Genomic DNA, 72,089 nt, shown 5'->3' with positions numbered 1-72,089 from the left:
GCACAGGCCTCCCCACTAGATGGGAACTTTATTTTATGGTTTGCACAGGCCTCTCCACTAGATGGGAACTTTATTTTATGGTTTGCTCAGGCCTCTCCACTAGATGGGAACTTTATTTTATGGTTTGCACAGGCCCCTCCTCTAGATGGGAACTTTATTTTATGGTTTGCACAGGCCTCCCCACTAGATGGGAACTTTATTTTATGGTTTGCACAGGCCCCTCCTCTAGATGGGAACTTTATTTTATGGTTTGCACAGGCCTCTCCACTAGATGGGAACTTTATTTTATGGTTTGCACAGTCCTCGCCACTAGATGGGAACTTTATATTTTGGTTTGCACAGGCCTCTTCACTAGATGGGAACTTTCGCACAGGCCTGGCCACTAGATGGGAACTTTATTTTATGGTTTGCACAGCCCTCTCCACTAGATCGGAACTTTCGCACAGGCCTCTCCACTAGATGGGAATTTTATTTTATCGTTTGCATAGGCCTCGCCACTAGATGGGAACTTTATTTTATGGTTTGCACAGGCCCCTCCTCTAGATGGGAACTTTATTTTATGGTTTGCACAGGCCTCTCCACTAGATGGGAACTTTATTTTATGGTTTCCACAGTCCTCGCCACTAGATGGGAACTTTATATTTTGGTTTGCACAGGCCTCTCCACTAGATGGGAACTTTCGCACAGGCCTTGCCACTAGATGGGAACTTTATTTTATGGTTTGCACAGGCCTCGCCGCTAGATGGGAACTTTATTTTATGGTTTGCACAGGCCTCTCCGCTAGATGGGAACTTTATTTTATGGTTTGCACAGGCCTCACCGCTAGATGGGAACTTTATTTTATGGTTTACACAGGCCTCTCCGTTAGATGGGAACTTTATTTTATAGTTTGCACAGGCCTCTCCACTAGATGGGAATTTTATTTTATGGTTTGCACAGGCCTCGCCACTAGATGGGAACTTTATTTTATGGTTTGCACAGGCCCCTCCTCTAGATGGGAACTTTATTTTATGGTTTGCACAGGCCTCTCCACTAGATGGGAACTTTATTTTATGGTTTGCACAGTCCTCGCCACTAGATGGGAACTTTATATTTTGGTTTGCACAGGCCTCTTCACTAGATGGGAACTTTCACACAGGCCTGGCCACTAGATGGGAACTTTATTTTATGGTTTGCACAGGCCTCTCCACTAGATGGGAACTTTCGCACAGGCCTGGCCACTAGATGGGAACTTTATTTTATGGTTTGCACAGGCCTCTCCACTAGATGGGAATTTTATTTTATGGTTTGCACAGGCCTCGCCACTAGATGGGAACTTTATTTTATGGTTTGCACAGGCCCCTCCTCTAGATGGGAACTTTATTTTATGGTTTGCACAGGCCTCTCCACTAGATGGGAACTTTATTTTATGGTTTGCACAGTCCTCGCCACTAGATGGGAACTTTATATTTTGGTTTGCACAGGCCTCTTCACTAGATGGGAACTTTCGCACAGGCCTGGCCACTAGATGGGAACTTTATTTTATGGTTTGCACAGGCCTCTCCACTAGATGGGAATTTTATTTTATGGTTTGCACAGGCCTCGCCACTAGATGGGAACTTTATTTTATGGTTTGCACAGGCCCCTCCTCTAGATGGGAACTTTATTTTATGGTTTGCACAGGCCTCTCCACTAGATGGGAACTTTATTTTATGGTTTGCACAGTCCTCGCCACTAGATGGGAACTTTATATTTTGGTTTGCACAGGCCCCTCCTCTAGATGGGAACTTTATTTTATGGTTTGCACAGGCCTCTCCACTAGATGGGAACTTTATTTTATGGTTTGCACAGTCCTCGCCACTAGATGGGAACTTTATATTTTGGTTTGCACAGGCCTCTCCACTAGATGGGAACTTTCGCACAGGCCTTGCCACTAGATGGGAACTTTATTTTATGGTTTGCACAGGCCTCGCCGCTATTTGGGAACTTTATTTTATGGTTTGCACAGGCCTCTCCGCTAGATGGGAACTTTATTTTATGGTTTGCACAGGCCTCACCGCTAGATGGTAACTTTATTTTATGGTTTACACAGGCCTCTCCGTTAGATGGGAACTCTATTTTATGGTTTGCACAGCTCTCTCCGCTAGATGGGAACTTTATTTTATGGTTTGCACAGGCCTCTCTGCTAGATGGGAACTTTATTTTATGGTTTGCACGACTCTTGCACTTTGGTAGAGTATAAATAAACACGTTCCCTAAATGGGAATCTAGCTGACGTCCATCTGCCCTCGCCCCCACACTGTGTCGCCTACCTTTTAATTTCAGAGAGTTGAACAGCGGCCCCAGGAGGGCCATCGGCAAAGGCAGGCGGGGCAGCCATGGCCATAACATGAGACTCGGGCATACCAGCGTTCAGGCAGGCTTGATTGAAAGATCGTGGTTGGACGAGGAGTTCGAATAGCAGCCCCGGAAGTGAACAGTTATGGGTTCAATCCAACACACCATTTATGTCATTATTCATTCCCCCCTCCCTGCTATTACTTGCAATCATTCATTGTGCCACTGTCATGGCCAAGAGTTGAACAGACCAGTGAATCCTTTTAAGGTGCAAGGGTTTATATTGTGCAAACTGAAAACTAAAGGGTTTAACTGAGGTCACTTAGTTGGAATTCAAAGGAACAAAAACAACCATGGTTCCTTCTCGCTCTCGATTGGACTCTGCTTTCTGGATATCCAGAAAGGACTCACTCAAGGTCTTTGTGGTTTTAAGTGCCCAACACTTCCTTCTTGGCCGTTGAAATTATTGGCTTGGCTGAGGGTGCACAATGACAGCAATGGACTTTAGCCACCTTTACTGCCCTCCCCCAAGTGCAGTAATGGCATTACATACTTAAACCTAGCACTTGCAAATTGCTGGCTGCACTACCACTGTTTGTTGCCTTTATTATTTATTTATTATTATTTATCTGTTTCTCCTCTGCTTGGCACTTTCTACTTCTCCCCCCTTAAATGCACTTTTCCCCCTCCCCTTCTCCCATGCTCTTGCGCATTCTCAATGTCTCTGGGCCTGGTACGATCGCTGTTTTGTTCTCCCCTGTTCCCCTCCCTTGCCTTGTCGCGCTCCGAAACACTTGTGTACGAGCGCGATAGAAATAAAATATCAATATCAATTATGTGTCAAAATCACAGAAACCTGATCAAACAGGAGAGAAACAAAAGAAGCTTGTTGGAGGATGTTCTCAGAACCTTGCCTTGGTGGAATGTTGGCTAGCGGAGACACGCAGCTTGAGACTGGAATGTTGGAAGCGATGCAGACATCTTGGTAACAATGGTTAAGGCCCTCTGCTGACCCACTGTTTATAAGGGATCTCTGGGATGCCAATGTCAACTTCAGAGGAATAGGATTGTAACGAGGTTTTCTAAGACCATCTGAAACAAGGTAAATTTGATGAAGGCCTTGCCAAGTATGCAGACTGTTCGTGCATTTGAGGAAGTGCTGGTTTGATTCGCCCAACTAAAAACCCAGGCCTACTAACATTTTTACAGTTTTTTAAAACAAAGTTGTGACTTGTTTTAAAAGTTTGGCAACACATCAGGGTGTTGAATATAGTCCAAATGGGAGGCAGGTGAAGTGCCATTGCTGTTTCAACATTAACATTGTAAGAGGGATCAGTGAGGAATCCAGTTGGTGTCAAGCCCTTCTCACTGTATTTATTGTATTGTTTAAAGCAAAGATCTAGCTCTAGAGCAGCAGAGTGCTGTGCATTGTGGGTAGACAGCATTGCACAGGAGCCACACTAATGTATGGGACAGACCCTCTGTGTTGTCTTCTTAATTTGTTGGATGAACCCAAGGTTCGCAAGAGAGTCTTCCAATTCATTGGCTAACAGAGCAGTGTCATCATTCAGCCAGAGGTTGAAGTCTCCCATCATAACAAACTTGATAGTTGTCTTTAACAGGGGCATCAGCATATTTGAAATCATGAAAAGGAATTCCAAAAGGAAGCTGCCTGCAACCTTAAAAGGTAGGTGAGCTAAATTCTGCAATGCAAGCACTGTTACATAGGCATCCTCCAAAGTTGCTATTCATTTCAGGAAAAATAAATGTACCTTTACAGATGGTGCAATAGTGAAGGGTGCAATGACTCACGAGTCTGTTGTAAGACATGTTAAAAACTGTCCTGAATGTATGTTTGCCATGTCAGGTGTGAAGTTGGGTGCAAACACTGTGACTAGCATGGGTATCTGTATTACTCAGCTAATGTGATTCCCTTTGTCTGCAAATCTGGCCTTTTCAGACATGAACTTCCTGAAATCAAACCGTTAATCCTGCCTGGCAGCATCTGAGTGCTGTTGCTGTATCAATCTACACACCAGATTACTGAGCACTGGTGGATAGCATGCTGTGTCAGCCTTCAGATTGAATATTGCGATTGGGTTCCTGCATACTTATATGCTTGACGATTGTTAGGTGGCATCTACTAATAAGTAATAATGAAATAAAAATGTTGTTGAATTTGTTAATATCATGGTAAATACATGTTATTCCTATTTTCACATAAAGAGCAAATAACCCGCCTGAAATAATTTCTGTAGAAATTCTCATACTCGTGGACATCAGCACCCCAGTAGCTCTCGCCAATTGCCCATTAACTCCAAATAGCTCTTGCCAACGTAAAGGTTGGAGACCGCCGGTATACAGCATAATAAGGGTCAAGTTAGGGCAGGTAGTTAAGAATTAGTGACAAGACGCGCACTCTGTTGCCAGTCAAGTTTTCCTGCATTGACTTCTCCTCCAAATGCACGTTTTCATGACTCCATAAATCTTCAGGGAGGCTGTGTTTCTTTACCTTTTCAGGCATTTCTTCATTTCCTTTTCAGGTGTAGCAGGTTAATTGACTATAGTGTCTCTAAGGATTCTGGTACTTGTATTTTTCGCACTTAATTTCTCTTGCAGGTGACTGGAAACAACTCCCTCCATAGCACAGATCTTACCCTTGATAGGTGGAGAGGGAAAGCCAACCGAACATGTGAAGGGGGGGTGCAGTGGAACATTGAATATCTCATTGCCACTACCCCACACACTGGGGAAAATGTCAGTAGAAATTAAACCCTTTTAAAATAATTAAGGATTTAGAAGCACTTCATCCTGAATTGTAGATTCATTTTAATGTTGTGGTATAAGTTTAGACACGAATGAGGATGTGAAAGGTGAATCCACAGTTTGGCAGTGGACTCTGTTCTATTTTTGTGAGAGCAGCTGGTGTTCTTTGATGTACTCTGCAATCGACTAATCGAGCCTGCTAACTCGGAGCTCGGCCAGACTAGCCTGGCACATCCTATATAATCTCCATCACAGCGCGAATGCGCATGCGAATGAAGAAGTAAAGGGAAGTGAATCAACACTTTGGCAGTGGACTCTATTCTAATTTTGTGAGAGCGGCTTGTGTTATTTGACGGACTCTGCAATCGACTAATCCAGCCTGGGAGCTCCGAGCTAGGCCGGACTATCCTGGAACCTCCCATGTAATCTCCATCACAGCGCAAATGTGCGGGCGAATGTGCGCGCGATGAGGAAGTGAATCGACAGTTTGGCAGTTTGGGAGTTGGCGAGTGAGAATAACTCTTTCTTACACCTTTATTCTTGACTCGCAACACACGTGAAAGTCAGTGAGATGAACCTGCTCTTTCATTTGATTTCACAAATCTCTTCTCTTTGGGGTGCACGCTATTGTCTTCCCCGGTGATCCGTGGTCATCGGAGGACTGTTGTGTGAAGCTAGATCATAGCCGATTCATGGCAGTGGCCTTCCCCAGTAAGACCTGTGTGGCTGATCGCGTAAATATGGGTAAATCTGATCTCTCACCATCTGTGCCGTAATCATTAATGCCACCAATAATTGACCCACAGACTTCATTTGTTCCAAGACAAAGGCTGAGTCAGGTCCAGGGGGTTTTAGTCGCACTGCCATCCTTACAAAATTTGTCTGCATTGGCAACGGACAAAACCGTGCAGTCATCCGTCTATTTGACAATTGTGTCCGATTCAACCCCATTGACTCGCACGTATGCTCAAGTGCTCCGTTCTGAGGATTCTTTAGTGAATAGCTCGGAAAATTGTAGCCCACTTACTCAAACCAGGTCGAGAGAGGTATTGGGCAGTGTAAAGTCTAAAACCAAGAGAGTTATAACATCTACACAATCTCTCCCTTAAACATGCCTGGAGGACTCCATTGTTCTTGACAAATCATTTTAAAGAATTTGTAGGGACATGGAACTCTCTCAAATGGCTAGGGATGATCCCAGTCCTTCTATGGTGGGTATATCCACTGCCCCAAGGAACATCTGAGGTACTGATTGTGCAGCCATATATAATTTAAGACAACACAACGTGGACTTCCACATGCCAAAAAACATTCATCTTAGGAAACAAATGGATTTACTACCTGCGATTGACTTGCTTGGCCCAGTTTCTATATCAGCCCTGCGCCTGGTTCTGGAATCTCTCTTAAGACGACAATATAAAGGACATTGTCGTAGCCAATGCAGACACGCTTTTGGTTCTGGATACAAATCTGGTGCAAAAACAGTTTTTATGGCTCAACCTTTCTTTGCTGATTTGGAACCTGACTTAATGTCGAATGGTAATAAACCTATGGAGGATGGACAGAGTGAGCCACAAGATTGGCATCAACCAGCAGCTGGTCTGACACCTAATACATCTACACCTTTGGTGGAGTCTATTACACGACTGAGTGTTTCTCCGGTTTTGTTTGACTCTCCCAATGCCCCTATAAGAGTTCATGAGGCCACTGGACAAGTAGAAGAGCTTTTGTTTCTTTCTCTGCAAAATTGACCTCCTAATAATAAAGGAAGAACAACCCGAAGAGGAAGAAAATGAAAAGCCAGCCTATAACGAAACATAAATCTCGTTATTCTTCTTTAACATTTCTAAGGCACCTCCCTTTATCAGATAGCGTTATAAATCTAAATAGGCAAAATTTGGCACCTAAGGATCTTTTGACAACAAATCTTCAAATGATAGATAAGCATGTGTCAGGGACTGGGAATCACAAGTCAGGAAGTATTAATACCTCTTCCGACAGTGTTATTACAACTGTTGAACATTCTACCAGTCCAATGCCCACAACTATGGGTCAGTTGGTTAAACTTACAGCTGATTTGTACACTCTTTCTCACACTAATCAATGTCTTTAGAGCGTTCCTCCATGACCCAGCCGACTGCACACCTTCAGATGCAGTCGGTTGATCAGAATGAATCCTACTCCTCGAAGATGTAGGGTGGGAAACTAGTACACAAGTACATGGTTTGATAAGATTGAATAGGTCTAGGATTTTAGATGTATTCAAACAGACCACACCCCCCCCCTTCAGAGCTTTACACTTGGAGGGTATAGACTTAATTTGGTATCACTACATAATATCCCCAACAAAAATATCACCATGGATATGGCTGTTTGGTTCGCCATAGGCAATATTTTTGCATGGGGATATCTTTGCGGCGGAATTAACACATGGAACCCTTAATTTCACTTTCTTTACAGAACAAAAATTGTATGGTATCTCATTTTCATTCTCAGACTGTTGCAAATATGGTTTGGATCCAGCGGGGCAATTTGCATTCTTTGGGCTATGACAATTTTTTAAAGGTAAATCACTAGAGGAAGCCAAACTTTTCTTGTTGTTCCCATCCCAGAACAAAAGCCATCTGAATCTGTTAATTCAATCGAGACAAGCTCTTCATCACATTGCTTGCCATATACACAATCTATTTCTTTCTCTAAAGAGGGCCAGAATTGGTCCTGGATAGCACCGGCCCTTCAAACGTTTGCTGCTCTTAGACAAGTTCTGTATCAACCCTAATCTTGATACAATTAGGGTTCTATCATGGAATGCTTGTGGGTTGACAAACTTGAATAGAATGTGGACTGGCTCTATGTGCCTGAGAAGCTTCAGCATCCTTTTTTTCCTCTCCAGGAAACGTTGTCAACCACCAATATCGATTTAAGGGGATATCAAACCTATACCCTAACAGCCACTCCAGTTGACTTGCGTCGAGGGAGTGGAGGTTTGGCTGTAGCTATCGATATTACACTAAATTTAATGTCAGAACTTTGGTATGCGTCAGAGGGAGTTCTGGCGGTTCGGATCAGTATTAGGGAACCAAACCAAGAATTTCTTCTTGTTAATGAATATTGAATCTGGAAAATCAATCCATTAACTCATGTCTACTGATTTTGAAGAATGTATTTGAGACCTGGCTATTGGAGGGTCACGATCATGCGATAATAGTTGGGGTGATTTTAATGCTAATTGTGTCGAAGTCTTTAAATATAATAATACCACATGCATTCCTCACCATACGCAAATTAGTCTCAGGAGGCGCGCAACTGGGATTATTTTATGTCTGGTTAGGATCTGTTACAAGTTGATGTACCTGTGCATAGTTCACCTCATATCTGCACTGTACCCAGGGTTACGAAAACATCTTGGCTTGATCACTTTTTTGTTTCCTCTCATTTTAAATCTACAAGTGGGAAATGTGTGTTTTCACTGCCCACTTATGGGCAATCACTTGATTATTCATTTCATTCTGCAATTAAGCCTCCTTTACTCATGAGCTCAGTCTGGCCATGTTCCCAGCAATTCTTGATAGAAGTGGCCTAACTTTTAGGTGGGACAACATAATGTGTAAAATGTTTATGGATGCTTTGCATGAGAGAGTTGGGCTCTCACTCGACACATACTATGTCGATGAGATACGAGACATAGACTATTATGTGGATCGAGTGGGGTCTGACCCTCTCGACGTGACCATTGTCAAATGTCTTAAGAGTTTGTCTTTTGACTACGATGTATCCACCAGAAGAGTTATCCCCATTATTTCGACACAAGAATTGCATCCTCGATGTGTGAAAAATGTAAAAACATTAAGATCTTAAGGGGTGAGGGGCCTTGAATTGGCTGAATACCAAAATGCAAAAAAGCGTTTTTGTCAACGTCGCAACAATGTTGTAAAATCTATAAAGCGTGATATGTCTATAAGAGACAACCAATTAATGCTGAGACTTCTAATAACTTCTAGTAGCAGACAATTTTGGGCATGTATTAATAATATCTCGGGATGTATGAAGCATACAACGGGGTGTGCTATATCGGAATCGACGTGGGTTCGTTTCTTTACTAAGAAATGTAATTTACCCACTGTTGTTTTGGAGTCCCAGAACCCTACAGATGGCCCTATTATGCTGGGGGCTTGCCCATGGAATTACAAAGATCTTACATGGGCTTCTACAAAATGAAAACTATCTAAGGCCCCCAGTCCGAACAGACTTCACCTTTCATATTGAAAAAGACTTTTTCCTATGGTTGCGATTTCTAAAGCCCTACTTTTGATGATATATTTCGAATTCATACTATGCCTCCATCTTGGTCTCAGTCAATTGTTATACCGATCTATAAGAAATGGGTCTCTGTTGGCCCTAATAACTATACACTGATAACTTTGATTGATTCGGTGAGCAAGGTCTTTGCGTTACTTCTTTTAAGAGATTTGAATAGAACATTGAATCAATCTGCTGTTTTGTCACGTTTTCAAGTGGGCTTTAGGCAGAACATGGGAACATCTCACAATGCTACTGTCTTGGCACACTTGTTACCTAAGGGGTGAGTTCCAATTACCTTACTGATATCTCTGTCTTATATATATATATATATATATATACAGTCACAACAAAAGTAATACCTAGATACAATTGTAAATCCTATAGACAAAATATGCATACAAAAATCTAATTAATCAGATATAGCATCACAAACATACACAAGAAACATATATACGAAATAGGCAAAAATACATCACTAGCATGGAACCAATTCATGGAGTAGAGGATTTTCAAGTATAAGTTAGACCCACTTAATATAATTGGATCAACCATTTTCAGTCTAAAGGATTTTGGCGACTTATTCCTCAAGATGTTAGCAGTAAGATGCAGACTATTCTGAAATTGATAGAATGTGAAACAATAAGTACTACACCTACGTACAAAACAGAACCAATTGATACCAAATGATTACGTTGCCTTCAGACAGTGTTAGTATTATTTCTCCTCAAAATTTACGAAAAAAGAATGGCATCATGTCAGTCCCTGTCAACGCCACAGTCCCATGTCACTGGCTCACAGGTGAGAGTGGCCAGACAATAAGGCCTGGGAACCCCCCCTTGCTGATTGATCTCAGCTCCAGAGACAGTACACGGAGGATCCCCCAGGCTCCCCAGACCCTGGCCCTCTGTACTAAATACCTTTAACGAGCCCTAAGAATCCACAAACACTTGAAACATCTGCCTATCATGGTATCGTTTAAAATAAGCATTGAAAGGAAGACTCGCCCATTGTCCCTTAGTAATTTCAATCTTCTACAAAGTGCCTATGAAGATATTTTTTCCATGTGTACCGCTAAAGATACCCCCTGCCATTGGCGACTGCAGGTACCTGAGGGTGCCCCCTCCCCCACTGCCCTGCTTGCATGTGAGCACTGTGGACACTAAAAAAAGCAGGAGTTCCATGCACTTGGAAGAAGAGAGAAGCTGCTTGCACGCACAGTGAGAAGGCAACTAAATACAATGGAATAAAGTGTAAACCACTGCAATCTTTTTTAACATAAGCCCAAGTTTGTGGCTTCTTAGTGAAGTAGAGGAGTTTCTGCCTGCTCTGAAAGTCAGCGAGGTTGTACTTTGAAAGAATAGAAAGACATAAAGAAGATCCGTACTCTGGTTCCCGTGCATTTAGCCTTCGCTTTATATAAATCAGGGTTGTAATGGGCCTGGGGTATCTTGCAGCAAGGCCATACTAATGTGTTCCTATTGAAGAATTGAACAATCTGCTGCCTCTTAATTACAGCGTTGATTCCCTGAAAATTCCCTGTTAAGATCTCCCTTTAGTGTGTAATTGACTGTATTATATCCCAGGTATAATCATGCCACTATAACATCCGGTATCCTCCTTTGCTGGTTAAAAGTTTCTAGAGTAGCCAGGAGGTTGCAGAGGTTTTTTGAAGTAATGCATGACCTATGAATTTGAGGGTACCCCTAAGGATTCCACTCCAACTTGGCAAAACCCTACAGTATTTGAATCATGTTATTAGTATTGTCTCGGAAGGATGTCTCGGGAGGGTATCATGTCTCGGGAGGATAGCTCAGGGGCAACGTGCTCCCCTTGGAAGCAAGACGCCACGGAGCACCATAGGTTCAATCTCCGGGTCCACGCTTAGAAACCTCTGGGTATTAAGCACGTTATAAATAACCTGTCATATATCAACACAGAACTCCACGGTAACTAATTTCAAAATGGTTGCCCCAGTACGCTGGATCGCTAACATAGAGGGAAGGCACTGAACGCATGTTAGTCAGTTTCACTTGAGTGCTTTAATGTCAGGGATTATCTATACTAGTAGTAATTTATGTTGCACATTTTCTTTTGCACACAGAGACAGCTGTATTCCACCCAAATAAAGTGAGCTCAGTACTATGGTGTGAGCTGAAACATGTCTGAGGACTGCTACTACTTAATGAGGAAGCATGAAAAAGAAGGCAATCATTAGATATTTTGGTTATGCCTTATACTATCTGAATTGTGTCTTTTTCAACATTTGATGTTACTAGTCAGGCTGACACACTGACAGTGTGGATGCTGTGTGCATGAAGAGTGGAAAACCTAGATTAAAACATTGCAGTAACACGAGTGTTTGCCTTGACACATTGGGGTGATAGACATAATAGCAACATATGAACCTCATACCCTGCAAGCACTGTACAACATAGAGCCCCTTTGCATGATCTGGTAACCATAGCTGGAGGTCTAATTATAGCGCTCTTTGGATATTTAAGTTAATGCTCACTACACATCCCGCCTCAAGCCAATTCGTATTCACCTCCCAAAACAAAGACCAGTGCCCACATGTGCAAAGGCAGCATCAGCCAAGTAAAGGCAACCTTCTATCCTATCACGTGATATGATAGGTTATTTATAACGCGCTTAATACCCAGAGGTTGCTATGCGCGGACCCGGGGATCGAACCTATGGTGCTCTGTGTCGTCTTGCTTCCAAGGGGAGCACGTTGCCCCTGAGCTATCCTCCCGGTGCACGCAACGATTGGGTAGGCAAGGCCAATGCCATATTACAAAACCATGTGTTACAGCTAGCCATATACGACCTTCACCAAGAGTAGCTCTTATAAAAACGTTTACCCCTCAAACTGTATAAGGAAACAGTCAAATTCGTATTGGAACAGTTGTGTCATAATGTATTGGCTTCACATGATCCCAGAGTGCAACTAAAAACAAACAGACATCAATGAGAGTTACTCGGCAAGTCTCTGCGTAGTATAAAGCTGACTGTGTATCCATGAAGAAGTACTTTTCTCAGCCTGGCTGGAGGCAGCAGGACCTATTTGATGTTTTTTTTCTTGCAGCATCCGCTCCATAAACTAAGGAAGGCCTCTCTATCGGTACGTTATAGTATATAGAATTCTAGCCTACTGATACTTAATTTCAGCCTTGTTCTTAACCACCATTAAGATCCATACTATGTCCATACAGTACAACAGCCCGAGTCGGATCATTTCTCTTGTCAGAATTCTCAGGATCGGTGGCTTCGTGGGTGTTTGGTGAGTTTTCTACACTGCTGTCTTCTATTAATTATGGAATACATTTCTATCAGCATAGTCTGCGATGGTTTAGGACGTTTTGACCGCATGCAAAAGTTTGCGTGGTCAAAAAGTCCTAAAGGTTCGAATACCAAAAGTTTGAACCTTTGGTGGTAGCATTATAGGTAAGTATAAATAAAAAAAGACTGCGGGGGCTCTGTGGGTGTCCCACGCAACACGCCGTTCACTATACTGTGTGGTATAGTGAGCGGGTGTTGCGGGGCACACCCCCGCAGCCCCTGCAGTCTTTTATTTTTATACTTACCTATAATGCTTTACAGTATAGTGAGTGGGTGTTGCGGGGGACACCCCTGCAGTCTCCGTAGCATGTAAGTGTGTTCGCATGAGAAAGGCTAGATCGCACCTTTCTCATGCGAACAATTTGCCCGCAGTAATTTCAGCCGTGGGCAAATCACTCGGATTTGTCTGCGATCCCTCTGCCAGACCAAGCATTTGTACATTCTTCCTCAGCAACCTATCCTCGAAATAAGGGCGCGTTTGCTGCAAATCTCATTAAGTCAATTATTAATGTGATAACCGTGTTAATGTTAATGGTAAAGGTATTCATACCGCGCACCGTCACCAACGGAGTTGGTCTCCCAGCAGTGTGAATTTGTTTATCCGCGTATCTTTCCGCGTGGACAGTCTTCTCTGCCGCAGTCATTCTCTTCATAGGGTTATCCATATCCTGCCTGATCACGCTAACACTGTGGTTGGGTCCATCTTATTGTTCAATTGTTTGTTGCCATTTAGAATGTGCATTTGTAGTTTGTGAGTAGAGGCATAGCTCTCAACTCTCACGATTTTTGGCGGGTGCCATCTGCATTGTAAACAGCTGACTCACCCGCCAAGCCTCCTGCACGCCCATTCGTTTCAATGGGCTCTCACCCGCCAAAAACAAAATCGGGTGTTTTCACCCGCCTTTGCGACACAAATGGTTGAGAGCTATGTTAGAGGCACTCCTTACTGCACCACTCTTTAGATGATCAATCCCTGCAATATTTTGTCTGATGTGCCATACGTGCCAGCATTTCAACCATAGGTCTCAACTCACACGCTTTTGGCGGGTGTCACCTGCCTTGTAAAGGGCTGACTCACCCACCAAGCCTCCTGCACACCCATTCATTGATTGCACTCACCTTTACGACACAAATGGTTGAGAGCTATGATTTCAACCCACCTCTGTGGGAGATTACGTTAGAAAAATGGGGAGCCAAGGATTTTTTCATTGGAATGCATTGGGCAAAAATATATTTTAGGCGGGAGAACGTGAAAAATAGCATTATTTTTCACGTAAAAATCGGGAGTCTCCCGCCTAAATCGGGAGGGTTGGCATGTATGGATGTGTATACATGCCAACATTCCGACGCACCTAGGAGGGAGATTTCTTCCGAGGAATCGGGAAACAACAATTTCCCTATGGAAATGCATTGGGTGAAATAATTATTTTAGGCGAGAGAACGTGAAAAATAGCAGTATTTTTCACTCAAACATCGGGAGTCTCCCGCCTAAATCGGGAGGGTTGGCATGTGTACTCCTCAAACTGTGCTGCTTGACATTAGCTGTACCACCTATCTTGGCTTTAAAGCTGCTCAATTATAGCACTTTAATAATTCACCATCGGCAGGGTGATGATTTGAATTGAGGAAATGGCCTTGCTGCTTGCCCCAGACATACACTGTTGGATACTTAAGTTATGTATCTGTATTTCGTCCAGTTCTGTGAAGTCTACTCGTATATTATTCCCTACCTGTTTTCCCTTAAGGTCCCAAACATTAACTTTAGTTTTTTAGGGCAATCAAATAAACTCTGCATATAATGCCAGTCCCTCTGTTTAGGACTACTCAGGAAACCATACCAAGATGGCCGCTCCTGTGACCGGTAACTTCAAAGTCCTTTTTCTATTTTTACACCTATAGTGCAATGCGGCCTACCGTACCATGAGGTGCTCCAAGAAGTTCATGGCCCACGTCTGCCCTCTGACCTCAGGCTGCCGCTCTGTCGCGTGGCACAGCACCTGACACACTATGTGCCGAGCTCGCGGCTCTGTTTCTCTCTCCTCAGACTAGACAGCAATGACTGATTCTCACTCCCCCATTTCCTTGCGACCCCAGACAGGATAAGTGAGGGAACACAGCCACAGACCCCCAACAAGCGGGGCGGGGGGTGGGGAGACGCTCTCTCTCGCTTGCCCAGCGGACTTCGGCGATTCAAAGACCCACCCACGGCCTTTTGCAGATCTGGGGCACACATCCAGGAGCTGGACAGCCAGCCTCACACTTCCAGGCCACAAATAACTCGATAGGCAGCCCCAGCAAGGGTCTGCTGTCTCAGGCATTTGATATAAATATACGACTTTTTACGATATAAGCTCTGCCTGCAAAGAAGATGCTGTCAAAAGGAGAAATCGTGCAAAGAAAATAACAATGTATTCAGATGGTATCTAGTAATTCCAGATGGACTGATCATTCGTAATCATACAGCTGTGCGTAGAAAGCATATACGCTATTGATTGCTTGCTGAGAGTTCATTCCCTTGGTTTTTAAATAAAAATGTTTCACCTACTAAATAGTAGCACATGGAACCAATTCATGACTGCCTCTCGACCACACAGAATGCTTGGACTGTGGCCAATAATGGAGCTTTCTTTGCACAGAGCTGCAGGCAATACACAGAGTATTAACAGCATTGTAGGGTCATAGCAAAGTGAGCGTGCATAAGGAGGGCTAAAGGTGGTGGCAGTATGTGCCCCTCATGGCGAGAGGAATGTTTGCTTGTTTTAAAAGTTACAGGCTGTGAAAGGATTGACTCCAGAGCGGGAACATGTCCTATGATAAGGATGAGACACAGGCCTCAGTGCGATGAAGGTGACTGGTAAGTAATGAGAGCCTTTGCTACAAATTCACAGTTCGATTAAGTGCCCGCCAACAGAAGAATTATATGTTCCTCACACCATTAATGAATTGCACCCCTCCTTTCCTAATGTTGTTTATGGACTTCTGAATTGCACTTTTTTGTATTGCTGGTTTTGCACATTGTAATGGACTAGTTGCGAAATGTCTAGACCTGTCCTGTCCCGTCTGCTACTCTTGTTCAGTCTCCTGTATCTGTGATATACATTGCCTTTGCCCAGGTGGACCACAATTACAACAGATGTGAACACAGGAAGCATTACTGCTTTGTGATATTGCAAAGACTTGGTTCCATTGTGTTTTACAATTGTTGTATATTTATTTTAACTCCATGCTCTGTATTCATTTGATGCGTATTATTATTTAATTTACATGGAAATGTGATTTTTATGTGTATTTGGCAAATGACGAATAGTCGAATAAAAGCCATATGATGAAAATGAAGCGGTGTTCTCCAACCTTAACTCTTTAATTGTAAGATGCTTACATCTTGACAACAGAAGAATATAGTCAGATTATATTTAATTTAAAAAATATATATATTGCTTGCCATACACACTTCTGGCCGGTCAGATAGCAGTGCGAGCTGAGCGCTCGTTTCTGACATCTGTGCGTAGCCTGCTGACGCAGGTTCGAATCCCGGCAGGGCCAATTTAGCATTTCATCCTTCCGAGGTCGATAAATTGAGTACCACGCAATGGGTAATGATATCAACTGTTATTACAGTGCTTTCAGGCCCATGAGTGAGTTAGCGCTATATAAACAACGTTTATACAATTTTAAAACTGGTATTATGGTATAAACAGTGGTCGAAATAAGGCTTTGATGAAGAGGAGATAAAAGTAGGTCCTGGTTATCGGGCATCACCTAGCAAGAAGAAGGTGCCTCTAGGGAGCCAGGAACTAGCACACAGCGAGTCACAAATCTAGCTTCCACATCATTACTGTTTGTTCATTTTACATGACAAGATATGTTTTAAGTGTCTCCTACGTGTTCCATTATACGCATTCCCAAAACCACACAATTGATGTCAGAAAGATATGTTTGAATGACACCAGGTGGCCTGGAGAGTCCAAAGTACTTCCCGTAGTAGCTATTTGTATGAAGCTAAGCAACTTTGTACCCTGCATACATCGTATCCTTAATACACAAGGGCCTCATTACACGGTAGGCGGAACCCTTACCGCCTTACTACGAGGTCCCTTCGCGGGTTGGGGAATTTAACGCCTGCTTTTTGCAGGCGGTAAAAACCAACCCGCAAAGGGACCAGGGAGCTAATTATGGTACCGCAATTTGCGGTACCGTAATTAGCGCCTTCCCCATTCCCATAGAGCCCTATGTGGCAAAAATGGGAATGGGGAAGGACAATGGTGGAAGGGGGAATTACCGCCCCACCAACCTTGGAATAGGGCAGTAATTCCCCTTTCCACCAAGGCAGTGCCGGTATTTTACCGGCATGAACCATGGCGCTAATAGCGCCGTGGTTCACCGCCATCCGTGTAATGAGGCCCTAAGAATAGACATAAAGATTGTTGCGTTGACTTGACTCACGAGTGTGAGTGATGAATCAAGGTACACACCCAAGGTCTTGACCTCTTTCAAGACGGTGATAGTATTCCCGTATATTGTGAGGGTTTTGTATTTATGGTCAAGTTCTTTGAGGCAGGTTCGGATACCAACCAATAGCAACTCTGTTTTATCGACGTTTAGACAGAGTTCATGTTGAGCCATGTATGTTTGGATGCTCTGTAAGATGTTATTGAGTGTGGTGGAGTCTTTTTCGTAATTGCCTGTGAGGTGTGCCCACATTGCATGGGTGACACTGCTAGCTTGCTCTCCCAGACTGTCTGACTGGTCTCTCCACTTTTTTAAAAAAAGAAAAGAAGAACACGTACCTTGCACCATATTCTCTTCTCCTTCGCCACACTGGGTTCCTTCTAGTTGATCTTCAAAATGGAAACCTAAAAAAGGACTAAAACAAAGGGAGAAAAAACGTGGCCATAGGTATGATTTTTCTTTTTCTTTCACACGATTAACACAGTACCCAATTTCTTTCAATCTTGGATGCAAGGGTCATATAATATCTCATACTGTACCTGTTACGACCATAGTGGTCTCCCGGCGTCTAGGCTTCTCCGGAAAGCATGTTATGTCCAGACCTTAGTCAGGCTGCAGAAGAGGCACTGGAGGAGTGGAGTGCCTCTGAAACTCCAGTCACCGGAATGCAGGTGAAGCACAGAACTTTCCCCAGTGCAGGTGGTGACTGTTCGGCTGGTTCTGGGAGCGGTAATGAGAGGCTGCACTGCACCATCCTTGTATTGTGGCAGGTAGCATAGGCCAGTCTCTTTGCTGATTGTGTGCTGGAGCGTTCTGGCAATTGGTACGTTCCCGCTCCTGAGGCACTAGGTGGTTTGATCTCTGGGCCAAGCAAGCCTTTGGTCATACCAAATGTTGGCCCACAGTCATTGCAGCCCAAAATAAAAAGGAGTCAAACATGCTGTCCTGAGCCTCTTTACAAGTTAGATGAAGCAACAAGTAATCCATAAGTTACATATCGGCATAGCGGGATGGTCAGAGCATATCACTTGTGTTACAGGCACTTTTATTAGCGGGGCAATTAAAATGTTTATGACATAAGGAGAAAACACTAATACCATTTTGGTTTCCCGACTTTATTAACTTAAAAATGCGAAAAGAATTAGGTGGTTTCTTGAATATGATCTAACTTGCTGAGGGGCAGCCAAGGTCTGTGGTTCCATCATGCATTGTCCTGAAGTAGCCAATGATACTAAAATTGGCTTCAAATAACTGCTCCATGAACTAGCAATTACCCCGCCACATTTTTCACTGTGAGCACTGGGACCCATAAAGACACAGGGTGGGTCATCTCATGAAATCCGGATGAAGACCCAATCCAAGCAAGCACAGCAGAAATGTATCCAAAGTTGTTGGCACTGCACCACAGAAATCTTTGACTCAAATGTTTACAAGTCTATATCCACCGGTCAAGATGGCGTGCTAACCAAGCCAAACCTACGTCAGTGCCTCAATAAGTGTCATGAGATGCGGGGAACAGCATTAAAGACCAAGTTATATTCCTTGAAGGTTCAAGTTACAAAGTCCATTTTGACCTTCCATGGTTGCAAGAATGGGAAGATAAGAATGAAACTCCATCAGTGACCATTCCTCCCTTAGATGGTCTTTGAATATTCCACCTCTGCCCAGGTCTAGCAGGATTGAGATCCCTGTATCAGTCTCAACCCAAGGGAACCGAATAGTTTTAAATGACTGAAACGCGGGAAAGATTAGCAAATGTGTTATGACCCGTCCACAAGTTATAACCAGATACCTTGTGAATCATGATTGGGAGATCTCCGGCATCTTGGGTTTTCTCAATAAAGAGCTGCACCTGTCTCATAGGCCTATGAGGGTGAAAGCCTTCCACTCTAACAATTTTTATATTTAGTTCAGTTGGAGAGAAAATGTTATCGAAAAAGCTGCAGGCTGATTAAGCGTTCAAAGCCATGTACTCTAGAAAATAAAAATAATTTACTGGCCCATGAGGGCACTACATATCAAAATTGCATAGGAACCACCAAATCTCAAGGAATAATGCTGATTGGAAAGTCCTTTTTCAATTGTTAAGAAGCAATGATGATCGAAAATGTTTGTCATTATTTCGTTCCTTTGCCAATGGATCTAAGGGATGTGAGAATAATGTGAGAATAATGTAATTAGTAGTGAACGTTGGATGGAAGCCATTTGCGAATTATTTAATAAGCCGGGGATTAGACAGTTGCCTGGCTCATTTGTTTATAGCAAGGACTTAGTACTTACATGATCAACCTCAAATGCCTGCTCTATTATTAAATCTCTTAATGGTTGCAGAGTTCCAGGGTCCGATTTGCTCATGTACCTTGTGTTCAAGGCTGATCTGGAATTTTGGGCTATGTCACTGTCTAACCTCTTCCGACGTATCCTTAATGCAGGGCTACTCCCTGTAAATTGACTTAAATCTACTCGGATTCCAGTATTTAAAAGGGGGGATCGAAACAACACTGATAACTATCCACTTTTGGCTAGGCTAGATGTTAGTTCTAACATTTTTACTAGAATTATACAAAGAAGTGCTCGGATGCTGATTATGGGAACATCTATTTTTGCTTTGTAGACTTTTTCAAAGCTTTCGATTCTGTCTGTCGTAATCGGCTCTGGGCTAAGCTTGTCAGTTGGAATATCAATACCTCCTTGCTTTACTTTATCAGGGCATTATACACCGGCACTACAGCGTCTCTACGGCTGAATCAATTGGGTGATTTCACAAAGAAGATCCCAACCAATACAGGGTTGGAACAGGGGTGTGGATTGGCCCCTTTTCTATATAATCTGTATGTTTCTCATATGGGCCCTTCTATTGAAGGGGTTAATAACTTTCCCCCTCATATTGGCACAGTTCCTGTACCTTGGATTGGCTATGCTGACGACACGGTCATTATGGACCGCACTCCAATTGGTCTACAGAGATCCTTGGATGCCCTGGCCATGTACGTGCAGGCCAGCAACTTAGTTGTGAATAGTACAAAAAACAAGGTTCTGATAATAGGCAAAAAGAAAAATCCGAAATGTACATTCCAGTGGAGGTACGGCAGGGAGACACTGGAAGTAGTAGATGGGTATATATACCCAGGGGTTTCGTTTTATAGCTCTCTGTCCTTAGATAAGTATGCCGAGTACATGACTCTGAAGACAATGAAGAAGTGGCTCGTGATTAGACAATTTATTTGGAACAAGGGTGGTAACAATATAGAGGGAATGGTTGAGATCTACAGTAAGAATATTGTTCCAATGATTTTGTATGGCTCTTCAATTCTCCCGCCCCATTTGATCAATTGGATTGACAGGTTGGAATCCCGGTTATTGCAATCAATACTAGGGTTGCCCTCATCCGTCCCGGCTGAGGCCATTCACTGTGAGCTCGGGATTCAATCGATTAGATCAATATGGCTTAACCAGCAATGTAAATTGTATATGGAGATAATTAGTACATTGATTAAAACAGAGTATCTCTGCGGCTTTATGGCACAATTATGTAAGGGAAAGCTCTCATGTATTTTTTGAACTGCTGAAAAGGGACGCCCTTGAGCATTTGGGTAATCTTGATATTAATCTCTCCGAAATACAGGAACTGCATAATTGTTCTCTTGTTCTTTTTTTTTTTTAAACATTTATTTATTAGCATGTCAACAAATACAAATCACATCGATATGATACAAGGGTTTTTAGATTTTAGCAGAAGCATAAACACATCAGTTAACTAAATTCCAATAAGTACACAATGCAAAGCAAACATAACAATCTAACACACCCCCCTTAGACATACTAAATCCCTTTCAGTGTATGTAAACAACAGTCTCAAAAAAATATAATCATCCCTCCTATCAGAACCAATTGTTCTCTTGTTCTAAAAAGAAAAAACATCAAGGCCGACATAGTGGCTAATATTGAGTCCTTAACTAGGAAAACTATGTATCCGATGTATGCCAGGCAGGGATTTAGCCAGGGACGACTTTGTACTTATTTGACAAAAATGCTCCCTGTTGAGCTGCACAGATTTGTGGTGTATCTGCGATTTAACATACTCCCTACGTAAGAACATATAGGGAGTTGGATTAAATTGGCTTGTTTGCATAGATTGCGTCACCTATATTATGCGTACATCGAAACTGCACGCCACCTTCTAACTCAGTGTAAGTGTAATTTGTGCATGACATTATGTCAATAGCAGGGAATCAATTTTGGAGTGCAGTACTCAGTGCTGAGTCTGTTGTTATGACGTGTGCTGCTTATTATGTTTGGAAGGTGGCTTTGCATGAAAATCTCAATGTTAACTTTGTAGAAAAACATAAAAGAAAAAAATTAAATTTTAATTTCATAATGTACGCTATGCTATTATTAATATTGATGTGATTGATTTGATCTTTTCTCTAGTTTTATCATGTTTATAAATATGATTAATAATTGGCTAAAGGTTTGTATTTAACCAAATAGTAATACATTAAAAAAAAGAATAAAAAAAAAAAAGAATTAAAAAAAAAGAAACTGCTATTCAAATTATGGCCAGAGAGCAAGACGAGAGACCGGACCCCGTAGCGGAGCTGGTTTTGAAATGTGAATGGTCTGGAGAATCGTTCATAGAAAGCTAACAGAGTGAAGAATTTAAAAGAGGGAATAGAAGAAAAGGCCATATTTACTTGCATTTGTAAGCATATTGGAGGACCCAGATCCCAGATTAAGCCTGCAGCGTTGGAAGGCTATGCAAATATTCTGGCATGACCCATAGAACTAGGGCCTCATTACAAGCTTGACCGTATTTTCCCCAGAAATACTGTGACACTCCTTTACCGGTACACATGAGGTAAGCCTGAGGTAATGGGAAAGGTCTGCAAGAGTCATGAAGACCCTTTAGTCCTTCTCCATTTGGGAGGACATTACGACCCCATTCCGTACATGCGAAATTACCACACGTAACACTTTTGTGTGGCGGTACACCCAAGAGTAGTCAAAATTGAAGAATTTGTCAGGAGACTAAGGATTTGTTTCCATGGTAAAACCTTGAGTATTCCAAAATGCAGGATGTTTTATCACTAAACCCAAACTCGTGACGATGGCCACAGTCGTTAAAATGGTATCAGCTCAGAAGAGTTCTCTTTAAAGCACAGAAGCAGGTGCTTCTTAGTTTTGCAGACTCAGAAGTGTGACCCATTCAGGATTTGGCACCTCCCTCTGGCACTAGCAAAAGTGTGGCTTCCAAGACATATGCAAAGACTTGACTAACAGACATATAAGATACAAGTGATATGATATGGCATTTATAACACGCCTATACACAAGTGTTTCAAGCTGCGACGAGGCAAGGGAGGGGGAACAAAGGGAGGACAGACAGCGATCCTACTAGGCCAGGTGTCATTCAGATCGCACAAACGCATGGGATGGTGGGATGGTGGGATGGGAGAAGTGAAAGTGCGGGCATTGGGGGGAAGGGACAGTGCAGTACAAGTGAATAAGTAATCACAAAAGTAAAGTAACGGCCAGCAGGTGGCAACTGCAAAGGTAAGTGCACAAATCAGGTGTCAAGTGCTGGTGGTGGGACTGTAGGGATACAGGAACAGTCCGAAGTGTGGGGGTTGCCAGGCAGGCAGTGCAGATGTGTGTGACTGGCGGGGAAGGGACCTGGGCCTGAGATCAGAGGGTGACCAGGTAACCAGTGCAGTTTCAGCCAGGAGGTCAGCAGGGTAGAGGAGGAGAAAAAGCAGAAGCAAAGAGAAAGGTTTTGAGGTGCTTCCGGAACTGGAGATGGTTCTCCTCAAGTTTCAGGGACACTGTTCCAGAGGGAGGTCCCAGCTGAGGCAAGGGATCTGCCGCCAACTCGTTGCTTGTCGAAGCGACTGACCCTGAGAGAGTTGGAGGCAGATGAGCGGAGAGCTTGAGAAGGAAGATATTTAGGAAGAGAGAGTTGAAGGTATTGAGGCCCCAGACGCCAGAAGGCCTTGTGGACAATGCAGAGGGTTTTGAACTTAATCCTCGCAGCCACTGGGATCCAGTGCAGAGATTTCAGTCCTGGATACGATCCCTGGGCTTGAGGCCAAGGACAAGTCTCGCAGTCCTGTTCTGGATGAGTTGCAGAGGGCGGAGAGTAGAGGAAGGCAGATTTAGAAAGAGGCTGTTGCAGTAGTCCAGCCTAGAGAGAACCAGAGCTCTGGAGACAGTGAGCTTCTGCGGGAAGCAGAGCAAAGGATGAATACCTCTGAGGAGGTGCAGCTGGTAGTGTTACTTCTTAGAGACGTCAGAGATGTGAGGAGAGAAGGAGAGTGTGGAGTTGAGGATGACCGCTAGGTTTTTAGCCTCGCAGGTGGGAACAGGAAGAGAGGCCAGCCAGAGAGAGACAGGAAAGGAGGGAGTTGGTGTGGCGATGAGGATAATCTCAGTCTTACTGGCATTAAGGCAGAGGTCATTGGCGGCACACGACTCTTGGATTGCAGACAGACAGTCAGTGATGAGAGACAGAGGAGAGGTGGCCGAAGGTATCCTGAAAATGAGCTGCGTGTCATCCGCATAGCACTGAAAGCTGGGGCAGAGGGCGGCAATGCGGTGGGCAAGAAGGGCCAGGTATTGGTTGAACAGCCAGCGAGAGAGGTTAGACCCCTGGGGGAAACCACAGGTAGAGAAAAAGATAGCAGAGAGGAAGGACCCAAGTTGGACCTGGAAGGGTCGGTCAGAGAAGAAAGAAGTCAGCCATGCCAGGGCCTGACCGGTGATACCCAGGTTATCACGGAGACATTTGAGCAGGATGACATGGTTGACCGTGTCAAAGGCAGAAGAGAGATCAAGCAAGATGAGGACATGGGATGTTAGAATCAAGGTTGGAGAGAAGGTCTTCACGGATGTTCAGGAGAGCAGTTTCTGTGCTTCTGTCAGCTCTGAAGCCAGACTGATGGTCATGAAAACAACCAACAGATTCCGTGTGGAGATTAAGCTGGGAGATGGCCAGCTTTTCTAGGAGTTTGCCCAGGAAGGGAGTGATGGAGATTGGGCGATAGTTACCCGGGCAGGAGGGGTCGGCAGAGGGTTTCTTAAGAGGGTGCACAAGGAAGTGCTTCAGGGGGATGGGAAGACTCCAGTGGCAAAGGAGTGGTTGCAGAAGTCGGCCAGGGCAGGAGCCAGGGAGTCAATGTGGTCCTTGATGGTTTTGGAGGAACAGGGGTGAACCTGTTTGGATGAGACTTTCATAGATCAGACTTGTCTAGAAACCTTGTCAGCGGAGAACAGGGGAAAGGCAGAGAAGGAGGGAGGAGAGGTGGCTGCAGAAGGGCCAGAGGAAGAGCAGGGAGTAGAGGGAGGGAGGAAAGAGGAGGAGGGTGAGGACAGGATGTCCTGAGTTTTAGAGATGAAGTGAGAAGCCAGTGCCGTGCAGATGGCCTGGGAGGGGACAGGAGAGGTAGAGACTGTGGCAGGATTGGCCAGTTCCTTGCAGATTTTAAACAATTCAGCCGAGTTGTTAGATGCTGCAGAGGCACAGGCTTGGATATTAGCTCTCTTCTTGGTGAGGACAGAGAGCCGGTATTGTCTTTGGAGGAGGCGCCAGGACAGTTTGTCAGAGGATGTACATGAAGCGTGCCATTTCCTCTCGGCCACCCTGCACTTGCGTTTAAAGATGACAAGGTCTGACGGGGCGCTGTTGCGCACGAGGAAAATGGCTGCCTGATTTCGGAGCTCCTGCTCCACCAAGACATCCTGTGCTAAGTTATCCTTTCATAGGCTGCCTGAGAAGCTGGAAAGCTTATTTATCAACGGCCCAGACATCTGAGCACATTCAGCGAAAATCCTGGTCAGCTGCGACCCATATTCGCCAAGATATGGCCATGGTGAGATTGGCCGACACCCAGCGCTGAAGCGATCCGGCTAATAGAACCGGGCAGATCCACCCAGTGGGCGGGGACGCAGAGGGACTGCAGGCCGCAGGTGGGAGGAGCCTGCAACTGCGGCTCGCGCCTAAGCCCAATATATGGGTGTTGGTGGCGCCAAAGCGGGGAAGACGGCTGCAACTGACACCAGCCAACGGAACACGTGCATGAACGAGACCCGTGGGGTGCACTGGCTGCCAGAAAACGGAAAACGCTGTCTACCCTCCCGGACGCCGTGATCGAGTGAGGCCCTGCAACAAATCCTCAAGTAACACAACGGGCGCTGCAGCTCTCTAGAAGCAGTACGACACACGCACGCGGCCCCAAGTAAGAGGCTGGGAGTTGGTGGGGAAGGAGTGGAGCAGTGTGTGGCGGACTTAACCCTTGCTGTATGCGCAGCTCGCGCTTGTCATAGCCCTCGCTCAGACCGTAGCTCAGCCTCGCGGCTGGAACGGCTGCATGTGTGCAGGAGGACCCTTAGGTAATGGGTCTCGATGTCGATGGACTAGAGAAGACAGCCGTCGCCTGTGCCTGGGCTGAGGGATGCTAACAGGGCGGAGATCCTGGGAACACAGATCCATAATTTAGAGTTACACTAACCTTCAACTAGTCTGAGCGCGCCAAACGTTGGCGCTCCGCGAACAATACAACATCCTGATCTGAGGCGGACTACCTAGCCCAGAGCTTACTGAGCAGTGGAACACGGACCCCAATGGCGGGTGCACGCAGTGCGGCCGGCCCTCAAGGACCTTGCGGAGGCGATGTGGCGCACACGTGGGGGCTCATCACAGTTTTAAGGGGCGCTGATGCCTCCGATTGCTCACAGGAGGGATACAATACTGCTGCTCAGCGCCTAATATATTATTGCCTCTTGATCACCTGGAGGCACGCAGAGGCTGCCCCCACGGCCCTCTATCAATAAGAAAACACCTGATGCACACATATGCTTCGCAAGTTAAGACGGAACTCAGTGCCACAAGATATTACAAACTGAATACTACGACACTTGCATATGTGGAAGGACACAGTCCATTCGTGGCCAACACGCCCTGAAGACATAAAACACGAAGAAGTGTGTAGACACACTTTGAACCCCATTCCTCGCCGGCCAAGCGAACCATAGGGTGACGGTGTGACAGTTTACTGAAATTCATTGTCCTGAACATTGACAACAGTGAAATTGAAAGCAGTACACTGCTCTGCGCCACCATGGAGGAACCATATAAAGCAGGCAAAACATCTAAGACCCCTGGTAACAAAAAGAAAGGGCCAATGGACACTTACACCAGCAGCCAAAACCAAACTGTTACAGTGGAGATGCATGCAGAGCCCATTGTGGCTGGCGAGCCTGAAGGAGGGGAACGAGAAGACAAGCTGGCAACAGTAGTGCAAAATTGGTTCCTGGCAGTTAACGTGAAGCTGGATGAGATAGTGCCCACTATTGGCTCCATGAGGGCCAGAATAGATAAAGAAAGCGCACGTGTCACGGAAACTGAAAATAGAATAAGTGCAAACGAAGATACCATTGCTCATCACAGTCGAGACATTACTGTTACGCTCACCTGGTATCCACGGTGACGCCTTTATTCCCTGGTTGCTGGATTCACCCTGGACCTTCCCGATTTTGGACGATGCCTTCTATGGCGGTCGGGCCTGAAAACACATGAGGACTGGACTTGGGAACAGATTTTGTTTCCTCCCACCAGCCCCCTGGACTCGACCTGATGGCCCACTCCTCACCTTGTTATGATGTCTGGTGTGCTCTCCATCCTGCCTTCTGTGCAGGGGCGTATAGTTTTCTGCGGGTTGAAGCGACTGAGCTAACTTCACTGGTGCTAACCCATTCAAGTGTCTTTAAGGAGGTAAGTCTGGTTATAGCAGTCTTAAAATGCCCTTGCTTTCCTTTCTTGCTATTAATGTCTTTTCTTTGTTTGTTTCCCCTTAGGTGCACGGAGGTTCGGTGGGTGCGCTACTTGGATCAGGCTCCTGCTAGGATGATGGACACAGGAGTGTATGATGGATGGTAAGTTAAGCGCAAAGTGCGGCGCGGTAATGTCTTTTCTTGCTAACCTGTATTCTTTATTTCTTTTCAGATCGCAATGGTCTTTCTGGTCGTGTGAAGATTTCCGCAGCGTAACGGGTCAGGAAATGCCCAGCCAGGTGAGGATTTTGTGATTACTGTCGTGAATGCCGTGAGTAACCTTTTTTAATGTTGTCCTTCTTTCTCTCTCCCTCCAGGTGCTTCGTTGCGGTGTGTGCGTGGTGTCCTGATGATGCTACCGACTGGATGGAAGACCGCAAGCAGCAGGAATCGACAGATGGAAAGTTGCAGGTAAGCAGAGACTGCTAATGATGTTCTTTTGTCTCCTCTGAAGGTCCGCTATTCAAGGATCACCGGGTGCTGGTCTCTGAACCCAATGAGCGTCACGCTGCTGGCTGCAGAATAATGTGAAGCATGTTCTGTAGCTTGGGTGTGGTTTATATAGCCCTCTGTAAAGTAGTCCAGGTAAAGAAGTCCGGGCTACCGCACCCTAAAACACTGCACCACACAGTCTGGTTCTTAGGAACTAGACTGTGTGGGTGCCTCCATGTTGGCTGCAGGCCTTCACAGGAAAAGTAGTCCCTTCAAGACAATGTCCCAATCTGAACATGAGCCTGGCGCCAAAGGTGCCAGGACTGACTCCAGGAGAGTCTATGATGATAATGCAAGGCCCTAGAGGCCCCAAGTGAACCCTGAGTCCTAGCCCTAACTGGCATGTGACCATGCCAGTGGAGTTTTGGGTCACGGGTCGTGACAATTACCCAAATTAAAGAAACGATGAGCAAGCTACAAAATAAATGTGAAGACCTCGAATCGAGATCAAGGAGAAACAACGTTCGATTGGTTGGCGTAGCAGAATCCTTCGGGAAAGGCCAAATGGAGAAGCAACTGGAAACACTGTTCAGATCCTTGTTTGGGCCTGAGTCATTCTCTGAACACTTCCTAGTCGAGAGAGCACACTGTACGCTGGCTCCAGTACCTAAACCAGGTGCACCACCACGCACAATAATTGCACGTCTCTTTAATTATAGAGACAAAGACACAATCCTATGTCTGGCAAGGTAGGCTAGAACATTGCAGTATGAGGAAAACCGAATGCACATATACCCAGACTTCTCCGCCGGGGTCCAGGCAAGCAGACAATCTTACAAACCAGTTAAGAAACACTTGAAAGCACGCCAGATTACATATGCCTTGATGTTCCCGGCCAAAATGAGGATTCAACATGCAGGAAGAGCACACTTTTTTGAAAATCCGGCTGAAGCCATGGCCTATATAGAAACTTCTATACCCCTTCCTCCCAGAGGGGACAGACGGGCGCAGAACAACAGACCCCGTCCAGCGGATTAATGACACATGCCAAGTGAAGTTATGTTTGGGCTATCAGATCCTTTATTGTCCGGAACTAGGCTGAACTAGCATCGAAAGCGGCTCCATGATCCATGGCTAGGTAGAGTGGGGAGAACCGAGGTTGGCGGTCATTTGAAGTAATATGGCTACCCCTGGAATATTCCACAAGTTGATGTGGGAACATCGTCAAGTTGGGGGTGATGATGATGAGGGAGGGTGGGTGGGAAGAGGTTATGAAGCACGTTGTTGTTATATAGACTCATGGTGCGAAACGGCGATTGGGCCCCATGGTACTGAGCCGCGTCCCGATGGGAGGATGAAGGAGGAAGAATGTTTGTTAATGGTTAAATCAGTGGTTACACGGATGCTGGCACTACCCACGATATGCAAGCATTATATCACTAAGAGACAAGGTATCGTCGGAACATTTCCCTATGAAGCCTTGGTGACGGGTTGAAGGTAAAACTGCTGTCGTGGAATGTCAGGGGACTAAATAACCGGATAAAGACTAAGAAAGTGGGCAATTATATCACCAGGCACGGTCCCCAGATCCTAATGTTGCAAGAAACGCACACAATGGATGCGAGCAATTTACACATATTGCCCTAATGGGGCAAATTAAGGTTCCATACTAATTATTCATCCCAGTCCAGAGGGGTCATCACTCTTATCCAGCCAAGTGTGGGGTTCAAACTAGTGGCCAAAAGGTTGACCAGCTCGGCAGATATTTTCTGGTGTGGGGTGAGATCGCTGGCCAGCAACTATTGTTGATTAACACATATGGGCCTAATGTTGATGACCCTGCCTTTTACACAAATATGTATCAATTAATCGCTTCAATTAATGTGACCACTATAATATGGGGAGGGGATTTCAATGTGGCCCTGGATCCCAGACTAGAAAGATCCAGGACTACTGTCAGAGCACCAAATAAAACAGTCCTCACCCTGAAGCACATTTTACCACAGCTTTCACTTGCGGACGCCTGGCGTGTGCTGCACCCAGACAGTAGGGAATAAACGTATTACACCTCGGTACATGACTCTGACTCTAGGATCGACTATTGGTTCGTCGCCACTGCACTGAAGACATGCGAGTTATTACCCCGCACACTGTCTGATCATTCCCCTGTGTTGTTGGAGGTGAAACTTTGCGATGCCCCTAGAAGATGGAGAATGCCAGGAGGAATGTTGGGCGACCCTGGGGTTGTGGAGGAACTACATATAGAAATTGCAGAGTTTTTTTACTAACAATGTGGGATCAGTTGATAGGTACTTCACTGTCTGGGAATCCTTTAAGGTTTGCACTAGGGGAACTTTGATATCTAAGTCTGTAGGTCTCCTGAAAGGGTTCCGAGCTGAGCTAACAGAAACTGAACGTAAACTGGGGGAACTAGAAGAGACTTACACTCGCACACAAGACAAGGCAATATTGGCTGAAATCCAGACACGTCTTCAAGAATTTGGCAAGTTGGCTACTAGAGAAGTGCGCTATATGGCTGCACCGGTACGCGCCCGTAGATATGGGGATGGGAATAAAGCTGGGAGGACCCTGTCCAATCTGCTCAAACAGGATAGGCAACCGTACCAGATTACGAGCATACAATAACCACAGGGGGAGGTTCTTCTGAGTGAAGAGGGGATTAATAGTGAATTTGCTAAATTCTACCAAGAACTATATAGAAACAAAGACACCAAAACAAACACTGAAATTAAATCTTATCTAGATGCACTTTCCATACCAAAACTCTCAGAGGAGGTCCGACTGGCAGTGGAGCAGCCTGTAACCGCTGAGGAAATCACGGAAGCAATTAAGACGTTATCGTCGGGTAAGGCTCCAGGGTCAGACGGATTAGGCCCCGAATTCTATAAAGAGTTCCGCAAGGAGCTAGTACCAATACTATTACAGGTATGGGAGGAAACCCTTGAGACCAATATACTACCCCCGACAATGAGAGAGGCTGTGATAACCGTACTCACTAAACCTCGTCGGCCACTCCAAGATATATCATCCTACAGGCCCCTTTCACTTATAAACACTGACGCCAAGATATTTGCAAAAGTACTGGCCAATCGATTTTTGCCGGCAGTCTCGACACTGGTTCATCCCGACCAAAACAGGTTTAATCCCGCTAGATCCACGGCCTTTAATCTCCGTTGACCTTTTGGCATTATGGCACAGATAGACCCGGGAAGATACGCAGTGGCCATATCCCTCAACGCCGAAAAAGCCTTTGACTCGGTGTCATGGGCTTATTTGTTAGCGGTACTGGAGGCATTTGGGATGGGCCCTAATTTTATTAGATATGTGAAACTGTTATACATGGAACCCGGTGCAAGAGTATTAACTAATCGATACATCTCTGAATTATTCCTGCTGGGAAGAGGCACCAGGCAAGGGTGTCAATTCTCGCCTATACTATTTGCGCTAACCATAGAGCCAATGGCAATCGCGATTAGACTTAAACACTCAGACAGGGGGATAAAACTGAAAGGCTCTACCCAACTAATCTCCCTATACGCGGATGATACGCTCCTATATGTTCGTGAACTAGAAAATAATACTGCACCCATCATGGCAGAGATTCAGGAATTTGCAGTTTACTCTGGGTATACTATAAATAATGCCAAATCCAAAATATTCCCACTTACACCGACCGTCCAGACACTCTGTGTGGGCTTAAATGGTCCAAACAAACTATTAGATACCTGAGGATACTTGTTTCTAGGGATGGACATACACTATACACAGACAATCATGAAAGCGCATTACAAACTTTAAACACCAAATTACTGATGTGGGGGTGCCTTCCAATCTCACTACATGGCAGAGTCGCAGTTCTTAAAATGATAATCTTACCCAAATTACTGTATTTTTTTGTGAACGTCCCTATATGGCCGGGACGGCCCTTCTTTGCCAGGCTTCGATCCATGGTGGTAACTTTTCTGTGGATTGGGAAAACAGCAAGGATAGGGTGGGAAAAAATGACTGAACCATACTCCTCAGGTGGGTGGCATAGCAGCACCCGACTTTGAACTGTATTATTACATTGCCCAAGCTCAATTTGCGAAATACTGGTACGGTTAATCCGACGGCCCGTCCCACGGGTGGATAGAGGAAGACACCACACACCCCACGATACAGTCTGTAATATTCGACACACAATATAGAGATACATGCGAGTAAAACCCAGTGAGCTGCACGGTTGGGGCATGGAAAGCTATATACAAGAGACTGTGCTTGGAAACCCCTTATAACCCAGAGGTGTTCCTCTGGAATTACTCGGGCATACCTCCAACACACGATAGCAGCCTACAGGAATCCTGGGATCCAAATAGAGAAATGAAACTGGGCGACATGTTCACTAACGGGAAATTTGCAACCTTAAATGACGTGCTGGGGACCGCTTAAGACACTCCAATACTACCGCATGAGATCAGCTTTTCAGAAGCATTGGCCGCTCTTTCCAGATGAACCCCTTGCACATCCATGTACGCAGCTGGCAACGGCTGGGGATAGCCTGGGGATCTCTAAACTATATGTGGCAGTCCAAGCCCATGCCCCCACAACAAACCAGGTCAAAGACAAGTGGGAATCTACAGGCCCCCATTGATAAGACCTGGGACAGGTATTGCTCGCTTACCAAAAGGGTATCACTAAATGCTGGCCTACACTTAATCCAGTTTAAGATTTTAAACAGACTACACTACACGCCGGCTAAAATAGACAAGTTCATGGCGAATGGTTCGGGTTAATGTCCCAAATGTAGGGCTCCTCTGGCGGGTGCATTCCACATGTACTGGGGGTGTCCAGTGGTGGCGGGGTTCTGGAGGGAGGTGGCGGAGATGCTAGAAGAAGTTACACAGGTTCCCCCTGAACTAACCCCACAGAAATACCTGTTTGATGACATAGGCAAGTGCTCCGAAAAAATCGGAAGACTGTTTAATATCTCATGTGCGATGGCCAAAGAATTCATCTTACAAACTTGGAAAAGCCCTAGTCTGCCCAGCATGAACCATTTCCTTCGGGAACTAACATATGTTAATGAATCGGAAGAACAATTTGTCCTGACCCAGCCAGTTACAAGTAGGCCCAAAGACATATGGGTCCCTTTCAGAATGTATTTATGCGACATGGTTTCTGATGACGACGAGACTTTGTGATCTTTAATGTTCAAATGAGCTATGTGTCATATTGTTAAAATATGTGAAATGTGATGTGATAAGTGCTGTGTATCTTTTGTGACCACTAATAAAAAGAGTTTAAAAAAAAAAAAAGAAAAAGGTGACAAGGTCTGAGTCGTACCAGGAGTTTCACTTGGCTTTGGGCTTCAAGCGGATTCCCATGACAGGGGCAAGAGTATCAAGAGTAACAGATATAGCAGAGTGGAGCATGGAAAGGGCTGTGTCAGGGTGGGAGTCAGCCAAAGTGGGAAGAGGGGGTGAGAAAGTTTGCAGCGAAACCCTCGACTGACACGCGCTTCATGGGTTGGTTGACCAAGAAGGTGGCTGGCAGTGATGGAGGTGGCTTAGCCTGGGGGGATTGAGAGGGTGAGATGGGAGGAAAGGAGAATGTGATCACTCCAGGAGAAAGGAGTGGTGAGAGGGACAGAAAAGGGAAGGTCTGAGGAGATCAAACATCCAGAGTGTGCCCTGCAGAGTGAGTTGGGCCAGAGTGGTGTGTACCGTCTGGAATTCAGATAACATTGAATGGCATAACAGATATAGGGGTTGATTATGAGTTCTCCGTTATCACGCCGGTACCTCTGGCGGGATACCGGGGTACACCTGTACCGTTTCCACCCACGATAGCTCGGTATTACCGGGATATTACGGGCAGGAGAGACGCCAGTAAATCCCCATACTCATGGAGTCCCATAGGACTCCATGCGGTTGGCTGAATCACCGGCACCAATAGTAACGGTGCCGGTTATTCAGATGTGTATCTGCCGGCAGACTAATGTTAGAAGGTTACTGGGTATTGGGTCTAAGGACATCATTGGCCAGAACAACCATTAATGAATCTGGGTATAGTGAACTGGTGCAAATACAAAATTAGGCAAAAGGGAAGAGGTGTCAATGATGAACTTCTGCCACCACCTGAACTCACTTGACATACCTTTTGGAGATTATTGGGTGGGAGAGGCCATGACTTTTAGAAAATTATGTTTGATTTGCACTGTTACCTAAATATTCGAAAAGGAATGCACATGTAAAAAGGTTTCAGGTGGGATGTCTTGAGTGCCCCTAATAGATGTCGTTTTGAGGCCAGGTGGATTTTTGTATGTCGTTTTGAGGTCAGGTGTGTTTGTGTATTAACCCTAACATAAAACTTGATAATAAATAGTTACATCCCTCCCTGTGTTTGTACCATCTATTTCTCACTTTCCCATCCTCTTCCCCTCGCTCACCTTCTTCCAGCACACTAATTTGTATTTATTTGTATTTAGTTTATTTTTTAATAGCGCGCCTGGCCCAAGGGCATCTGAAGATTGAAGACTAAGGTCTGAAGATCCCTGGCGGGGGTGTCGGGAACGGTACGGCACGCCACATACAAGCCTAGTTGCTCTCTGATATTACTAGAGTGGTGATTTGCTGCACTATAAAAGCCTATTAGCATAGCATAGCCTACCAGTGGTTTCCATCTACCACCTTAAGCTATCTGTATTGTGCTGTACTTTTCATTTATATGGCACCTTTTACCATTATTATAGTCTCAATGCGCTGTTAGTGAGAACGCTCTTGTAGGACCGAAGTCCAGAATGTTGGAGATGAAGGAGTAAAATGTTGATGCCTCTGTGCATTTGGCCAAATAAGGCTTAGCAGGACCCATGTGGAACTGGCGTGTGGGTGGGTGCTGAGACGAGGTAGGAGATGACTTCCGTGGTATAGACTCGCTATGCCCAAATTTGTCATAGGTCTGTGCTGCATTCTTATAGCAGAGGTGTTGAGGCGCGTGGTCTGGTGCGGGTAGGCAGAGTTATGTGAACAGCACGACCACAGTTTGTCATAGTCCTTGCTCTATTGTGATGAGTACGGGTGGCCATACCTGGGGCCAGTGTCCACCGGAGTTCAGTGGAGATTTGTTGTTTGTGTGCCTGCTGGGGTAATTGGCTTCTTCTGGTTAGTCTCGCAGCTGCACAATTGTTACTATGGTGCAGTTTTCGATACTCTGGATTATTCTGGGAAAATGCCACAGTGCATGAAACCTCATATAATTCAGTCATTATAGTTATTGCCATACTGCAAATCTCCAAATGCAATATAATTATTCCACCAGAATTATAAAATTGCATTATTTATTATAATAAAACACTTCAAAGGTAAACTTTTTTCTTCTTATGTCTTCACATTGTCTGCCTCGCAGGATTGGATTCACACTGCCACAGAAGTGCTCAAAGAAAATAATTTAACCACAGGCATATAATTAATTGAGTTACTGCACGCATGCAGCTTTTAATCAATTGGTGTGCCACAGGAGTCAACACTAATTCACAAAACTTCAGTTTATTTGTTATTACTATCAAGCCACATTTGCTCTCTTAATGATTGTCGATTTCGAAGTGCTGGACATTAACGTGTCATTTGGGCGGAATGAGATTGTTCAGAAGATAATTAGGATGTATTAAGCAAAATGTCAATGTAGTGCATCTGCCATGAAATTGATGCACATGCTTAGGGGTTTTGTAGTGTGGAAAATGAAATCCAGCCTAAAAATGTGTGTGGGTGTGCCCTGCATGTGTTCGATTTTGCTTGTGAGCAAATGTTCATGCATGTGTGCATTTATTCATGCACTCGTACATAAAGTCATATGTAGGAGGCAGTCCTGAAATTGTCGAGAGGCAGATGAATGCATCATTCATGGTGTCTGCCCCTCCCCCACCTCTATATCGTAAATAAAAGAGAAGTATTTATGCATGGCGTTGGCCCCTCCTCCGCCTCTATGCCGCAAATATGAGAGACGCTATTCACTAAGGCAACCACATAGCGACCTTATCCTGGAATAATAGAAGAAGAAATAAACCTGCAAACTTGAGAACTGAACAAGCTTTAATTGAAGATGGCGAGGACAAGTGACCTCACTGCCGAACCGATGTACGAAGACAATAGACGTAAATCAGATATGCACTCACCATGAAGAAACATAGACACTAGGTCAAATGTGCATACAGACATGAAGAATATTACCTGCACCATATAGAGATGCAGAATATAACCTAGTCAATGATATGTCATTTCTAACGCACCTGTACACAAGTGTTTCTAGGTGCGACAAGACAATGGGGGTGGGGGAGACCGAGGGAGGACAAGACAAACGATCTTACTAGACCTTGTGTCATTAAGATCATGCCAGTGCGATAATGCAAAGTGCAGGGGGAAGGACGGGGAAATGCAATCAGGGCAGCATTGCTCTGAGTAAGTGCAGCCAGGGCAGCACGGCTCTCGGTAAGTGCAAAGAGCAGGGGATTGTAGGGTTACAGTTATAGCCCCTAAGTGCCCAGTAGGCCCAGTGGCAGTGCAGGGGAGACTGATCACAAAGGAGCCTGGTACCCAATGAGATTCTGAGGGTAGCCAAGCAACCAGTCAGCACAGCGGACAGGTAGGTCAAAAGAGGGGAGAGAGAGAGAGAGAGAGAGAAGGAGGGACTTGAGCTATTTCCTGAATCTTAGGCGGTACGGATCAAGTTTGAGAGGGATAGGGAGGCCATTCCAGAAGAAGGCACCTGCAGAGGAGAGAGATCTACCACCCCACTCTGCCTTGCAAACTGAACTGTCTGACCCTCAGAGGGTTTGCACTAACTGAGAGAAGGGCTCGAGAAGGAAGGTATTTTGGAAGAGAGAGTTTGATGTATTGTTCTCCCCGTCCCCAGAAATCCTTGTGGACGATGCAGAGGGTCTTGAACTTGATCTTTGAAGCCATTGGGAGCCAGTTGAGAGATTTCAGAGCTGGAGAGATACGGTCCCTGGGGTTGAGGCCAAGGACAAGTCTTGCAGTCCTGTTCTGGATTAGTTGTAGAGGGCAAACAGTAGAGGAAGGCAGATCGAGAAAGAGGCAACCTAGAGAAAACCAGGGCCTGGAGATAGTGAGCTTCTGGGGGAAAGTGACAAAAGGAAGAATACCTCTGAGGAGGTGCAGCTGGTAGTGGGCCTTCTTGACAAGGTCTGTGATGTGAGCAGAGAAGCAGAGAGTGGAGTCGAAGATTGCACCACGGGTTTTTGCCTCACAGGAAGGCGAAGAAAGAGGGCCCAAGGAGGGTGGCCAAGGTGAGCGAGGGAAAGCAAGAGCAGGAGTCCCAATGAGAAGTATCTCCATCTGAGATGGTGGAGAGAAAGGACCCGAGTTGGACCTGGAAGGGCTGGTCCCGGAGGAAGAAGGTCAACCACTCCAGGGCCTGATGCGTGATGCCCTGGTTCTCACAGAGTCGATTGATCAGGATAGTGCGATTAACCATGTCAAAAGCAGAGGAAGGGTCAAGGAGGATGAGGACAGAAGGAAGACTGGAGTCAAGATTAGAGAGCAGATCTTCACGGGTGTTCAGGAGAGCAGTTTCCGTGCCTCTGGCTGTTCTGAAGCTAGACTGATGGACATGGAGACAACCAACAGCTTCAGTGTGGAGAGTAAGCCTGGAGATGGCTAGCTTTTCCAGGAGTTTGCCCAGGAAAGGAGTGATAGAGATCGGGCGATAGTTCGCCAGACAGGTAGGGTCGGCAGAGGACTTTTTAAGAAGGGGGTGCACAAGAGAGTGCTTGATGAGGGAAAGATCCAGCGGCAAACACGCGATTGCAGAAATCGGCCATGGCTGAGGCGAGGGTGTCAATCTGAATGATATAGATATATAGCTTGCTAAACGTGGAAATGCAACGTTAATGAGTGGCCATTTTTTATAAAATGGATGGTGATGTTATGTTGGAGTGAATGGGAAGCCTCGAAGAAGCCTCAAATCCGCAGAGTGATTTGACTTGCTGAATTCGCTGAAATACAGATCTGCGCAGGCCAGGAAGGGACTGTGCTGCCCCCATCCAAAGGTATTAGAGAAAAGGGAGGTCTGCATGGCTCCAAAGAGAACAGAAGATAATAATTCCCAAACGTAAGGCAGATTGCTCTTAGATTACCTAGAGAACAAACAGCATTTGAATGTCAGATGCCCATTAATTAGAAAGTTAAATACTACATAAGGAGTGGATCGACCAGGTCTCCAGTGACCGAAGAGAGTAATAGCACCCGTATTAATATGAGCTAAAATCCTAGTAAAAGCTGAATCGAATTTAAACGTGGTCTTCTCACAAGTGACTTATATTTGGAAGGCAGTGTCTATTCATTAACTCTAGACAGATATGCACCTGCCTTCACTCCCCACATATCCTCAGAGCAAGAGATGTCAGACAAGGCCAAGTTCAAAGCTAGATGCCTTGGCTCGTGGCCTAAGGAATAAGGGATGGTGTCTTATTTAATTGGAAGAAGCGGTTTCTTGTTGTCGCTCCCCCTAACACTATTTCTTGCTCATGTGCTGATAACCTGCCAGATGTCCAAGGTTGGTAAGACCCATGCCAACCAATCACAATTCTCAAAATGATGTCACCTTGTAACTGTTGCATTAGCCAATTACCTGCCATGAAAATGTCTTCCTTACCTTTATTAGCTTACACCGAGCTATATGGTCCTCTTTTTAGGGGCCATGTGGGTGAGGACTGGATACTGTAACAACAAGAAAATCCCACAAAAACAGCTTCCTCCCTTTCAGGCTATGGGTTTGTCTGTCGCATCTGCCAATTACACATACATGCTACCCATTCAAAATACAGGTAGACACACAAGACCTTTTAAAAAATAACACATATTTTAATGTCTATCGCAATCATAAAAAAGCTATACAGCTCAAGTAATACATATAAAAAGACCCTAATGGTTCATATAAACAAAATAAATTATTTATTCACCATTTCTTTGAGTATACATCTGAAAACCCATACAGTTTGTACAATAGGGCATCATCTGTGGACACACCTTCAATGTGCGTTCTTATTACACTGTTCTCTTCTTTTTTGGAGGAGACAAATGTGCCTTACCTTTATCAATTTTGGGGTGGCCCAAGGTGGGGGCCATCAGATAGCTGTGTCCAATGAAAGGACTAACACCTATATAAACTATATATAGACAATTACCCTAACCAATCCCTCGATCCTGTTGGTTTTCTCAACTAAGATTGTAATGTGACGTCAATTATGATATATTGTCTGGGTACAAGCTGATGTTTTGTATTAAAGAATGAGAGAGCATTGGAGACTTGTGTGCTCATTGCTGTCCCATCTTTATATCGATTGTCAATAAAGCAGAACTTTGCCATTTACCTTGACTATTATCGTCATTGGCCGTGGGATTTCCCAGCCGGCCTTTTCCGCTTGAGCTAGAGTCTTTTGGCACCCCATTGCAGAATGGTCATTAGTTTATATCACCACACAGACCTCTTCTATTGCTGTAGAATGTGCAAGACTCAGCAAAGTGACTTTCATCCTGCAAGCCCCCCCCTGCCAACTCCCTAAATGCATTTGCTGTTAGCTTCCGTTGTGGTATCTGTGTGTCTGGCTTGTTTGGGAAGTAGACATATTGTCCCCTCCAGGGAGACCAGACCTTAGTCCGAGGAGTGGGGAACAGGAAAGCGGGTAACGTTTTTGACATACATTTCTACAGCAGTGACTAGTTTGGAATTGGTATGTATCAAACCATTAAAAAAAATGTGAAAATGCAGTGTTCTTACATAAAGGGGAAGTACATTGTATTGTCCCAAAAGATAAAAATATATATAAAACATATTTTAAAGAAAGTTCCTATGTAAAATAGGGGAGCCCGGGAAACTTAAAAAGAAAACCACGGCAATCATAAATACAACAATGTTGTATTTATGATTGCCGTGGTTTTCTTTTTCCACCGCATGCCTTGGTTTTCTTTTTCAGTAAAAAAAAATAAAATGAGCACTTACCAGCCGCAGGCGGGTGGTAGATTCCTGACTGCATTCTCTGCTCTCCGGCAATAATGAAGCAAAAGCCGGCTGTAATAAGCAAAAGCTAACAGTAGGTGGCTTTTGCTTCATTATTGCCGCAAGGGCAGAGCTTAACACAAGCACAGGAGGCTCATGCATTTCACAAAATGGATGCCTCCTAGTGTTTGACATTTTTGATTTAGAGCCTCATTTGCTCTAAATATTACATAGGAACTTTCTTTACAAATATTTTTATATATATGTTTGATTATGGCCCATCTTTTGAGACAATAACATTTTTGAGTGCACTTCCCCTTTAAGCGCATTGGTTGACAAATGGGTATTGGCCAGTGACTACCCTGGACTAACCCAAAGAATAATCATTTTGACAGGGCAAAAAACCTATCAACTAAACTGCAAATAGGAATGATTGAATGGGGCTCCAAACCATTGCCACCACCTAAATTCCTATCCAATGACATTGGGTTGGCACTGGTCCACAGCCTCTCTGTGTTAGAAAATGTTGGCCCATCAGGCGAGTGAACGTCCTGGGAAGGCAGATGCAGGAACGAAGAGGAGAAGAAGCTGGGTAGCACCCCCCAGCATTCAGCAAGGAAGCCCCGTGATCGGCAGTGGTCCTCATCTGAAGATAGCTCCAGAGGCGCTATGAGCATGTCCCAGCATGGCCGAGCACCAAGTGTGTGGTCATTTGTTCTAGGCTAGCCCTGCATCCTGCAGGCTACGCTAGTCTTCACTGCTGCTCAGTTTTCAACGTGAGTAAAGAGCATCCTCTACTCTGTGCCATTTCTAGGACTGTCAATGCCCTGTGCAGCAAAGGTCATGCAGGCTCCCTAATTTACATATGTATGGACATCACTGAAGTGACGTTCTGGAAAGCGATAACAATCTTTTATACGCTAAGGTGTAGGGAGACCTTACATTATGAGAAAGTTGCCAGGATCGAGCCAAGGCAAATACTGATGGGACATGCAATATCTTAATATTCACTGTAATAAGTATATAGGGAGCCATGCTACTATCTATTTTACCATACTCTAGGGTTTTGTGATATTGTGCACTATGAAAATTATTAACTTTTAGGGCCTTCCTATTTTAGCAGGTAAGGTCAGGCACAGTGACTTTGAACCCGGTCTGTGATTTTGGCACTTGACCACACATGTGTATTCTTCTGTATGCCTTGGTTAAGACAAGCATAATTTAATCAACAAAAATAAAAATAAAATAAAAATATATATATTAAATGAAAAAATGTTAGTTAATCAGTTAAGGCTAAAACATATCGCAACAAAACCCCTGAAATAATTTAGGACTCGCTTAATTCATGTTCCCGTTAATCTCCCTTATCTCCCCAATAATACTATATCCCTCATAATGCCATTTTATATGGTATTGTGAATCCTTTTTCTTCTAATAAATATGTCCTCTTGGGCTTTGCAACAGGAACACGCCGAGTTAAGCTGGTCCTGAGTTCCCCAATGCATTCAATTTCAGGGATTTTGTTGCAAAAGGTTTTACCCTAACCGCTCATGAACTTACATTTTTTTATTCAATTTCAAGGGCTTTGTTATTCCACAGATAATTGTTACGTACCACTGGCCATTGCTTTTGGCCACGCCAGTGTCCATTTTAGAACACTACCAGACCACTAGTCATGGCATTCGACCATGGCCAGTCAGGCCATGCCCACTGTGTATTTTTTAAAAAACGACCTGGCCACTGGCCATGGCCTTTTGCCATTTAAGAACACTAGCCCTGGCTTTGGCCATACCCACTGTATTATTTTTTAAAAACCTTACTTTATTAACCATTTTGTAAATAAACAGTGCACATAACAAGTGTCATCACTGAGATGATTGCTACGACATTGTTGTGCGTTGCTTTAAAATGTGCATTACTTTATCCCTCCCTCGCCCCAGAGACATGATGGGTCAATAATATCATTTGTCAAGCGTGGGTTTCGTGCGTGTCGATGAGCGTTCTGGAGCGGGGTTCAAAAGTTGATTACTTATAAATGTTAAGAAAGGGTGACCATTCCATTTCTATGCTCGGGGTGAGTTCATGGAGGGCCCCTGTAATGTTCTCCATCTCGTATATTTCACTGGCCTTCTGGGCCCAAGATCTTTCTGACGGGATGGTCTGCGATTTCTACTTTATTGTGAGGCAAACCCTAGCCGCCAGTAACGGGAAATGTGGCATGTGCGGAACCCGCAACCATCGGCCCTCCTGTTCTTCAAGATCGAATAGGACTAGTCTGGGGTTGCAGTCACGTTCCACCCCATCTATTATTCTGATCCAGGTCAGAACCTCCTTCCAGAATACCTGTGCTTTCGGGCAAGACCACCAAATGTGCCAGTAGTCCGCTTGTTCGCAGCATCCTCTCCAACATAATGGGCTGGATTGTCTAAACATCTTGGATCTGCGCTTGGGGTCGTATTGCCAACTATGACGGCGTTTCTGGCCATGTAGCTTATATTGGGCTGAGATGGTGGTTTTGTGGGCATATTTGCCGAGGCGTTTCCTACCATCTTTCTGCACTGTGAGCCCCAGGTCTTTCTCTTACCGCTTTCTGAGAGCTTTGTTTGTTTTTGTTTGGTTGTGCAGGAGGGTCTTGTATATTTGGGAGATGAGGCCCCTCGCCATTGTAGCTTCATTCAAAATCTTTTCTAATGGTGTTAGGTCCCTCTGTAGTTTGTCCTTCCATTTCGGGGATGTCCGTACTCCCTTCAGCTGTAAGAATTGGGAAGCTCCTAGCAGTTTGATTTTTAGCCCTGTTTCTATTTCTTGGAGTGAGGTGAATGAACCTCTCTTTATCATCTGTTCCACCCTTTCCAGTCCCACCTCATACCACTCCTTGATACACAGTGGCTCTTTGATCTCTTTTCTAATAGGAGGGGGGGGCAGGTTGTGTGTCCCTTCATTGCACTTTTGTTCCACAAGAGCTTCAGGAGCGGGCAGAACATTTTATGGTTAATGACTTAACCTGGGAATGCTTATTTTGGGGCCGGGCCAGAGCCACTCTCCCAGTGTTACTGGTCGTAATAGATGGTTTTCCACTCCCACCCATTCTTTATTTTTGTCTCCTCTCAGGTGCTGCACCAGGGCACTAAATTGGGCTGCAAGATAGTAAGTATAATAGTCCGGTAGGCCCACTCCCCCATCCTCCTTGTCTCGCGCAAGGATGTTGTAAGCAATCCGTTGTTTCTTCCCTTGCCACAGGAACTTGGGGATTTTGACTTTTAGATCAATGAAGTGATTCCCTGGGATTTCTGTTGGGAGCATTTGGTATTGATAGAGGACCTTGGGGAGGATTGCCATCATGATTGCATTAAGGCGGCCTAACCAGGAAATTGTCCGTTTTGCCCATCTATCTAAGTCCGCATTTAGCTCCGTCATAAGGGGAAGGAGATTGGACTCATAAAGGTCCTTTACTTCTCTCGTGATGTTGATACTCATATATTTTAGTGTCTGTAGGGCGACTGGGATTCCCAAGATGGTCGTGCCCTCCTCGATGATGTCCCTTGGGTTGTTATATGGGAAAAGTGTAGATTTCTCAGTGTTGACCTTCAAACCTGCCCATTTGCGGTATTCTCTTATGGTTTGCAGGACTCTCGGTATGGAGGCTGATGGGTTAGCCAAGTATAGAAGCAAATCATTGGCGAACATTGCCAACTTGTATTCACGATCCCCAACCTTAATCCCTTCAATGGTTGGGTCCTTTCTGATCATGTTCCCCAGGGGTTCTATGGATAGAGCGTATAGGAGAGGGGAGAGCGGTAATCCCTGCCTGGTTCCTCTTGTGAGGATGAATTCACCTTCCCATGGGGGCCTTGTATAATGCTTGAATCTCTTTTATGAACCGCTCTCCAAAGCCCATGCTCTCCAGTGTGGCCCGGAGGTGCTCCCACTCCACCCGATCGAAGGCCTTTTCTGAGTCAAGACTGAGCAAAGCTTGTCCCCCCCCTCGAGTGTTCCATGATATCTAGGGTTTCTAGGGTTTTGCGCATGGCATCTGCCCTATGCCTTCCTTTTATAAAGCCCACCTGATCCGGCGAGGCAGAATACCTTCCATTCGTGTGGCCAAGGTTCTCGTGTAAATCTTAACGCCAGTTTTTAGTAGTGATATAGGACGGTATGACTTGCAGCTAGTGGGGTCTTTCCCTATTTTGGGGATGACTACTATATGGGCTTTTGAGAAGGAGGGAGGCACTTGGCCAGACTCCTGTATGTGGTTGAATAGTTTGGTCATGTGAGGGACCAGGGTGTCTGCAAATTTCTTATAGAAACCCATTGTGTAGCCATCGTCCCCTGGGGCCCCTCCTGGTGGAAGCCTATTTATCGCCACCTTCACTACTTCTGGGGTGAAGGGGGACTCGAGGGCGACCCGTTCTGCCTGGGTCAGCCTTGTTATCCCTGTCCTGGCAATGCATTCTCTCATCTCTGCTTCCCACCAGGAGCCTTCAGTTTTATAAAGTTTCTCTTAGTATTTTGCAGAGTGGTCAGCTATGTCCCCCGGGGATGTGGCTCAGCCTCTCTCCTCCTCCCTAACTCTCTCGACCCGTCTCTCAGCCCCCTGAGCTCTCAATCTGGACGCTACGAGTTTATCCGCCTTGTCTCCCTTTTCATAAAATGTTTGCTTTAAAAATGTAATCTTACGTATTGTGTCCCCTATTCCCAGCGTGCTCAGGACAGCCCTTTTTTGCTTACGTGTTATCAGATGTTCCTCCCGGTAGGATCCCTGGGAGTGTAGTGCGCCTTCTAGATTTTTCATTTCTCTGACCAATTTCTCCTCCTGTACCCTCCGCTCTCGTTTCTTCTTGGCTCCTTCCCTCATCAGGGCCCCCCTCCATGTGGCTTTCCCAGCCTCCCATAGTGTTGTACCGCCTACCTGCACGTTGTCATTAATTAGGAAGTATTCTTCAATAGTGGCTTTGAGCTCCCCCAGCGAAGAGTTTGTTTCGCCAGAGGTACTCATTGCAGCGCCATCTGGAGTCCCGTCCACCTATGCCCTCCATCTCAAGGTTCATGGTCACCATATCGTGGTCTGACCATCCCACTGTGCGGATTGCGCTTTCCTTTATTCGTGAATGGTTCTCCCTACTGATTAGTAGATAGTCGATTCTAGTGAAGGTTGCGTGACACTAGACAGGAATGTGTATACTTTCTTGTCGGGGTGTTGGGCCCTCCAGACGTCTAGCAAGCTCCTATCTGCAAGGCTTTTTAAAAAATCTCCCTCCCCCCCTTGTGGTGCCCCCATTTGCTCTGCTCTCGTCGCTTGTCTATCCAATTGCGGGTCCTCCCACATGTTAAAATGACCTCCTATTATGGTTACCCCTCTACTTTTCCCTATAATGGTGGCAAAAGCCTCCTCGTAGAATGCGCTATGTCCCTGGTTGGGGGTATATACTCCCGCTAAGGTGACCCAGGTTCCCTCCCAGCTTCCCTGTACCAGTAGAACCCTGCTTTCCATCAATGACTGGACTCCTGGCTTCAACAACTGGACCTGTTTGTGTAGTATCAGCCCCACCCCTCTTTTTATCTGAGCGGAAGAGGCCCAGAACGTTTGGCCTACCCCCCTTTCGCTTCAGTGGCCTCTCTTCCCCTGCTTTCAATCTGGTCTCTTGGATGAAGATCATGTCGAGCGATGCCCTCTCAAATTCCTGCATCACAAATGACCTTTTGGTCAGAGAGTTCAAAACATTGATGTTTAATGAGCCTACCCTCAGGAAGTTGATTCCTGTTGTCCGCCTTACTTTTTCTTCCATTGCTAGGTCGGTTCCCTTCTCTCTATATCCCCCTCCTTCCGCTCTCTCGATCCCCATCCGCGTCTCCCCACTCTCTCTCTCTCTATCCCCCCCTCTTAGCAACTGAAAACATGAGTAACAGAATGTACCCACGGTCGTGAACCCAACCCATGGTTCCTTGAGTTGAGACACCCTCCTTAAAATGAGGGCCACTAGGTTAACAGCTCTCCCCTACCAGGTGATCTTTAATTCCTTCCCTTCACCTTTCCCCTTTACTTCTTGGGGCCTTTTTGAAATTGCCTCTCCATCCCTTTCTGGGTCAGGGCGGTTTTGACAGTGACAGGGTGCTAAGTTTCACATACTTTCTTCCTGCTTTACTCCTTTTGCCCCTCTGGGGTTTGAACTTCCATTTGCAATGTCCTTGGGGAGTGGCCCCCCTGAAGACCTGCTGGGCCCCTTGTTTCTATGCTCTCTGTTAGGTGTTGCAGAACTTGCTTTGCTTCTTCCGGTGTGGTGGCTCGATAATCTCCACCTGTATCATATTCCTTGCTCCATGAGCCATGTGGTGAGTGGTCTGCATTCCCTCCTATCTCCCAGGGTGAAGTCTGACAAGTCTTGATCCATCTTGACCTTCGAACCTTGGTATTCGATAGCTTGTGCCTGCTTAGCCCTGAGAAGGATTTCTGCTTATCGTTATATTGCAGAAATGTCATCACTACGGAGCGTGGGCCACCGCTGAACCCTCTCCCTCCTCTGTGGGCTCTTTCAATCTGCACCTCTTTACCTCCCTCTGCCTGATAGCCGAGGTTCACAATGTCTTGCACTTTCTTCTTGACCTGGGCCGGGGTCTCTCCTTCTGTCTGTGACAATCTCACTGCATCCCCCTCTCCCCATTTCCAACAAATGAGACGAGGAGGAGGCAACTAAGAGCAGTAAAGATTACGCACAGAAACAACATGGGGCAAGTAAGGGAAACCTACTGTAGTTAGAACTGAAGTTGTCCCACTAATAGAGTCAGGCAGGGCCAGACATTTAATAATGATCACTCACCCCTGACTCTACTTGGCTGTTTTTTCAACTATAAAATGTGTGGTTTTTCACAAGAAAATGAGCGAGGTGTTGATGCTGTCAGGAGCCGAAGAAGTCAAGGAGCAGAGAACAATAGTAGTAAAAGCCTGGAGGAGAACGGCTCGCTGAGTCGCTGGCCCGGTTTTCATGAGGGGCTGCTGTGTGGCTAGGGAGCCGTGCCTCGAAGGAGCCTGAGTAAGGCAGCCTGTATCCTGCTGGTGGCTTTTGGGAAAATGCTCGCTCCCTTGGGCCATGTGCCGGTCCCAAGGGTGCCTGAGGGGTAGGTGGTAAGAAACTGACCTCAACCCTGTGCATCCAGAGGAACTGCTTGTCAATGCAGTGCTACCTAGTAAGAGAGAGAGACACCGAAGCGTGTGTTTGACTGAAGCAGAGCAGGAGAAAGACACCGTTTTAAAGCGGCACAGAGCAAAATGTTTTGAAAGTGCACGAAGGACAGAAAGTATAAGAAATAAACAGACAAAGAGAAATAGAAGGAAACAAAGGAACGCTAATGACGGGGAAGAAAAGAAAAAGCAAAAGAAATCCATGTGAAGAGTTTTTAATGAGTGCAAAGCGTGTACGATGAATAGAAATGCAAAGCGTGCACAGTAAAGAGAGGACAGTGTGTTAAGCGTGTATGAATCACGAAAAAGAAACGGACAAGTGCAAGAGTGCACAGTGTAACAAAAGGATGTGAGGTGCACAAGAGGCACGATAAGAAAGTAAAGGAAAGTGCAAGAGTGCACAGTGGAACAAAAGGAACAGCAAAGGGAAGGTGCAAGTGTGCACAAGCAAGAAGCCAAGGAAAACAAGCAAGGGCGTTGAGTCTCTTCCGTTGAAGTATGTGTACTATAATGAGACGCCGGTGCGTCCCCTTTGCAATGGCACACTGGCTTCCTGTACATAGAGGTGGGGGAAAATATGGCTGGTCACTGCACCTGGAGAGCAATTTTACAAAGTTTGGTTTTGCAATGATGACAAACATGTAGTGTTTAGTAATGTTGTGATAATAAACCTGCAGCCTTTTATGCCACCAAAGGAACAAGTGTCTCCAACTGTCCTTTTTGCTGGAAAAGGGGAGCGAATGGAAAGAGCAATGATAGTGGTATATCTATGGACAAGTGCCCAGGTTATTGCCACTCACTTGATTTGCTGTGATCACAGGAGCTTCTTTGCCCTAATCTCTGTGCTGTAGTAATGTTTTCCTATTGTCTTAATGTTCTCAATTTAGTAATGTCGGAAAGCGAAAGTTGACATCAAGCCCAGACAAGTTGCGATTGGTAGAACCCAGGCGGTATTCCTTGATCAGCCCATGATAGATAGGTTATTTATAACGCGCTTAATACCCAGAGGTTTCTAAGCGAGGACCGGATTCGAACCTGTCTCCGCATAGTCTTGCTTCCAAGGCGAGCGCATTGCCCCTGAGGTATCCTTCCGAGCCAAGACCTCCCCCATGTCAATGCAATGAATACACATCTTTTTCAACATTTTTGGTTTGTTTGCTCCAAGTGTTTTTTTTTTCAAGTAATGACCCCTAATGCGCCCAAAAGGAGCCTTAATGCTTTTTAATGGCAGTTGTTTGTTTCCTATTAGGTGCAGTGCACAGAACCAGATTTCTGTCTGAGTTGCAGTCTCCAGGGTGATGGCACTTAATGAAACGAAGCTTCTGCTTTCCTTGAGCTGCCAGTGCTGCTGGCGCACGTAAAACCATTTTGCTATTTGACAATCACAGTTAATCAGGCTGAGACGCAGCCGCAGTTCATGATTAAAGCATGGCGGATTTGACTCCAAGACCCTATTTAACATGCAGTTGCTGCTGCCTTCTTCCAGTCACAGTGTCCTGTCTGGATCATCGCAAAATTTAAAGCCAAGCTGGAGCTCCTCGGTGCATCATCGTGAACCATCGAACACAAAACACTTTATGGATGTACAGCCTCATTTATAGTCGAACACAAAACACTTTATGGATGTACAGCCTCATTTATAGTTTAGGGGTGCAGGGAAAAAAGCTGCACTGACAGTTTTATTTGGAGGAAAGTTCCTCCACACAAAGGCAAGGACTTCATTTCACCAAAATGCCAGGGGGAGCGGAAGTGACATTACATGAGCACCTTGATTTGTGCAGTTTTATAGAGCGTGAACCAGGTCCCAGAGGACATCAGAGCCCTTTTTATGACCACCCCTTGAGGGTTCACTTGACATGCCTTGTATTACATTGGTGTGTTTGACATTGAAATTGTAATTGTAATGGGTTATTTGTAACGACCTTACTACCCAGAGGTTTCTAAGCCTGGAGGGGGGAGGGGGGGGGGATCGAACCTGTGTTGCTCCACATCGTCTTGCTTCCAAGACGAGCATGTTGGCCCTGAGCTATCCTCCCGGGGCATTGGATTTATGCCAAAAGATGCCTGGACAGAAAGGAGAGTAAGGACTGGTTCTTTTTTGAGTGTCATGTAAAATAGTGTCCCACCAACCCCCGCGCAGCCTGATTCAGACAAGATCACATCATTTCCCTAGGGAAGCTCTTTGGAGATGTAGGAGGTCAGACATCCCTGTAAATTCTGGAAGCTGGGTGCAGTGACCCCGGGCTGGGGAAGGTGTGACGAATCCCGAGATGTTGTCACTTCTCCTTGAGGGGGAGCCTCTTACCATGAGGCCAGGGAGATGAGGCTGCTTCCCGATAGACCTCCTGCGGGTGGTCCCCAGCGGGAGGATCTAATGCGGAGAGACTCCCCTCTGGGGACCAGTGAGAACATTTTGGGAGAATGCGGAATGGCCACTCCAGCCCAAACCTCCTGACCCCCCCTCCATGTAGACCCCAATGCTATACTCAACCAACCCATGTATGTGTGTAGGCAGTGCTCCAGATAAGGTTTTGATGTGGGAGTATTTTATTCCATATTTTTTTTTACTTTGAGAGTAAATGTGATTTCAAGAGAGTAGAAATTACTTTTTTCCTTTGCAAGAGAGTAAAATGTATGTGATATCCAGCCGACGTGTGCAAAAACTGTATGGAAATCATTAGTATGCGGCAGCTTTCTGCATTGTGACAGAATACAAGTTTCATTATTTCTCTAAGTTCTGGCCATTTGATTTCTCCTGTATATATTTAAATGTTGAAAACGCAAAAACCTAGTCAATTACATAGTAAAGCAAACATGAATTGTACTGTGTGTCTTGAGGTTCGAAAGAAGAATTGTCTTTTGATGTTCAATGAAAGTCCTCATTTCCTGGAGCTATTACTGGCTAAAGGTATGCCAATGTTATGATAAAACAGTACAGAGAGGCAAGGACTCCATGCTAAATTCTATATCTAATCTCCTGGTCAAATGGTTATTTATTTAGCACCTTTGGGAAAGCGCTGTACATAGAACATATTTATCACAATTATCACCAAACCGAAGTCAGTATTGCTTTATCGATCTCGAAAGGATGAAAGGCTGAGTTGGCCTTGCTGGGATTCGAAGCCGCAACATACAGATCACACACAGATCACAGCAACAAGTGCTCAACCAGCTGAGCTATCTTATTGGCTAACATCCTTCAGAGGTTGATAAACTGAGTATCGACTGAGATATAATAATCACAGGGCCTAGTGGACGAGCAATGTATGAAGCGCTACATAAAGTTAAATACTTATCTGCTTTATCAAAGGGACAGGTTTTGCTGAGTTTCTATTTCAATTACAAATTTCATTTGTTTGTTTTTGAACAGCACTTATTCTTCCTGGAGAGTCAGGTTTTGGATGTTTTAATTGCAGTCTTGAAGATGTGAGAGGCTAGAACACCTGTGATTGGTGTAATGACAATCCCTCACCCTTGAGCAAGGACTCTGCTGCCACTGACAATTTATAGTAATGTACCCCATTGACGGCAAGGTTGAATGGATGTGAACTAGACAATGCATACTCATCATTTTAAACAGTTTTTATAATTAGAGTGTACATTAAATTGAGTCCAAAAATGATCTGCCGTCGCATGATTATGCACACTGCACAGGAACTCAATTGCAACTTAGTTTTCCATCTTAATTAATTAATAGGCACAGTGCTTCTGTTTGCTCCATGAGCATCAACACAGCAGAAGCTGAATGGAAAGAAACCATTCCGTTTATAACAGTGTGCTGTTTCTTTTTTTGAAAGGCTTCAGAGAAATGCATTCTCTTCCAGAGGCTTTTCTCCATGGCTTGCAATGACATCCAAGTAGATCAAAATAAAAAGAAGCGTTCTGGTTTCTCTCAAGTAACATGACATTTGCAGTGCCCTCTGCTCTAAACTTGTGTGTAAATGTACACAAGAAAATAATAAAGCTGTGAAAAGGCCCAGTATGCACCTTATCTGGAGGCCTGTATGTAGGGCAGTCAGTGTGACATCTACTGAGATGAGGAAGATCTGGAACTACCCATTGGAAATTTGTGTGTGAAAGCCTGAGACGAGTAGGCGCGCAGTGGAGAAGAATGCTCTGCGAAACTGAAATGAACATTCTAGCCATTCATGTTAGATTGTTTCAAAAAACAACTGTAAGGAAAGCATGGTAACAAACAGTAAGACAACCACAAGTGATCATAGTTTAAGGGTGTTTATTGAACTTCAGTTGGGTTTGAAAAACACCTATCTAACCCGAAATCTAAAGATGAGAGCAAGCTACGACCATCAAATAATAATAACGTAGTCCTCATCAAGTCTGTCAAAATAAAAGGGCCTATACTAATAAACCTATTGTCAATCCTTGCTTCAAATAGTGTGGGAAACAATGTTATGCAAAAGAAAAGTGTTTAAGAAATGATATGTCAGGATATTCAAGCCATTGGCTTCCCTTCCCCATGTTTTCTTCATGGAACAAGGCGGCACACGTGAGCTTAGCACACACTCTGGCTTCTTTAGCATGAGGATGCATTTCAAAACTGCAACATCTGGGCCTTCTGTGCCAAAGTTTCTTTGCCATTCAAAGCCTCCTATTTCAGAGGGCCTGATGCAACACGACAAACATTAACATTATTTTATTCTCAGGATTTCACATATATAACTTCTTGGATGATTTACCGTTCACCCCGGGTTTCCCTCCGCCGGGCTCAGTTGCACTTTGGCACAATATTCTCAGGATTTTCATATACACAATTTCTCGGGTGATTCACTGTTCACTTCGGGTCCCCCTCTCCCGGGCTCAGGCCCACTTTAACACAAAACCTTCAATTGGTCTCCCTCTGCCGGGCTCGGACCAAACTTATCTACTTTTCCATACTTTCTCTACTTCATCAAAATCAAACACTTTTGACTGTGCGCAGTATTTTTCTTGATGTGTCGCAGGACCACTTTGATTCACAATTACTTGTTCTCCTCTTGATATAACCTTTTCTCATTTTCACTTTTGCCACTTCTCAGCTGGAAACCTTACAGAGACCTTCGATTGAGCACCCAGGCGGTGACGGACCCCTCTGTCAAAGGTATTGTATCTTGCTTTTAAAGTTCAGTCACTCATCAGCAGTTCAATTTTACTTACGTCTCTTATCACGCGAGTTTTAACAATGTTCGTTCCAGTGCTCGCCATACAATAGGCCTCATTATGAGTCTGCCGGTCCGGTAACAATGGTGCCGTTAAGGCACCATTGTTACCGGACCGGCATACTCTGAGCTCTGCGAGCGGATGCCTTTCTGCCCGCCAGAAAGGCACCTGCTTGCATACTTTGACGGATGCACCGGCACTGCGTGCAACAGTGCCGGTGCATCCGTCCTCCCCATTCCCATTGAGTCCTATGGGAATGGGGAGTTACTTTTTCCAGCGCCTGGCTTCAGGGACTGCCAGGGCTGTAATGCCCCGGTAATTCCCCAAAGCCAGGCACCGGAAAAATTCAGAACTCCGGCAACAGCCTGCCGTTTTTAATGGCATGGTTACTGCCAGGGTTGTAATGACCCCCAATGTTGCTGCTTGCAACCTTGGCTTCTTGTATAGGTCTCCCCATCTCACCGGCTGTGTTGATTTCACTGACGCTGCTTTGTTCTTGGAGCCAAGGATGGTACCACAGCGGCTGGTGATTCTCCACACCTTGATTATTGACGCATGAGTTTATCTCTGCCACACAGTGCAGGATTCTCCAGACTGGTTTCCTGGTCTTATGCTTTCAATTCTTTGAGGTTTCTGAAAAGTAACAGTTCTTTGTCAAAAAGGTCAAGGAAACTTCCCTCCTTGTGATCCCCTTCTGTTTTGCTGTCTTTCCTCTATCGTTCAGCTACCGTCTTGAAACTGCTGTTTCCTTGTGTGCTTTGCCTTGCTCAGAGTGTGCTCTCTTGCTCCGCTTTTTATCCATGTGGGGAAGCTTAATGGAAGTCTGGTGTGTGTGATGGTCAGTAATTGCCTGACTTTGCCTGACCATTCTATTGGCACACATCAGGTATACTGCTCCGGTTTTAGTCTGTTTTCTCTCATAGCGGGCTGTCCGTGTGACAGTGTTTGTGTTGTAAAAAGGGGGGAGGCGTAGAGTTCCTAAATATCCTACCTGGTAGGATGGGGGTAAAGGTGTTACCAGGAAGGGGATACTGCATCTCACCATCTGGTGTCAGAAGACCCTTCACCCAGGTGATCCGCCCTTACTGGTCCTCCCCCAAGAACTGGATCCAAAAGCGATGGGCGTGTGTCATGGTCACCTGGATGACAGATCCCTGAGGACTAGCCAGGGAGACACCTTCAGGTTTCTCACAACAAGTATCAATAACACCATAAAGACCCAATCTTGTAAAGAAAATGCAGAGAAAGGTAGAATGTACTAACCAGCACTCTGGGTACTTAGCAGGGAGGGAAAATAGGCAAGAAATACATCAAAGATTTAAAAAAGGATATGTTCTCAGTGGAAAATTGTGTCCTGGCCACCTGGGTGACAGACCCCGCGGACTAGTGGGTGAGACACCTTCTGGTTTCTCACACAACATAAAAACGAAAGAAGGACTCCATACCTGGTCAAGCCATCCCAGGAGTAAAAGAGATCGGAGGAACTATTTGGCATGTGAAATTCAAGCGGCTGCAGACTGGGACGCTGTCGTGCAGGAAGACTCTGTGGGGTCAGACCTTGCACAGAGCTGGGGAGGCAGTAACCCGACCTCAGAGAAAAGGTGGACCACGCAGTCTGGAACTGGTAGGCATACTGCTGGGAGCCAAACGCTGCAGAGCCACCGTAGCAAGGGAGAAGTCAGTGGGAGCTGCGACAGACTGAGACAAGAGACCCACAGGCTGCGGAGATGCCGTAGCAAAGGGGAAGCCAGCAGAAGCCATGAGAAACCTGAGCTAAGAGGAAGCCGACCCCAAGACTGGCCAGAGCCAGAGAAAAAGAACCTGAAAGGTACGGGAGTAAATGGGCTGGCTGGTGGCGGCAGAAGAGTGTCTTGGCAACTGCAGAGGGGCACCAAGAAGGGAAAGATACAGATCTCGGGCAATATTAGGCCCCTGCTCACAGACAATATCCCAGCAGATATTTTATAATTAAGGAGAATCCTGAAAGCCCCCACCTAAAGAAAGAGTACCAATGAATACCCATCTGTAATCTTCCTCGTGACAGTACCTGGCAGGCGAGTAAACAAAGTCTGCCTATCACGAGAAGCAAAGAAATACGGGTCTGGGTCTTGCATGCACAACCACAGAGACATGCATATTGTTTTCCTCGGGCCTGGCTTGGCAGGAGAGTGAACCAATTTGGACCAAAACCAAGTGAAAGGAATACCACAGGAAGGGAGTTATTCCTCCCATTATGGTGAAGTTGTGAAACTAAGTGAAAGAGAGGTTAGGGGAAGGGGGTCATCCCCCCTGGTGTTTTGGACTGCAGACATTAAAGAAATCCAGGGGAAGGGAGTCATCCCCCCTGGCAGGTCAAGTATTGTGTTGGGAACATTTGATGCAGGGGAAGGGAGTCATTCCCCCTGGAGGGAAGACACCGAGAAGGTTCAGATACAGAGTGTTATAGGATTGGCTTTATTTGTGGAGTACTGGGACAAGGGGAAGGGAGTCATTCCCCCTGGTAAATAACTTGCAAGGCAAATCACAACCAGTAACTGTGTTACCAAGTCCAGGAGAAGGGAGTCATTGTCCTGGCCCAAGAGCACTGGCACAACCTTTAGTTTAGTTATAAGTGTAAGGCACAGAGATAGGTATTTTCGACACAAAAATGATGTACTCTAAGTTATAAGGACATTCTGACAACCCTGTTAGTATTTCAGTTGAGGCAGGGAATCCCATCTTCGAGATAGGGAGAGTTTGGTTTTCTCTATATTTTCTTGGCTAATAAAAGTCTATTTTATTTATCTAACATTTGTAGCGCACGCCTAACATCTGGGCACTAGTTACAATAAAGACAAGATAAAAGCAAGCAGTTCAATTACTTTAAAATGTGACAGGTTACTGGTTACAGAAAATCATGACCCAAACCGAGGTGCTATTATTAACTTACATCAGGGATAGACATACTTAGTATGATGTGTGGTAGCATTGTCGGATTAAGGGTCTTGCGTGAAAAGCCAGGTTTTGAGCCTTTTGCCAAAGGACCAAAGGGATGAGTCAGACCTTAGTGATAGTGGGAGTGCATTCCAATGTTTCACCGCCACCACAGGGAAACTACTGCCTCCGCCTTTTGCCATTGAAATCTGGGGATGGGAGAGTAGGTACGAGCAGGTAGCCTGCTTGGGTCTGTTAGTTTGAGTTTTGGGGATTTTGCTGGATAGGTATTGGGGATGTGAGAAACCTGAAGGTGTCTCACCCGCTAGTCCATGGGGATCTGTCATCCAGGTGGCCAGGACACGGCCATCACAATTGGATCCAGTTCCTGGGGGTGGATCAGTGCGGGAGGATCACCTGGATGAGGGGTCCTCCGGCAGTGGAAGTGGGACACCAATGGGTGAGACACGGTAACCCCTTCCCTATAACACCTTTCCCCCATTCTACCCCATAGGATATTCAGAGGTTCTATCCCTCCACCCCCATTTTCAACAAGAATACTTTCCTACACTGTGACAGACAATGGATTAACAACCAAGCAGTTTACCCGACATGTCCCAACAAAAGGGTCAGGCAGAGCCAGGCAGTTGACAAAAACTATGCACACCTGACAACCCTTTCCCTTCCCCACAGGTATAAAAGGCAGAGCAAGGAAGCACACTACGAGCAAAGCCAAACGCACGGGGAATCAGCTATTCTGGACCAGCAGTTCAAACGGAGGAGAAAGGCGAAGAGACCTGGAGGGACGACGAGGAGGGAATTGCCCTTGCCCTTTTCACCTAAGACCTGCAAAGCCTCCGAAAGGGAAATCATAAGATTGTTATGCTCACCTGGTCTCTGCGGGGAAGTTGGGGCACGGTTGGAGCCCTCCCAGGACTTGGCTCCCTTGGATCGACTCTCACCCCCAGCTGCTGTGAAATCAAAGGCTCTGGATGGTACTGCCCCTGAGGGAAGATTAGAGGTATTTCCCTCGACCCTTTCGTGCCAGAATGAAGTGAGCAAGAGTTTGCCCATGCAAGCTCACCTGTTTTCGTGTGAAGATGAGCTCTCCGTTCTGCTTTCTCTCAGCAGGGGCGCCGTGGATGGACCTAGTTGTGTCACTGGTCCTTCGCGTGGTGGCCCAGACCGGCTGCGACCAATCCCGCCTTGAAGGTAGGTGTTTTATAACAATGATTATTGTCCGTCTTCATGGTGATGATTTCCCCAATGATTATTGTCTGTAACGTTATAGTGTCCTTTCCTCTCTCTCCAGGTATGAAGATGGCCCCTCGAGTATGAGGTGATGGAAGACAGTCCATTCCGGAAAACCTACAAGAGGTAAGTTGGATTTCCGGATGATGCGCAAAGTTTGCGAGTTGCGCCGCCCAGCATTTAAAGTTTATGCAATTGCCAACCTTGTGCTTTCTGTCTCTTTTGCAGGTGCAGCCCGTCGGTGTTTGATGGCGAGCGGTACTCCGAATTCCTGCCGGCTGCCAGATGGAAGGATCCGCGAGGATGCTGCGCCGGAAGATGACTCCGTGTTGATGGGCGTTCGGGACAGGTAAGGATGCAAAGAGCTGCAAGAGGTGGATTCGAGGAGACAGGTAAGAGGCGCGCGGTAGCTGTAGAGTTGGATGCAGTAGCACTGCTTCAAGCGATGGCGTGGCTTGCCTCAGCTAAAATGCGTGCATTGACTGCAGAGTTGGAAGCAGGTAGCAGTGCTTCCAGCGATGGCGTGACGGGTTCCAGGTAAGATGCGCGCGGTAGCTGCAGAGTTGGAAGCAAGTAACAGTGCTACCAGCGATGGCGTGGCTGGTTCCAGGTAAGATGCAGGATGTATTCCGGAGTCCACGATGCTCGTGCTGATCTGGAACAGGTAAGGATCTGTAGACGGCAGGAAGCGGTACGCTGCTCCAGCAGACTAACGTGAAGCGCCAGCATGCGGGTGGGGCTGGCTTATATAGCCTGGCCCCAGCCACTCCCTTTAGGCCCCGCCTTGTGGACCCACCTTGCCACTCCCCCTGTCTTCTGCACGTGCTTCCAATGCCTCTGTATGGCCACGCCCGGCCTAGGTGCACATGCTTTAAACATACTGTGTGCAGAGCACACTTTTAAATGAGCTTGGTGCCAGAGGCTCCAGGACTGGGTCCATTGGGACCCTGCAGGGCACACAGTTAATGGCCCTTGACCAGTGGCCATGACAAAGACTGGGAAGTCCAGCTGGCGTGTGGTGTGACCAGTGTCAATGGAAAACAGGGCCCTCCTGCGCTGACAGTCAAAGCTGGGAGAAGCACTTGCCACTTTGGTGCCATCCTTGACTCCCAAGACAAGAGACTCCAACAGTTCAGAACAGCCTGTGAGTCGTAGAAGACAGAGGGTGAAACCAAACTGTGCTGGCCCCAGGTTGCAGACGGCAACCTTGTTTAACAAAGAACTTGTGTAATTGAATTTTAAAGCAACCCTTGTAAAATGTTCAGAAGCAGAGTGGTCAGGCATTACAGGGCACTCATTTGAAGGAGTGTAGCGTGGTAGGGAACCTATTAGAGGAGTGCGCAACCCCCTAGTGATTAAAAAATGTGCAAATATCAGGAAATAATATAATAGTGGCCGGCTGCTGCGGAAGTGGAGGATCTGGTGAGTTCCCTAGGTCACCTTAACGTAAACCATAAAAAGTATTTTGACCTCTACTAACCGTGCTCTGTATCTTTTATTTCCCAAATAATATATAATATGTAGGATACCAATTAAGGTTATGCCATTGCGGCTATGTCTATTCAATTAGTCACAAATTTGAGCACGTCGATTTACACATCAAAGAACAGATAACATTTGTAGTTTTTACAAACATGAATTCAAATATGGTTTGGTCCTCTACAGTGTATGCATGAACCCCATGCAAGTTGGTGAATTTGTCAACAACAAAAGTAACCTCTCAGTTCCTTAAATGAGCACATGAATAGTCACATGGGTTAGCATCCCAAAACGTGAACCAATTGTAGGTTGGTCCTGAGGAAATGTGTGCCAATTATTTCATTGGGCACATGAATGAACACATAGATTAACCGACTAACAGTGGAAATGGTTTGTTGTTTTCACAAACATGAATCAATTATGAGTAGAACCTCAAAAATGTGGCCAAAAATAACACATTGGCCGGTTGCCCAAGAAACCGTTTTCCTTTTTGCCAAATTAAATGGTTAACCAAGGAAACCAAGGAAACATTTGCCAACACGTGTTTCAACCTGCTAAGGTCTTCATCATGGCAGAACATTGCATCTCACTTTTCTGAAAAACGTATAGTCTAAACAAAGTATCGAACCATTATTGACAAACATGGGTATTTTTCAATGAAAAGCTGGGAAGAGAGAGAGGGGAGAAAAAAACAGACAAAACAATATGACAAATTATTATTCAGAAATGTTTTGTCTTATCTATTTCCATTTGTGTGCATACAAGAAAAGGTTAGTAAGCATCGGGTTTAGTGGTATAGAGTTGAAGATGTACCCATTAGGTATTTTTTTTTAAATTTAATATCAGAACCATGCAATGATATAAAATGCCCCAGAAATGTAACATACCTATGGAGTGCAGAACTCTGCGCACGAGACTAAAATTGTCACAAGTGGCAGAATATCTACGTAATCGAGAGGAAGATTGTGTTGCTCTTTTCACACCGCGAGGTATGGACAGCAACCCTTTTAAAAAACGCTCTATAGCTCCAGAAACTTTAGTTCAGAAATTCATTAAGCTAGAACGACTATGCAAAAAATGAAATTAACAAGTTTTGGGAGCAAGCTTCCCTGAAAAAGTATCTCAAACAAAATATCATACCAAGAGGTTTAAGAATTCTCATATTTCCATATTTCACACACAAAGAACATCAAGATCTAGTGGTTGATTGGGAGGCTAACATTACAAATAGCTCAGAAACTATGATCAATCTACTTATCGCACATGCAGAACGTGAACATACACGGGTAACTGTTGAAATCGAAACTCTCAAAAAAGGAATTGCAGAGATGAAAAACCCTACATCCTCCAAAGAAAAAAACTTTAAAGAAATGTACAACTTACTAGGTGACTATAGAGATGAAAAGGATTACCTTAATGATCGAGTCTACCCGTTTCAGCCCATATTCGATGGAGACATGAGCTTGGTTAAAACTCCAACCATCACGCCAAATACATCGGACGCAGATTCTGAACCAGAGAATGCCAGCAACGTAGAAGAAGGACAACAAAACCAATCAGCCTTTGATACAGCAAGACATAATAGGCGAGGTTTTCTTGCCGAAATTAAAAGATTTTAAAAGGGCAACCAATCAAATGATAGCCAAATTTCAAAACAAGTTAGTTTTAAAAAAGGTGCCCTTTTAGGGCCCAATATCACAACTACAACTACCTCAGAGGAGGAAGAGGAAGAGGAAGAGGAGCAAGCCAGAGGGGACGCAAATGACGGAAACAAAAGATTAACCAGATTGAGTCTCAAAAACCAAAGGAGCAAACCTATTCTCAAAATCTAGTCATCAACCTCTCAAAGTTCTTTCTTCACATCAACTCGGCTTACTCAACTACAGCCTTTCATTTGCCCCAAGTAAGGCTACTGATATGACAGAGGTACAGATTGATTTATACAAGTTCTGCAGGAAATTAAAGCTTAATTTTTTTTTCCACAATAGACCCAAAACTTTTGAACCCAAGATCTTAAAAGAAGCAGTTAGCGACCGGAGTATTCAAGAAATTGAGAACATTCATGTTCTCACAAACTTAACAGGAGGCAACACCCAATCCTTGATTGAAATTCAAAGTGAACTTGGAATTCACCAGCAAAACATGGATATGCAAGAACTGAAGAAACGATCCGAATTGATGCCTCCCGCGACGGGACGATGCAATTGAAATCTTCTACCAATCAATTACTAATGAAATTCACAAGTTTATTGATGGCAAAAATAAAAAGGACTCTAGTAAAAAAACGAATCTTTCCAAATTAGTCCAAATAATGTCTCCCTGTGATAGAATTATGAATCAAAAGCCACATTGTGACTCATAATATATTTCCTGGCCTCACCTTCAGATGTGTACATTGTAAATCTTACATCTTGAATTAAAGTAACTGTACATTATACAAGTCTCCTTCATTAAGGCCGAAGATCATGGTCTAAGGCCACCACAGTTCTCTGCCGCTCTCTGCTGCTCTCGATCGCGCACTGTCGGATCCTCAGGAAGCACTACGTCGGCAGACAAATGTATAAAAGGTAATCCTGTTGTAAACATCATTACAGTTGGCTTGTCCCAAAAAGATGCCCACTATAACCCCTGACCACATGCACCCGACTCGTCTGCCCCATCTCATCGTATTTGGCCCTAAACATGCTAAAGCCCAGACTGCTCATACGCTGCCTATCCCTTCTCTGCGCTACATCAATCTTTTACTCACTCCCCAGCACCGCTCTAACAGAACATGTCTGCTAGGTGTATCATCCTAAACTAATGAGGCATCCCATATCGCGCCAAATACATCATGCGACGCGACCAGTACTACAACATATGCAACCTCCCCACCATCAAGGCACTATCTGTCTCTCTCTATGACACTGGGAACAAAAAGCCACCACGTACTGGCTTTGCCACTTACCAACTTAATATTTATTTATTTATGTCAAATTCTTGTAAAGCGCTACACAAAAACCAAAACACTTACAAACAGACATGAAACATAATACATAGACAAGAAACAAAGGAACCAGCCAAAATACAGCAGGGAGGAACTAAAAGGCGGGGACATAAGCAAATGATTAAGTCTCAGACTACAAGTCTGAAGCTTGAGGATCCCATTGGCAAATATTTATACAAACTTAAACACCCAGGGAGGTTACTGATTCCGCACCCAACCACAATGCAATCCCTGTTCTTCAAAGTACACCAGCTGTCAATTTTTACTCTGCGTAGAAAATTCAGGTCAGAGCTACTGACTATGCCTGGACCAGTTCTGAGGCGAAGCCAAGCCAGTACTTTGTTACGTAAAGCTTGCCATTGATCTCTCCCACTGGGTTCCTCAGCATTGGTAATTATAAAATTCCTGTGGTCCATGACCAGGTCTCTGGTTGGAACATCCTTAGGGATAGACATATGGGACTTTCTTAAGCGTAAACTCCGAAGACTGGCAGATTTAGGAGCAATATCCACAGACCCAGTCCTGCCAGCCAGGCCCGGCTCTGCTTTTCTGATGTGAGCCGGAGGTACAAAGTTGGCAAACTGTAAGGACTTGGAAGTATTGGTGGCTGACCCAGTGAAGACAGACTTTGTTGCCGGTGTAGCAGTATAATTCGGACATGCACACAGACCCAAGGTGGCTAGATCCAGATTATCAGAAAACCCGGGCGGCAAATCAGTTTGGCAAAAACTATCCACTTTGTTGGTTACCTCATATGATCCCGAAGGGACAAGGGAGTCAGAAGGGCAGAGACAGGTTTAAACAAATATTGACTCTTCATAAGGTTCTGGACATGTTCCCACCATGCTGCGAATTCGCTGGGATTAGCACACTTGCTTAGTTCGAAAATATTTTTAGCCTGAAAGGTTTTCCATGTCTCGGGTGTGGGAGTTTGCTCAGGAAACGAGCCCGCAGATGGAATGTGATCAGAATTAATAGAAGAGCTGTCTACGTCTGAAGAATATGTTCCCATAATGCAGCAGCTTTCTACATGCTTAACAGGGAAAGAAGCTCCAGCCAAGGACACAGAGGCCTTAACAGGGGGACTGTCAAGGGCGCTACCCAGGTCAAAGGGTAACACCGGATAAGGATCAACCCATAGACACTCCAAAGGACGGGTAAATGGTGTGCCCGAGGCCATTAATGACATCAAGGGCCGGATCGGAAAGCCTTGCAAGGAGTCTCTGTCTCCTGCGCAGGCTAGAAGCCAAGACTTCAGAGATGTGGTTTTTACAAGGCAACAGAGACATCTCTATGGCCTTTAAGGACACGGTGACCCGTTTAGACGACATCAAAGCCTGTGAAGCTGAGGACCCAGGATTCATGGGCATATGTGGGGAGAGCTGCGGCATTGTAAATACCAGTTTATGCGAAGACAAAGGGAAAAAAGCCACTCGTCGGTAGGAGAAAACACACAACACGTGTACTGATGAATTACGTCCAACTGCAAAGGAAACCTGAACAGCTTAACACATAGTAGCGGTACTAAAGCTGCTGCACAACTTACCCACAATGGAGCCAGCATCGAGCAGAACACAAGATATGTCGGCCACCTCCCAAATATCCGCCTCTACTGCCAGTGCTGACTACACCTGCCGCTCCTCACCCAGCCACGAAAAAGCACCCCCAACCTACATATGGCCCAACCTACCCATGCAAACACAAACACATTATCTCCATGGCATTGATACTGCCCTGCTCAATTCCATACCCCTATCTACATTCCTGCCTCCCTGTTTATTTAATCAAGCTGTTCCTCCACCTGAGGCACTAGCTAAACCTATGCCGAAGTCACTGACCACTAGCATGACTGCACAGGTCCCCCATACGCTGTCCCATATGCCAGCCACACTACGCGCTCCCGCCTAACAGCACAAACCTACTCCACCTACTCCTTGAGTAGCCATGGAAATGGCACTAAAGTTCAAAGGTTTGCGGAACTGTTACAAAATACGCTCAAACTACATCTTGCACCCACTAACACGGGACTCCACCCCCACTGCACACCAAACCTATCTTCCTTGACCGGTGCACTTAGTCACACTTCTCTGAAGCCGCTCCTCACCACCAAGCTAGATCTAGCTAAGCCCACCACGGGGCCCGCTTCTTGGTCCGTTGGCCCTGCGCCACCCCAAACCCACAACACTGACACACCGATGGCCTCCTCTGCCCACCTAAGGAAAGGCATCCATTTGCCCCTCTCACATGGAAGTCGAAGCTCACCTCACCAACCTCATTTGTACTACTCCCACTACTACAGACCGTAAACACGGCTCTCATTCCATGAAGGGAGTATTAATCAATGCCAGATCTATGACGGCCCATGCACTCGATATTGCTGACCTTATTACTGCTAACAACTTAGACTTGCTAGCCATTTTGGAAACCTGGCTCCATGCAGCCTCAGGCCCTGCTCTTTCCCTCGCTCTTCCCCAAAACAATGCCATCTTCCGCAAAGACAGATCAGATGGAAGGAGAGGTGGGTTAGCCATCGTATCCAAAGACTCCCTAACCGTTAGACACATCAATACCCGCAACCTACAATCTGGAGACCTATTGTTAATCAAACTCACCCTCTCACACACAGCCACAGCAATCATTCACCTCATATACCGACCTCCCAGCCATATAATCTGTTTTGTAGATGACATATTCGCCATCATCCCTGCCAACTCCAAACTGATCTCCAAAAGCTTAATCCTCTGAGACCTAAACCTAGGCATCCACGTCACCACCGACCCCAGCTCTCTCTGGCTAACACCTTGGACACAGCTGGGTTCATACAGCATATCACTCTTCCTACCCATAACAAAGGCCAAATCCTAGACTGGCTAGCGGACTTAAATTGCGACGTCACTATCCGCTCCAATGTACCCTTCCCTTGATCTGATCACAACATCATCACCTTCCAAATACCTACGCAGACACAGCACTCCAAATCACCCACACTGCCCGCAATACAAACTAGGGATTCTAGGAACATCACACAGGCAAGCGTTCTACCTTTCCTTAATCCTCTCCGAGAGTAAGTCACACATATCCGTGATCCTACTATCCTGGTCGATCGTTACAACCAAACCTTGACCATTTCTATAAATGCAGTCGCACCACTAACCTATCAGAAAGCCAGACCATGTGCCCATGTCAACACATGGTTTAGCCCAGACCTAGAAATCCTCCCTAAAGCAAAGCGCATGGAGAAACAACCCTAACCATCTAAACAAAACACAATTTGCATCCACTACTAAAGCCTAAAAGCTAAAAGCTCCACATACAATGCCAGAATTGCAAAATCCAATTCAAGTACCGGAGGACTATTCAGTATACTCTGTGAGCTTGAATCCCCAGCCCCACACAACACCAACTGCACCAAAGACACCGCCTGGTGCTTAAATATCCAATCTGCCCTAATGGGTAAGATCTCTATGCTTCAACGTAAAATACAGTAAAAGAAAAACTCATTGCCTGCCCCAAACACCTTTCCTACCTGGAACCTTCAGCCACCAAATCGAACACCGCTCTATTTCAGTTTAAACCTGTCTCAGACAATGATGTCAACACAATAATAAAGGGACTCAAGGCCTCCAGGTGTCAAGGAGACATCTGCCCTGCTCTAGTCATCAAAGACTGCGCAGAAGCGCTAGCACCATTTATTTGCTCCCTCATCAATGCCTCCTTCGCCACAGGCATTGTGCCAGCCAATCTAAAAAACGCTTGGGTATTACCGCTCCTGAAAAGACCCACACTAGATCCTGACATCAAAACCAAACTACCGATCCATACCACGGTAGCATTCCTTCTGAAAATATTGGACAGAGCAGAATATCTGCAGATCCAACATCACCTGGAATCCAACAATTTACTAAGCTTGTGACAATATGGCTTCAGGCCCGGCCATGGGACAGAAACAGCCCTACTAGACCTAAAAAAACAGATTGACGAATTTGAAGACGGAGGCAAACTTGCCCTCCTTCTATTGCTAGATCTCTCAGCTGCCTTCGATTTAGTGGACCACCAAATACTGTGCAAGAACCTTCTCAACTCAGCCCAATTCTCTTCCGAAGCCACCTAATGGATCACCTCATTCTTATCAAACAGAACAATGAGAGTCTTCTCTACCACTGCCTCAGCCCCCCTGACCTCTGTCACTTGTGGTGTTCCTCAAGGATCCTGTGTGTCACAGACACTGTACAAAATCTTTACGAAGCCACTGTTCGACCTACTTGACGGCCAAGGAATCTCCAACACTAACTACGCCGATGACACGCAGCTACTCCTACCTTTACACCGGGGACTACGCCACAGACTCTGCATCATTGAAACAAGTGTGCCTGGATGGCAGCACACATGCTCTGTCTCAATGATGACAAAACGGAGCTGCTCATAGTCAGGTCTCATACCCTACTAAACAAACTTGATCCAGCATACAAATCCTTTGATATCGACGGCATTACTATCCAAGTAGTCAATCATGTCGAAACCCTCTGGGTGTACCTAGACTCCACACTATCACTAGCCAGACAAATCAATGCTATCGCCTCATCTGCAGCTTACATCTCTAAACTTACCTGTGCGTGTCACACGTTCCTCTCGTCAGAAAGCTGCCTCACCATCGCAAGGGCTCTGATAGGTTCGAGACTGGACTACTGCAATGCCCTCTTCGCAGGCATCTCCTCTGGAAACCTAAACAAACTACAGATCATACAAAACAATGCCCTACGAGCTGCCCTGAACATTGCAAAAAAAGACCATATCTTGCTGGCTAGAAGAAATGCTTACTGGCTCCCCACCAAAGAGCGCATACGCTTCAAAACTCTAGCCATAACCCACAAATGTATGTTCAACTCTGCTTCAAGATACCTCACCTACAAATTCTCAAAAGCCTCAAACATCAGGCTTACTCGTTCCACCCACATGAACCGTCTCAACATTCCTAGATTCCACCTCCAAAGACATGGAGGAATGATCTTTCCGGTCATCTCCGCCAAGAATCAGAACAATCTCCCGTCATCACTAAGACTTGAACATTCCTAATGGTAATTCCACAAGCAGCTTAAAACCCTGCTTTTCTCTGAAAACACACAGTGATGACCATCATCCTGTCGCCTTAACCATCATCTTCATGCCATACTTTATTCCACTTAAGTCTGACATTGATTTCTTTTACATGTTAAATCTGACCTGCCATCTGTACCTATGCGCCTTGATGCCCTTGGGACTAGAGCGCTTTACAAATGCCAAAATAAATAAATAAATAAATAAATACAACACCGGGATCTGAGGATCAGGAAGAATGCCTAGAGGTGTCTGAGTTAGATAACAGCAATTGCAATTACATTTAGTATTTTGGGTGATTTAAGCATCATTGTGCAGCAAGGCTATTTTCTTGCCTTATTACCATAGCCTGGTGATGTATGGGCTGCTTTTTGTCATTTTTTTACACGTATGTTTTGATGAATTTCTGTTTTAGTCGTTGCTTTTACCACTTACTAGTGTGCAGGTCTGTGGACATGGGCCAAAGTGCAGGTTTTCAGTAACACACTAGGACCACTATAGATCCTAAGCCTGCAGCTCTTTCTAGCAGTGACAACAGGCGAAGCTATGCGAATTGGACCACTGTATATTCTAAGGCAACAGCTTCCTCTAGCGGAGCATTCTGTGTGCTCGGGCAGCCTCTATTGTGCATGACGGCATCTGACAAATATACCTCTGGCCTTTTAGTGTATGTGTGATAAGATGATGAATTGTAGCAAACTGATTTCTTCAGTCTTTAAGAGATGTGTTTTCTCTTTTGTGAGTTTTATGAATTGTTTCATCCAAAATAAACTTAATGATGATGAAATATAACAGCATTGCTATTTTCTGAGTGCCATGATTCTACTGTTTCCATCAGCATCTTTGCCCAACAAGTTGCGTGATTGAGCTCAGCTTGTGGATTGACAGATTCAAATGGAGTAAACCAAAGGACAAGTTGATTACTTATCTGTTATCTGATAGGGTGCAGTCTTATGGAACCCCACAAATGATGCATTCTGAGAAGAATACAGAAAAAATAATGCTTATAATCTGCATTGTAAAGGAAGGATTAAATACTCTCTGAGGCTGGACATGACACACCTCTCTCTTTTTGTTGTCAGTCGAGGAGTGTCTTATGACTTAGTGTGTCATAGGCATCAGAAACCTTGATCAAAATCAGGTCTCCAGGGCTTTCATCATAAAGTGATGCTAGTAAAATATCTTTGATATCAGATAAGACAGACAAAGTGCTAAATTCTGAGTGGCCACAATGAAGGAAGTTCTGCACTTTTAAGAACTTCTGAGTTGTCCGGTGATCTTGCTTTCTAGAATATTGCTGCAATATAAGGCATTGGGAAGTGGAGTGTGAGGAGTAATGATTGAAACTCAGACATAGGTTAGCCATGTCTGTGGTTAAATACTTTTATTAAACAAAAGAAAGGGTGGGAATTTCTCTAAGAGGAATTTCCCTACCTAAACCAAAACTAATGATCTGTCTCTGTCAGGGTGTCAAAACAATTCTGTCCTGTGTCCAAAGTTCTATTTTGAGCCTCATACTAAAACTAAACACTAAGGTGAAACAGGAAATGTATTTAACTTTGGGAGGCTTCAAAAGTGTTCACAAAAGAATAATTGTCTCCAACACAACAGTTATTTAAGGATAGAGGTCCTTGGTCCAGAGGGTGGTTCCTCTGGATTCCTCTTTAATCTCCAAAGTTTCACATACAACAGTTCCTTGAGCCTTTCTTGGCCCATAACAACAATGATGTATAAACGTTTCTAACATGGCAATCTTGTCTCTTTAAAAACCTCTGGTGTGTTTTTCTGCCTGGGTCTTACTTCTTCTCTCCTGGAATACACAATTCCTAGTTTAGTCCTGATGTTCCCTCTCAGAACCCTTTTGTATTAATCAATACAATCCTTTCCCCAGTCCTGATGTTTCCTCTGAGGACCTCTTTGTTTTTAATCAACACATTCCTTTCTTCAGTCCTGATGTTTCTTCTCAGGACCTCTTTATTGCACCCAGGCATATGTATCTGGACTATTCTTCTGCCAGGACTTCTTGCTCTCAAACACTTGTGATTGCCTGGTATATGCTCTGGCCAGGCTTCTTGTTTTCACACACTTGTGATTGCCTGGTATACTCTCCTGCTAGGGCATCTTGTATTCGCACACTTGAAATTGCCCGTTATACCCTCCTGCCAGAGCTTCTGGGTTTCATACACTTATAATTGCTGGCTATACTCTCCTGCTAGGACGTGCACTTTGTTTATCAATCTGTCCTCCAGCTATATTATCCGTTCTGGGGTTCGCCTATATATGTGAAACACATATCCATTTGCTTGTAAGTGTTTTATTTGCAACTGAATTCCCCTTTCCACAATATTTGTATTTGTTCTTTCTCTCTTTGTCGCTTGCAGTTGAATTTCTTACATTCAGTGTTGCCGCTGACACGCCACAGGGTCCCCACTGCCTCTGGGTAGACTCACCGGCTCTTGTTGGCATCTCTGGATTCTCCCACGGTCAACTGGAGAAGCGTCTGCATCTGCTTCCTTCTCGTGACCGCATCCTCTTGGTTCCTCCATGTCTCACGGCTTCCACTTGACACATTTGCTGGTGTCCGTGCTCCGCTAAATAAAGTGCTGCTCTTTGACACATGCAAACACCCAGGAGTCTCCCACTGGCTCCTGGTGTTCCCGCAGTGTGTTCTTCTCAAACAGCTTTTTCCTTCTTCGTTGGTGAGCCGCCTGGCTCCACCACGCTGGTAATTGCCTTTAGATTTCTTCACCTTCACTGAGAATTGCAGCTCTCTCCCTCCAGCAGTAGACCTTGATTCCCTGTTTCAGTTTCCTTTTAACTCCCCGGGCACTGGTGTATGCGAGCAAACACTAGAGCGCTTGCTGGGCATGTGGCCTTTCTCGCTCTGTACTGGTCGATTCCTCTTTTTCGTCCCAGTATTTTGGTCATTCTTAGAGATCGAGATCAATTGGTCCAATTGATTTGGAAAACTTGAATAAACATTTCCAGTAGTCTTACTTAAATGGTGAAGGAGTCCTGGATGATTGATAGGTGGAACTGGAGAGGGTGCTTCCCCTATTCTTCATGGGAGAAGGACTGGATGTACCAAAATAGGCCATCAGGGTCTTGGATATGCGAGAGTCATTTTCAAGAGAAAATCGAGGATACCATGTCTCACCCGATGAAGCCATGACCCTCCAACCCCCCCGCCCCGGAGGTTGTCTCCCCCCATGTGACCCTCCCTCATATAGCCGCCCTCAGGGTCAGGATCAGGTAGATGCTGCTGTCCCATGGCCAAATGGGAGGAGGTCACTGCCGGGAAATCAGTGATGACTCCATCGGACTCATCATAGGAGGTTAGTTGGGAAGTTCCTTTAATCCGGTGGTCATTTGTTTTAGGATTATTGTCTGGATTGTGGTTTAAAACTCATAAGGACGTGAGCTTCTCTTTTTTTGTTGTTAAACAAAGCATTCAGTAGCTGCAAAGCTTATGGTGAATCATGAACTGTTTGCTAGTTTTAATTGTGGCCTTGCGGATTTGTGAGGCAGAACGGAATTGTTTTGTTCTGCATATAGCTCTACTGTATGGAATTTGTCATCAATGTAATAACACATGGCAGTTGACTTGGTATCTGATTAAATGGTCTTGCTTTATTCCCTCCTCATTATCAGAGTATACTTTTAGAAAGTAGCACCGGGGTGGGGGGGGGGCAGTTTAATCATGGACCGCCTTCGAGCATTGTCACGGATAGCTGAACACCCTTCTCTTCATTGCCTAGTACTGTCTGAACCCACTCCCTTTGCTGTCTTTTTTTTTAACATGCAAAAAATACTAACCTACCTCATGTGTGTTCTCCCTCTTCCGTAGCAGAAACACCTCGGGCTTCTAATTACGAGGACTCGAAGTCCTACAGTATTATCCGACCGTTAATACTCAACCTCTTATCACAAACGAACGGTCAAAACAAAAATATTTGACACAAAATTATCTACTCTGGTATCAAGGTACCACTCTTGCACTCATGTATGCTCTCCCTATAAAGAAGAACACCCTATCCCTGCCTAAAACCTTCTCTCCCTAGGCTGCGGGTGGTGTATCGCCTATCTAGCAGGCACATGACATAGCACATAACTACCTTTGAGTAAGGAGTATAGAAAGATAGGTGCACACTGAAATGTCCCGGACCATGTTGGTTCTTGGATATTGGTAAGGGGTTTGTTCCAGCCCCTGACTCTCTGCCTTTCTGCTTCATCCCTAGGTAGCAGAAATGTTGTGGAGATCGAAATGGTGATCTCTTACGGGAACCTTTCCTTTGCAAAATACAGGCCCTGAAGAAGAAGATCCCAATTGGAAGCATCATCGAAACCGGTCGACCACCAAGGGCGATCTTATGTTGAAGACAATTTCCAACAAAATGTAAACCTGGACATGTTTTAAGAATAGCAAACATGTCCTACAAGATAGCTATATTAGCTAAGAGATAATTTACTTTGAGCCCTCTGGTGAGAGCATTTTAACAGAGTATAGGCTTATAGTGGCTGTGGTTTGTCTCCCAGTAAAGGTTATTAAAATAGAGATGCAACTCCTGGTGTGAGCACAGTACACAACCACTGAGACGGAGACAGATATAATTAACATTGCGTCTCCTTTTCAGCAGCTTTTAGTAGCCTCTACTGTACATTGTTGTCTCCTTTTAGTATTATTGTAATGGTATGGTTTGAGTTCTTGGTATGAAAGAAGATTAGATAGGGGCAGCTTCTTCCCTATCCGCTGTTAGATAGGCGATACACCGCCCACAGCCTAGGGAGAGAAGGTTTTAGACAGGGATAGGGTGTTCCTCCCGCTTCCTAATTCGGCAAACCACGTCCCCTTGGCCCTCCTGCGCCATCATGGAGAGAGGAAAGCGACTCTTTCATGGCGCCATACCGGATTGTTTTTTTTCTTCCTTTAAACAAAAGATGGGCACCTGCAGGCGCTTTTTTCATCAAAGATTACACCCTAAAAAGCTGTTAGCACATCAGATGTTTTTTCTCAGAGTCCTCCTGGTGCTAATGACCCCGAGGACTGGGCTTCACTGGCTGGCAATGGCGCTGGTATCATTGGGTGCTTTTGCTCTGCTCTGGCCGTTATCTTGGAGTCTTGGGTCGTTATGCCAAAATATATTTCGATTTCAGTTTCTTGAGTTTGTTACTGCAAAAGGAGCACTTTCCATAAAAACACTCACAAGCATAACAGTTTATGGTACAATTCCAGGGTTTCAGTGGTCATATTTTTAGACGAGGTTGTAGCAGGAGAGCCTGCTTTTGATTTTCTCAGGGGGTGACAGTGGACAGATTTTTAGGATGTCCCATTAAAGGTATAGGGACCTTTAGCACAAATGGCTGTTCCCGGGGGTTCCTGGGCCATAGAGCACTCGCGTACGCTGCGTCCCTGGGTTGTAGTACTTGTAAAATGTGCCTATTCTCGGGAGTTTCTCTTCAACCAGGCGCTTTTCTCCTTTCTCCTCTCTTCACTCTGTTTTATCACTACTTGAAGAGCTCTTCAAGGTGCCAAGTGCTCTTTTGAGATGTCTGCTTTCTGATCGAACAGACCCTGGGAGAGCAAGCGCGGCACAAACCGGGCAAAACAGAACGAAAACATGTCATGTGAAGCAGGTAATGGCCTTATTTGGAGCAACTTCTAGAGCCAGCGGTTGAGGGCCAAATTGGTAATTGGAAAAATAATTCAATAATGCACAATGTCCTTCGGGTGCATGCACTCACTGACTCGTCAATGGAAAGAAGCAAGCTGCAAAATAACCCATCATGACACATTACTATTGGGGAGTGAAACAGAAGAATTTAGAAACATATCCATTATCTTTGGTCCATTGGAATCCATTAAAGGTGTGGATGCGAAAGTGATCAGTGACATTAAATTTTGACTTCATCACAGATCCAAACCTGTTGTCTATTAGTTCTTAAGCCATGGATCATTGCATTTGCACCTAAATTAGGAATGTGTGTACCAATGTTACCAGCCACCTTACATAGTGATCAATGTGCATGAACATATAAGTAAACAACTTGTCGTTTGGTTTACTCCATTTGAGTCTGTCAATCCAAAGCTGAGGTCAATTACGCAACTTGTGGGGCAAAGACGCTGATGGAAACAGTAGAATATTGGCGCTTAGAAAATATCAATGGTGTTATATTTCATCTTGGATGACATAATTCATAAAACTCACAAAAGATAAAACGCATCTCTTAAAGAGTGAAGAAATCAGTTTGCTACAATTCATCATCTTATCATATATACACGAAAAGGCCAGATGTATATTTGTCAGATGGCATCATGCGCAGTAGAGGCTGCCCGAACGCACAGAATGATCCGCTCGAGGGAGCTGTTGCCTTAGGATATACAGTGGTTCAATTCATATAGCTTTGCCTGTCGTCACTGCTAGAGGGAGCTGTAGGCCTACTGTTACTGAAAACCTGTACTTTGGTCCAGGTACACAGGCCTGTACACTAGTACACTAGTAAGTGATAAAAGCAACGACTAAAACAGAAATTAATCAAACATGACCAAAAAGCACACCATACGTCAGCAGTCTACAGTAATAAGGCAAGTAA

Source organism: Ambystoma mexicanum, chromosome 12, assembly GCF_040938575.1.
Source record: "Ambystoma mexicanum isolate Mex_15411 chromosome 12, UKY_AmexF1_1, whole genome shotgun sequence".
NCBI classification, from domain to species: domain Eukaryota; kingdom Metazoa; phylum Chordata; class Amphibia; order Caudata; family Ambystomatidae; genus Ambystoma; species Ambystoma mexicanum.
This window is presented reverse-complemented; position numbering follows the sequence as displayed.